This window comes from Salarias fasciatus, chromosome 15, assembly GCF_902148845.1.
Source record: "Salarias fasciatus chromosome 15, fSalaFa1.1, whole genome shotgun sequence".
Classification (NCBI taxonomy): Eukaryota; Metazoa; Chordata; class Actinopteri; order Blenniiformes; family Blenniidae; genus Salarias; species Salarias fasciatus.
Genome location: NC_043759.1, coordinates 15,430,279 through 15,484,630, shown reverse-complemented (window position 1 = coordinate 15,484,630; position 54,352 = coordinate 15,430,279). Strand labels below are relative to the sequence as shown.

The window sequence follows — 54,352 nt, the reverse complement described above, 5'->3', positions numbered from 1 at the left end:
AGGTAATTATGGTAGTTTGTTTGCCCACTTCTGAAGATTGTATGTGAATCTATATCTGACCGTCTCCAGACATTTTTCACTTTGACATCTCATATTGAGAAAATGTAAATTTGTTAAATGTACATTGCCTCGGTTTCCACCTCCCCTCGTCTCTCTTTCACACTACAGCCGGTCGGGCTCACCACTGATTTCATCTGTCATGCTTGTGCTTTTCCTCCAAACCCAAATGCCTATACCGTCTTCCCCCATGTGATGCACTTTAATTGGTGTATGAGTCGTTTTCGCACACACTCACACACGCACACACCAAAATCTGACTGCTGTATTTGAATGTTTTGTGAATCCTTGTTATCACTCCAATGAATTAATAAATGACTGACCAGCTACATCACACAGGAAAACTTCAGGGAAAATACCTCATCACAGCTGACATGAATGATTTGTTTTATTAATGGCGTGGATGGATGAACGCCATCGAAGGAGTTTATTCAAAGTAAATGACACATGAATAAGGACAGAAAGCTGCTGTAATGTAAGACAATATGTTTCTTGAATATATTTTTGTATTTCATTGTGAATAAAACATTAACTTTGAGACCGTTTTCTTGTCTGTAATGCTTTCTTTTTGTTTGACAATGCAGTAACGGCATTCCCGCCTTGTGTGCTTGAAATAAGTATGAAATAAGTTTTTTTTTTTTTTAATACTACAAAATTGGTTGAGAAAGTAGCTAAATACAGTTTTGTGTGTGCAGGGAGAATGAAGCACCTGGGAGTCATCTTGTCACTTCAAGGACATGTTATAACATCTCCCCGAGAGCTTCAGAGACAATTCACCACTGAGTATTGAACTAAATGAGAACTGGGTACCGAGGCCCTCTCTGGGTTTTAAATAGGGCAGGATGTGTATTCATATTGAGAGGAGAAATAGTGCAGTCTTAGTTGGAGAGGAGCTAATAGAAGTTGGATGGTGAACTTTGTGAAGTTTGCTCTTAGTCTCAGTGGACATTAATGCAGCTGTGTGGACCTACTGAAAAAGTGAAGTACTTAAAGTTCAAATCTATTCAAGTAATTTAATTTTATCACCACAAAAAAACGTGGTTACTTTAGGTTGCTGGGGTTTAAAAAGTGGAAAGGAGCTCTCACAATTATTCAACTCTTCCCATGTGGAATCCAAGAGACAGGCATTCACTTTAACTTTACTTTTTCATTTATTCAGGGCTGACTCAGGCAGACCCGAACCACGACTGAGTGATGAATGGATGAATGGGGCAAAGGTGGTGCATTCAATTGTTTGATGGTTGCATGTATGTGTTTCTTCTATCCTGATTTCCCGTCACAGTCCTAAAACATGTTTAAGACTTGTTGGTATCTCTAAATTGCCTGTACAAGTAGGTGTGAATGGCATCAGTTCCATGCAACCCTGAGTTGGATATTTTCATATATCTCTATCAATAGAACATAATTGGATCTGAATTCAATTAAATCAATTAAAACACAGGAACAAGAGGTGCTATAGGCATATAGGATGAACTCGAACTGGAAGGCAGAGGAGCCTAAAAGATGGAACCTTTCATGAGATGTTTTTTTTTTTCATAGTACTTTAATGGTCGCAGTGATAATAGCTCTAACGCAGTTTATCCTTACAAATGCAGATCCCCATTTGTGGCTAACTGAGTCAGTCCTATTTTCCCCTAAACTGAAAAAACTGCAAAGTTTTTAAATACCTGTGAAATCGACCAATCCATTCGCTCACACCTTTTGGCCGCCGCGGCTGTCGGTCACACGTGAAGTCCCGCCCCCTCCTTACGTCAGAGCGTTTGTTTTTATCCGCGGTGTGCGCAGGTCGTCTGCTAGAGGTGGGCGTTTCTCCGCGTTCCTCCGCACACTGTTGATGCTGAGATTTTTTTCTCCTCCACCAGCGGCTCTCTCCATGTTTCTCCCTACGCTCGTAGAGGACATGCATCATTTCAAGCCGAGCCAGGACAGACTGTACACCACCAGGTGTTGCGGCTGCTGCCATGTCCGGACGGGGACCATCATCCTGGGAACATGGTACATGGTATGTAAAATGGTTCTCTACAGGGGTCAGGGAGCTAGTAGCTGCTAGCACTGCCTCATCACTGCTCCCAGGCTCCCGGTATGATTGAGTTTTGTTATGAATATTATCGGAATGAATGTAATGAGCTGTGAGCTCGTGCTGTTTGCCTTTGACGGGAGCTAAATGACACTTTTCAGCTTTCAACGGCTAAGGCGATGCTAGGATTAGCATGCTAACCGTGTCGGCTAAATATAAACTGTCTTGTCTCATCAGTCCGTAGAGTCTACTCAACTTTGTTCAAACCGTTGATGAATGCTCAGTTTCGTGGGTCATGTTCTTGTGTTTGACGGTGTGAAGTATGAGTTATTTGAGCTAACGTTGTGTAGCGATTAAAGGGCTAAATCAATACAGGCTCGGCTCGTAGAGCATCACGCAGAGTCAGGAATAAAAATACAGCTTTATATCTCACATTGAGTCTTTTGAGTAATCATGTGGGTACTGAATGTTTTGTTACAGGTAAAATCTACTCGTAGGTGTCAGCCAGATGTTTGCACTGTCGTCCCATCACGGAGTTAATCCCCTTTCCGTTTCCCTACGTCACAGATGTCCCAGCTTTCAGTTTCTAAATCCTCCTCCGAGGTTCTCTCTCTCTCTCTCTCTCTCTCTCTCTCTCTCTCTCTCTCTCTCTCTCTCTCTCTCTCTCTCTCTCTCTCTCTCTCTCTCTCTCTCCACACATCAAAACACGGTAGCACACTTCCTCCCCTAAAATCTACGTTTTCTCTCAAATCCTTAAAACATCTGATGGATTCATCCATATATCTCTGGCTTTGCCTCGAGGATCGGACTGCAGTGAGCACGAGAACAGCAAATAGTTAACCCCAAAAAGTTTAAACTTCTGTTAGACAGCGAGAACAGTGGTGACATGTGAGGTTAATTCCTGACACTGAACTACTGCTAGGTGTGTGTTTGGTTTTCTGTCTCTCTGTGTTTGTCCTGTGATGGATTGTCCAGGGTGTATTTTGCCTTTAGCCATAGTTAGTTAGCTGGGATTGGCACCGGCACTCCATCCTGACCAGGAAAACGTGGTGTAAAACAATTGATGGATGGATATTACACAAGGTGATATCACCATATCAATTAAATTCTAAGTAGAAGATGTTTTATTCATTCCCCAGAGAGATGTCACCAGTTGTTTTAATGTCTCTTGGCCCGGGGGACAAAGGATGTCCTGGACCTCTCAGTCCTACAGCGCATTGAGATGAGCCTCTCACCGCAGCTGCGTGTTTGTGCAGAGGATGGTCAGCATTGTCCATGATGGCTTTTAATCTGACCCTTGTACGATCAGCCACAGAACCCAGACGCTTTCGCATCACTGAGCCTGCTTATTAAACAAGTTTCCCCAGATGCTTGTTCTTTTTATTGACCCCTCCTCCATCCCCGACCAACAGACTGCTGTGTAGAACAGAGCACTGTCCACCACAGTAAAGGATCTGAGCCTCCTGGAGAGAAGAGGCGGCTCCCTGCTTTCTTTAAGATGGTGTGTGTGTTTGCAGACCAGTCCAGCCTGTTATCTGGAACCACACCCAAGTATTTTTGAGTCTTGAAAGTTTCCACAGCTGCTCCGTGAATGAGAAGTGGTTGTAATTGCTATAGATTTTTACAAAAACTTAATCTTTTTATTTGATTTATTTATTTATTTCGTGGCGGTATCAAAGTCTTCCATGTTTCAACATGCTGAACAAAGGTGCTCTTTGAGGGCCTCTGAACCTTTTTCCAGGAAATTGTCAGCAGTGGCAATTATGTAACATAAAAAGAATTTATTGAAAGATTTAAACTTGCCTGTTGAGTTTTTTTTTCTTTCAGGAATAGAAATATCTTACAGCCAGTGTGTTGTCATCTCAAGGTTACACTCCAATGAAACTGAGCCATTTATTCTAATGCACAGATACATTTTACACACAATTACTATGTAGACGTTGCTGCAGGTCCATTTGTTCTGTGTTAATTCTCTGAATGATATAAGGCTGCTCAGCATATTTTATAAAACAATTGGAAACGCAGTGTAATTACAGCTGAGAAGATTTCCTAAAAGTGCAGCATGCTGGGTAAATTTTGAGACTGTGTCAGAATGAGAAATCATATGTTGCTTCAGTAGGACATTAATGCAAAAGCCTTAAAGGAAAGATGAAAAAAAAACCAAATGTTTATGACTTTTACGATGGTACATGATGCTCTTTCAGATAAGGCAGCCTCATTTCACTGCTGCTCCACTGGTTCATAGGTGTTTTATTACGTTATACTTTGGCCTTGACCTGCAAAAGTTCTTCATCTCGGTGTTCGTGTTCACTTGCCAGTCAGGATTGAAACACATTGATCTCACAAAGTGTGAAACACAGTAGAATTCTCCATGTCATTTTGTGCGTTAGTATTATCGATATGAGAAATCTCCACATATTTAATTCTCACTGTTTCTTTTAAAATTCAAACGGTGGAAAATCCTGTGCAAACAGCTGAATCAGGAGAGACTTTCTTCGTCTCCGTCTTTCCCAAAGCATGCTGTGCATTTTTGTGAGTGCGAGGCCTTTGAGTGTTTGAATGTTGGCATGTTCTCCTGTCTCTCATTGGTTCCTTGATGCATTATCAGTCCCACATTATTTTAAAGTCGCCTGGTGGATTAAAAAAAAAAAATCAATTGATTGATAAATTGAATTACTGTCTGTAATAGTTGACATGAAGTGAAACCAACACCTGTACGGAAAGTAGGACTTTCATCTCCAAACATATTGCATAGATTGGTTCTTAATTATTCAAAAGTGTCCAATATTTGTATGTTTTCCAACATTTTGTTTGCTTAATTTTCTAAATATCCTTGTTTATCTTCATTTTTAAGGTCATCCATCTCTTGATGGGGATCCTGCTGACTGTAGCTGTGACCCACCCCGAAAACGTTCCCACCATCGACTTGCAGTACGAGGTCATTGATCATTATTTTGCCTCTGACAGGATGTCCGGTGAGTAGGGGGGGGGGGGGAATCTGTGCGGGAATCTTTTCAAAATGACGCCTGAATTCTGAATTCACATTTAATGTCCTGGCCGCACAAAACAGGAGTAGATAAGTTGCACTCCTGCTGGTTGAGTTCAGGGATTCTCACGACCTGTTGTTATTCATGTGAATAATTTTCCTCGGGGAGTCGAGCTCCCCTCCGAATCACGTTTCCATGCTGGCATCACTCTGGGTTGTTTCCTCGGGGATCCATGTTTGTCCTGCACTGTGGTACATTTACGACAGACTCTGCTCTTTCAGACTCTGATCAGTCATTTACGGGATTTTTTTTTTTTTTTTTTTTTTTTTTTTTTTTTTTTTATGGCAGCTTGATCAACCTGCCCTCTCTTTATTCCACCAATTATGTAACCGAGTGAAAGAAATGCAACTTAATTTCTCATGGCTTTTGGTGTGGATTAAGCTGTTTAAAAACCCCACTTCACACACTCTTGTAGGTTCAGAAAATCTTGTGCTTCAGGTAAAAACTGTGAGCAAATACGAGAATATGAGAATTAGCGCTTGATTTTGAGGGGAAAAAAAGATAAAAGAATCAAGCGTGTTTATTTTACAGTTCATGAAGGTGTTACATTCACATTTTAATGCTCGTCATCGAGGTTTTTGCCATCATGGCTGAAAATATTGTGACAGAATATAAAGAGAAATGTGTCAAAATCTGTCAGAAGAGCTTTACTTTGAAAAACATCAGGACCACATGTGAAATTAATTGAGCTGAATCTGATTTGAAAAATGAATATATGTGTTGTTCAAACTTTCGGAGGCACTCTGATAGTTCAGGCGAAACTGAATTGTAAAGGTAATTCCTGACTTTCCTCTCTTTTCTGCTCTTCCAGAAAATGCCTTTGTTGGATTCGCCATCTCTCTGTTGATGCTCACCATCAGCGCCATGATGGTGTACGGCGCCATTACTGTAAGAGTCCACATCCGACATGGCGCCATCATTGTCCGTGTTTCTTCTGCAGATATGTTATTCTTGGAACGAGCCTGCTTTCAAAACAAAAAACGAAAACAAAACACCTTAATCCCAAATGTTTGGACAGCAGCACACACACACTGCTGTGTTTTCATGTGTGTTATCTTCACTTCAAGGCCTTCAGAGATGGCATCAGGACCGACAGGTTTGGTCGCCGTTTTACCTGGTTAAAGTAGGCTCAGAACGCCCACTTCTGCTTTAGCTGTGCCAGTAGTACATGTTCCCGTACTTCCCTTTATTCCAGTGCAGTGTGGCAGCCCTTCCCGTTTGTGTAACATCACGCACACGAGCCATGGTTCCGATGTGGATCATAGTGAAGCAGTGTGTCGGTTGACATGCAGAGTGCATTGTGCTTTTGATAGACGCAACATTCAACGTGAAAAGTGTCTTGTAACTGACTGGAGGGATCACCATGCATGATTAGAAAGTGCGAGCTAATACACAGGCATCACAGAAAAAAATGCAAATATCAGTGAAAAGTGAATTGGTGTGTCAAGTATTTTAAAGTGAAATTAAGTTGCAAGAATTTTTACATTTCATGATTATGGTCTTTCGTTTGAAACAAAACAATGTCTTTTGCATTTAAAAAAATAATGAATGATACAAAAAAGATTGCTTATACAGGTTTATGTCATCAGTTTAAATTAGATTCTATTGTAATAAATAATGGCAAAATTAAATTTACGGTAGCCGTGGTAATGGGATTTGCACTTTGTCCCTGGTTCTGTGGGCCTCCGATTTCAGCCTGTCCCAGGTTGACCAGATTTGATTTAAATCGAAATCTGAAGAAACCTCAAAACAGAATTTTGAACTTAAAAATGAACGTCTCACTTGCTCCTTCATGAGCAAACCAGCTGTTGCATTTATATATGTTAATAAACAAAGCATTAGGTTGAGGTGATGCATTGTGGTCCCTCCATAAATCACAGAAAATCCTCCCAAGTGAGTAATTTTTGTTCTTGTTGTTCTGCTTCCCTCCTCCTCCTCCTCCTCCTCCTCCTCAGTATCGTGACGGCTGGCTCATCCCGTTCTTCTGCTACCAGGTGTTTGACTTTGCTCTGAGCTGCCTGGTGGCCGTCAGCTCCCTCACCTACCTGCCCAGTATCAGGGACTACCTCGACCAGCTGGTGAGTCTCACCAGGACCCAAAGCGAGACGAAGACTTCACTGTTATGTTTGTAATGGAGCGGGAGTGGAGCTGCTGCTCCGCCCTGCTGGGTCCCAGCAGAAATCACTCTGGTTTTTATTTGCTCGATTGATTGTGGTTTTGCTGATGAGCCCCGGCGGAGTTTACAACCGTGTTTTCTCTTCCAGCCGGATTTCCCATATAAGGATAACCTGCTGTCTATGAACTCCAGCTGCCTGCTGCTCTTTGTGCTGGTCTTCTTCACCTTCCTCATCATCCTCAAAGTAAGTAATCCTTCATTCACTGTCAAGCAGGCGTTAGATTGTCTAATTGGAAAGATATCCTCCCAGTATTTCCACATGTTGAGACTTGGAGGAAACGTATTTTAGTTGGTTATATGACAGCAGAGAAAGCGGCTGTCGCATCTCCGTCGAACTGTTTGAGCTACAAACGCTCTCCTCTGTGCCGTCCAGGCTTACTTGACCAACTGCGTGTGGAACTGCTTCAAGTACATCAACAGCATGAACATGCCAGAGATCGCTGTCTACCCTGCCTTCGAGACCCCTCCCCAGGTACGTGCAGGCCGGCTCCACCTTCTGGAGCTCTGGTTGGAATCCCTCCTGCTTCATCAGCTCCTCTGTAATGACTCCATGGAGCTGATCGCAGAATTAAAGTGTGAATCGATGCTTCTTTTTTTCCCAGCAATTCAGTATTCAAGTTCATGGGCGGTGTTATTTTTTTTCTTTTATTTTAATGTGAAATAGATTAGAGGAAAAAAAACCCTTCTCCCTTTGGTCCTAGAGGTTTTGTAATGTCCAATGTAATCCAGCTGGTGGCGCAGCATCCTCACTGAAAGGATGAGTACTGTGAGCAAAAGGGAAGAACATCAGTTTCCGGATTATTCGTGTAGAAAAAGAAGGATGATATGAGCTGCTGGTTCCATTGGAAGCTTTTTTTTTTTTTGACAGTAGAATCATCTCGCAGATCAGCTGTTTGTGTGTAAATCGTTGACATTTGACCTTGATGATTTGATGATTTGTTGGCATAAAAATGTAACAAGTGTGGTTTTTTTTTTCCTCTTTCTTCTCCAGTACATCCTGCCCACTTACGAGATGGCCATGAAGATGCCAGAGAAGGAGCCACCTCCACCTTACATGCCAGCCTAAACACCAGCCCTGATGCCAAAACACGCACACACACACACACACACACAGCTGTCATATGCATTCCTACATTCCCTCACTGACCCCTTTGAACACCATTACGCCCTGAGCCTCTCCTCCCTCTCTGACCTACCGTGTAAAAAGGCCACTGAAGACGCTGTTCAACTTTCACGCCGTAGAGATGTGAGAGGAGCATTGTGGGAAACGGATATCTGTGTGACTCTCGATAAATGAGTGAATGAATGTTGGGAAAGCGAACAAAGCTCCCCCCTTCCCTGTACCTCCCTTTGGCCTTTTTATTTTTTTAATGTCTTAGTGAAAGGGATCTCTGTGGAAGTTTATTGCTTGAAGTGCTCTCATCGATCCATCACCACTCTATCAATAGACTGATAAATGAAATGTAAAAAAAAAAGTAAATAAATCCAAGACAATCCACTTATTATAGCTTTTATTGTTGAACTGTGTTTTGCTTTTACCTCTCTAATTATTAAGATGTAGACTATTCCACCTCAGTCTTGAATGGAGTCTGTAGCACTTTGTGTTTTTTTTTGTCTGTTATTTATTTAGCCTTGCTGTGATTCGGTTCACCGCCGCCCTCAAGACGCGTTCACTGACCGCTGACAGATCGTTGTCTCCGCTTCTTTCTCATCTGGCCTCTGCAGCAAGCCGTCTCGTGAGCATCAGTTGTTGCATGCTTATCCTGCGCCGCACTCTCTCCCATTATTTTACTGTAATATGAGTTTGTCCTAGTGGAAATACATTTGTCTTCAATAAACGTTTCAGAACAGTCATATCGTCTGTTGATCTTCTGTTCATGCCCAGTGTGCTCAGGAGAGTCAAACATATGGCCTGCGGACCATAACCGTGAAATCATATGAAAATATTCAAGTTGCATAATTTAACACCAGGTTTAGAAATTCAAATATTCCATGAAATCCCAAGAAAACAGAAAAAAAAATCTGCTCTCAGTACTTTTTTCAGTTTGGTTTTCTTCTCAAAAAGATAAATGACTTTCCAGAAATCCAAGGACAGGACGAGAAAATGACCACCCTCCTCTAAATGCCATACTTTGTACATACCTTACTTTACGGCACCCTTCAGGTCATGTCCCAGCCTGGGATTGGGCAGAGTGTTTGACGTGCCCCCCCCCCCCCCCCCCCCCCCCCCCCCCCCCCCCCCCTCAGTCCTCCTCATATGTGGAGGAGGCCGGACCCCCGCAGAGGCGAGAGGGGAGCAGGATCCTGATCCTCGGCCGGAGAGTCGGTGTGGGACCATAAGGAGTACTGCCTGCTGAGACGATGAGGTCTGCTCTCTGGAGCCTGCTGTACGGCGCCGCCCTGCTGCTGTGTGATGCCACGGCCACGTACCACCTCAGCCCCGGCGACCCCCGCCTGCTGGCTGCGCAAAGCTACGCTCAGAACAGAAACAACGGGCGGCCACCGCTCAGGACCCTGGATCCCAGAAGTAAGACTTCTAGAACTTTGTTGTCTTTGTTCAGATATGAGTAGATTTAGCAGGCAATTTATCATATTGGTGGGAAAAGCCTGAGTAACAATGACGCAACGTTAAGATGCCAGGGAAGTAACTTATTTTCAAAGTTACTTCAAGCAGAATTTCAGTATTTCTATTGTTACTTTCACTACACAGATATGAGCATATCATGCATGTATTATTCACATGTAGAATATTTTTGATGCATTTTTCCAGGATTGCATGCAAATTCTTCTTGTTGGTCAGTCTGCAAAGTTATTTTTTTGGATAGTTTAATATTGTAATAAAACAAAATAAACATACTTTCTTGTCATTACAGTTTAGAAATCAAAAATATGTATCATTGAGAGTTTGTACCGAGTTATTTGACACAGTATTTTATTAATTATTCATTTATTTAAGCAACATTTTTTAATGACTTCAAAAAGCAACATGCATGAAATCTCTGATCTGTAAACAAACTATTTGTTGTATCTTCCCAGCTGAAAATACACTCGTGCTTTAACTAATCACGTGTCTGTGCAACGACAGTAAATGTTTATTTACCTGCAACACAATGTCAACCTGCACTGCCTTCCTGTGTCAGTCTACTAATGATCTCTATCACTTTTCCTTTCTGGTGGCGCTGTAGTTCACCACACGTATACGGGAGGGTATCTCTACCGCTACCAGCCTCCACGGATCCCTCCGCCAATAGTGTACCGACCCATCCCACTGTCCCCACCAGTGACTTACCACAGGCCCCCGGTCCCCGCGCTGCCCTTTCACCACAGGTTCAATCAGCCCGTGGCGCCTCGAACGCATCACATATACGCAGGCCACTCTCAACCCGTCCCTCTGCATCCGCATCACAGGGTCAAAGGTCCCTTCCCTTACAAACTGAAAGGCCCGTGCCCGACACACTCCGACCCCACGGCGCCCACAGCGCCCGTGGTGCCCGTCCCCCTTGTCTTTCCCACTCCGCCAGTGACAACAATGCCACCAGCAACTACGGCGGCAACGGTGACGGCCGTGGCGACCGCCGCGCCGCCGGTGGAGACCACCGCTCCTGTGACGCTACCGGTCAGTACCCAAAGCGGCTCCGTCACCAGCATCAGTCCTGTGGAGACAGGTAGATTATTACCAGTCAGATTGGCTTTCCAACCCAAACCATGCACCTCAATGCTTTCCAGCTCCGAAATGTGTTTGTTCTGATGAGATTCATGGAAGACACTAGGCAAGGAAATGGTGAATGGTTCGCTTGAAAAACTTTATAAAATCAACGAATATTCTTGTTGATGGTGAATTAACAAATGTGTAACAGCCAGCACCAACAGGTTAAAAAAAAGAAGTTTTAACTGATCTCAAATTTCACCCCAAAAGGAAAGATCTGAAACGATCTGAACTCCAGAATTGTAGCTGACTCTATGTGTGTGTGTGTGATTGTTGAGGCTCTTCTAACCCTGTGTCCATGTGCAGGTGTGATGTTACTGTTCACGTTTTGGACATCCAGCATCCTTTTCATTCAGGACAATGAAATGAAAGGATAACGCTCGTCTCCGATGGACTGTTGAATCTCTGAAATGATGCACAGTATGTCGTTCAACATACGGTATATCATTTTAGTCGAACCGTCATATTTGATTTTGAGTTTTTTTTGTGCTTGTGGGGACTTGTACATCCCTAAGAGTTTTGTTTTTGATGATTGATTACAAGCTGTCATGTTTGTGTCTGACTGATGATGAAATCCTGCGATGGTTTGGTTGATTACCAGAGACAGATGCACAGTGCAGGAGCCGACCCCTGGACCTGGTCTTCATCATTGACAGCTCCCGCAGCGTGCGCCCCGGTGAGTTTGAGAAGGTCAAAATCTTCCTGGGGGACATGGTGGACACGCTGGACGTGGGGTCGGACGCCACCAGGGTGGCTGTGGTCAACTACGCCAGCACGGTCAAAATCGAGTTCCTGCTCAAAGACCACTTCAGCCAGCTGGACATGAAGAAGGCCATCTCGCGCATCGAGCCCTTGGCGGCCGGCACCATGACGGGCCTCGCCATCAAGACCGCCATGAACGAAGCCTTCACCGAGCAGTCCGGAGCCCGGCCTCGCTCCAGGAACATCTCCAAGGTGGCCATCATCGTGACGGACGGCAGGCCTCAGGACCAGGTGGAGGAGGTGTCCGCCGAGGCCCGGGCGTCCGGCGTGGAGATCTACGCCGTCGGCGTGGACCGCGCCGACATGCGCTCGCTGCAGCAGATGGCCAGCATCCCCCTGGAGGACCATGTCTTCTACGTTGAGACCTACGGCGTCATCGAGAAGCTCACCTCCAAGTTCAGGGAGACCCTGTGCGGTAGGACACAGAGGGGCCCGCAAGACCTCTTCCAGCATTAACCCCACTTCTAGCTCTGGCTCTGGTTCTGGTTCCTCGGTCTGGTGCACCTTCAGTCCACAGGTGGGGTTGTAGCAGAATGTGGATCATTGACGGTGTTTTTGCCGTGTGATGGGTAAAACATACGAGGGTGAATGCTCTCAACCCCCACATGGACTGCAGATGGAACCTGCTCGTTGTCATCAGTCTCAACTCATGTGAAGTTTTGGGCGGCGCGCCGCCCGAAACTTTGGAATGTCGTCCATAATTTGTCCAGCAATCAAAGTGTGTGTCAGTGCTTTGAATTGATCTTTTGTTGTTCTGTATTGGAAATTATTTGTTTAAATGTACACTGAAACCTCAATTTTTCAAACTTGTAAACATCAGAGAAACAAAATTCCATCCAGATTTGGGCACAAGGGACGGGGATCATTCTGAAAAATCCAGTCAGTGGTCTGAAATGACATGAAGTCAAAGGTTTGAAAAACTGAGGATCTGTTGAGTTTTTGATTTTCTGTTTGTCTTGTCTCTCGTGTTCTCTTATCCAATGTCCATGTGTTGTTGTCTGTCAGGGTTCTGTGATTTCACCTGCGTTGTCCAACACACAGCAGTTCGCGAATGACCTTGGCTGAGATGTGGTGAAAGTGTCTGAATGGACCAAGTAGAAAATCTGAACAAAGTTCTCACATTTTAAACTCTGAAAAACATTGGCCATTTTTTGGAAAAATCAACATGTCAGGTAGAAATGGATTATTTCACTGCTTTATATCAGCAGGTAATCCTCGTCTAGTGTTTGCAGCTACAAAGCCCAACCTTAAGCTACATACGCTCTGCATGCTCGCACATGAAACTGTCTTCATGCCGCCATCTTGAAAGCGCCATCCCTTAATCCCGGCTGATTCTAGGTGTGGACCCCTGTGCCATGGGACACGACTGCCAACACATTTGCGTCAACAGCAACGCCTCCTTTTACTGCAAGTGCCGGAATGGTTATATCTTGAATGCGGACAAGAAAACATGTTCCCTGAAACGTAAGAACATACTGTGTGGATTCCCGCAGCTTTCTTTTTGCGGTGATACTAACGCTGCTCAGGAGCTGAAAGAGTTTGTATAGAAAGAAAGGAGCAAATTGTGTTTATTTATTGATTTATTTTGGGCTTCTGAACAAGGCTTCACAACATCACAACCAACTCCTCACATTTGTTGGACAATTGAAAAGTTTCGCTTGAGCTTTGGTTTGTTCATAAACAGCAGGCTAGTTTGTGGGGGGGGGGGGGGGGGGGGGGGGGAAGAGTATGGGTGGTATTCTGTGTGCTTTTTCTTCTTCTTTTTTTCCCCCTCCTTGCATGATCTGTTATGCTGATGTGAAATTTTGCTTTCTCCCGTGTGAAGAGGTGAAGGTGGAGGTGGTGGAGGATCCCTGTAAATGTGAAGCGCGCCTGGCCTTCCAGAAGCAGACGCAGGCGGCCCTCCAGCAGCTCACGGCCAAGCATATCCTTTCTGTTGTTTCAGCTGGACGGTGCTTCGTTCTGCGCGGTTCCGACAGGTGGCTCCTTCTGCCTGCTGTTATTGTTCATGCAACGTAGTTTAAACAGCGCGTGCGACCGCCGATGGAGCTTTCCTTGACCGATCACACTGGCCGACGTGTCCGGGAGAATCGAGCGTCTGGAGAACATGGTGGGCCGAGCTTGAAGGCTTCACACCGGGGTGAGCGCGGACGGCTTCTTCCCGCCTTGGGTGATTGGTGGCCGAACCTTTCCGTTTGACCTGCTGTTTATTCGTTTTTCGACAGAGGCCGATGACTCGTTTCACTTCCAGTCAGGGAGCCACGGACTACTGCTCCATGGACATGTGCTTCCTGTCATCTGGCCTCCAAAGCGCTCCTGCACAGAGTTCAGCTGCGACTCAAACCCAACCCACGTCTCCAACTATTAAAGATCATGTGTGTTGGTTTAATAAATGCAATTATATGTGATGATTTTGAAACTGCTGTACGTGTTACATCGCTTAAAATAAATGAACTTTTGTAATGTATAAGCACCACATATTTGGTTATTGTTCCTCCTTTGTAGGATTATATATGTTTGACATACTTTTTGTACAAAGATTGATATTGTACATACTTTTCTTGGGGCAAATTGCCTTATTGACTTTCCTTTGTCCTAAAAATGGATTTTATGTTACAAAGCATCCACCTAGTGAATGTTTATGCATCCAGTATTTATACTCTTTTTTTAAGAATATTAACATTTCTGTTTAAATTTGTATACAAATTTTTAAAGATAGTACTCTAATTTTTTTTGCATCTTTTAATGTTATGAGACTGCATAATGTTTGCTATAATATGTATGAATGTAATGAACTGAAGAATCAGACAATAAAATAATGACATTGGAGTTTGTTGCCATTTTAATGTCTATTAAAAAAAAATTAAGTTTTCAGTATACTGACTGCCACACTGTCCTCGGCTTGAACAAAGGATGATGGGAAATGAATGCAACACGGGACTAGAAATATTATTTTCACCTAAAGAGCAGCAACAATCAAAGCAACGTTTAACTCAAACTAATTTTTTTTTTTTGTCTTTATAAGAGAATATCTTGTTTTGTGAATTTTCTCTTAAATTAATGACACCACATTCAGCAGAAATGTTTCTCTTTAAGAGAACATGCAGTGACGTTTTAGCTTCTCCTCACATCTGGGTGCAAAATTTTCTCTTTCAATTTGATCTGTTTTCCCGAGTCACAGAGCATTTTATTGATCACAGTTCATTTGCATCGAAAATGAAAAAGCACAGATGGAGGAACACACAAACTCCTGAAATCACATTTATTTGAAATACTGTATGAGGATCAGGAACATTATCATTACTTCTGCACTCATTATTTAAGATCTTTTTTTTTCTTTTCTTTTTTTACATATCCTTATCAAAGCTTGTCTGAAGAATAGCCATGATTGGTGAGCATTTCAGGAAAGAAGTTATTTGGAGGAGCACGTGAAGAATAAACTGACTTCTGTAGCATGATTTATGGCATCACTTATCCACACGCAGCTATTCACACACACTGACGGAGAAACTTGAGGCGAGACACCCGGATGGAGCGAGATGAGACTTTTGTGTCTCCACACACAAAGGAGGGCCTTATAACAGCTGTTCTTATGAAACCATAAATTTCAGTGGCGTGTACAGTATGTATTTCTGTGTAAATATAGAAAGGTAAACATGGAGGCTGAGCTCCGACATTTCTGTTAACAATGTGCCATGATTCCCTATGGCTTCACAAACCTGTCTGATACCTGAGGTCAAAGGGAGATCACTTCTTAACTCTTCTACTTGGAAGTGTCGAGCTTGGTGAAAGGATAATAACTCCTAATCTGAGACGATTTCCTTATCGTGGCCGAACGCCTCTCAGACGACGCCATCTGTCTTTAGTACCTTGTTGTCATCATCCATTTATTTACACCTTCCGCGAGGCCAGAAAAACAACAGACAGAGGTCACCGTGTTAACTGTGGAAGGAGCTGGCCTGTTTGCCCGAAACGGCTCTGACAACAGAGGCGCCTCTGTCTGCGGCGGCTGTGCGAGGCGGAGAGTCAACACCGCAACGTTTACCCCGAGTCTGGCCCGGATCCTCTCCCTCCTTCCTCCAACCAGACAGCTGTTTTATGTTTGTTTGCTATTTCAGTTCATGGTTACCACACACACAGGCAGCCAGACAAGGGAGCCCACCGCAAGTTTTTCAAGGAGGGGGGGGGGGTTAAAAAAAAATGGAAAAGATGAATGGGACTCACACAGCTCTGAGAAGTGGAAAAGACACATCGAGTGGGCTACAGGGTATGTCTGTTCTGAGCGTTTACGCAACACAAGCTGAGGACTTCACAATATTTCAGAAAACTGTCGAAGATTGTTTATTTTATTGATAGGGGCAAAATAGGAACAATAAAGCTGTTTTTTTGTGGTTTTGACTGAGATTTCTCAGGTATCTTTACTTCATCCACCTGAAGGTGTCTGACAACAATGTAGGACTTCAGCTATGAATCGGACAAAAGGCTGCTGGCCACCCAACCCGACAAGAGCAGTAATAATAGAAGTGGCCGTACCAACTGATTTTATTAATATGAAATATAAAGGTATGTACTTTTTTGTGTTCATGCAGAAATCTGGCTGCCATTTCCAGTTTCACTGAAAAACAACACGACAGTTTGAGTCATTTGACCAGTACAAAAGGTGAAGAGTGGTCGTCAGTACAGTGCGGTGTGTACGTCGGGGGAGAAGACCCCTCCTGAATCCGGGTGCATGATTGATGTCTGTTCTGTTTCTGCCAGACCGAAGAGGACTTGGATAGTTTCTGTTAATTCCGTCAGCAAACAGACACATTCAGAGAAGCACAGCAGCTCTGACGCTGCTGAACATCACCATCATTGCCTCAGGTTGACAAAATGCACCTGTGAAAACTTCATCTAAAACTAAATTGATGGGAGGAGGAATCAAACCGACTCAGCATTGACAGGGAATTTGGTTAATTTAATAATAATAAGAACAAACTGTGCACGTCTCTGATGTAAATGTGCACAGTTCACCCACTTTTCCTCACTGGGACACTGTGTGTTAATTCCATTTTCTCCTAAGTGTTAACAGCCACCGGTATTTTTCTCTTCGGGGTCAAACTGGTCTCTGTTTGATCTGTTTTAACTCGTCCGCACAGTCTGGGGATAAATGGGCCACAAAATGGGAAATGTATAGCTCCCGAATGACCCGTGGTTCGTCCAGGTGTTATTTTTCACCAGAAATGTTGACTTCTTCACCTGGGAGATTGTCCAAGAATCTCTCACCGGCTTGTTTATAGGTGGCCTCTTTATTGTATGTTTAATGCATGGAGTGTTACTGCTGAATGGAGTGAAAATGGTCAATTAAAAAAACAACCCTTTGTGATATCTTAAGCTATTTTTAGAAGATACCCTGTGTGCCACTTGTGAGGTTGATGTTTGCCAGTTGCCCATCAGTTCTCAGTCACTTCATGGAGAGAGGAAGAAGTGAAAAGTCTTGAGACAAAACTGACAACACAACATCATATGTTCAAATGCAAGCAAAAAGAAAATAGTGATTGATAGAGAGTCACTAACACCACCCAGTGCACAAAAGTGGCATTGCTTCAGTCTTGCGTACTGCACCTTTAACCTTTCATAAACCAGCTCAAAGTTTGTACAAGAGAAAGTAAGAAAAAAAAAAAGAATACACAAATGTGAAATTAAAATAAACAGAACAATAAACAGGCAAATTGATTCTGTTTGAATTTTAATAAATTACCTTTTGATCACTACTAATTGAGGTTGTTAGGTTTGTCAGTGCCAGGCTAAATACGTAGAATAAATTCTAATTATGTTAATTAACAGCATATTAACAACACAAGTTTTAAAAAATATATATTTGCATAATTAGATACAACATACATGCATTCCATATGAAACATTTAGAGCAGTACTTTGTAAGACTTGTTGTTTGTCAATAAAGATTTATTTGAAGAAAAGGCGTCATGTTCCAGGACCACGCCCTCTATAGTGACGTCACACGGACAGAGCGACGCTTCACAACAGAAATGGAGGAAGATAACTCACAAATACTGCAAAATGCTCATTATGAGTTCCAGAACAAAAATTTTCCGCAGGCAGAGGCGCTGTACACAAAGTTCATATCTTCCTGCTCACAGAACAGGTACTATTTGTACTGTTTTTGTTGACTTTAAACGAGACTTTAACCTTTCGCTCTGCGGCGGTGTTGCGACGCATTTCGTTCCCCGTTAAATTTCATGACATCGCTCACCAGCTCGGCGCTTGTTTGTTCATTTATGACACGATTTTAACGCCACATTTAGATGCGATTCGATACGTATAGTGACTGTGCCATTATTCTCTACAGGGACTGTGAAGCTGGAAGTCTATCCACTGCTTATAACAACCGTGGACAGATAAAGTACTTCCGGGTGGATTTCCATGAAGCAGTAGAGGACTACACTTCTGCTATAAAGGCTGACAGCCAGTGTGAAATACCCCTCTACAACAGAGGACTCATCCATTATAGATTAGGTAAGATTGGAGAATAATAATCACAGTTGCAAGTTTTACCACAATAAATTAAAGTGATCTTTCTGTGGTGGCTGCATGAATTTGTCTCTTGTACACAAAGTTGTATCTCTGCAAAGCAAGATGGATCACTGATTACATGAGCACTGAACAAATAAAAACCTTTCATGGTATTCGCATCCTCACCTCCTTTATCAATACACACTACAGATCAGGGCCTCAGTGTCCTGCATGTATTAGTCTGCTCCCAGTTGCAGCACACCTGATTGCAATTAAGGGCTCTGCAGGGCTTCTTTACAAGCATGATGAAGACATCAACTCCAGATTGAAGGATTTGAATGAAGACCTTCTCCATATTAGGCAGGGGTGCAAACCACTGCACCAACTTGTCAAATAAATATTTAGTTTAAAAATAACATTATAAAAGATTTGACTGAAGTATTTAAACAAAAGTGAATAAAAACTGACATGTCATAGATATGAATGCACATAACAAACCCTGTCAAGAACATCTTTTCTGTTCTTCAAGCAAACAGTCTCAACAGTTTTTTTCCCTGATAACTTTCTCCTATCCATTTAGGTATGAATCAGTCTTTCTATTCAGAAAATTAAAAGAAAAAAAAAAAGAAAAAATTCGAGAAATTCAAGAAAAATGTACTAAAACAGAGTTAGCTTTGACCTAATATCACTTTCAAGAGAGAACGCCTCCAAAACCTTGTAATATGTGGATATTTTATTGAAAATAAAACTATTAACTTTCTAAAATCAAATAATGTAGTCCTGTTGTGTTTGCCTTCTCATATAGATACAGGTAATGTAGCAGAAGTGATCTGAAGGTAGTAGATTTCATACACAAGTTATGTTGAAAAGATTTCTCAACACATGATATGAGCTTTGGTTGATGTTCAAAAATGGATTAAAGAAATTAGTCTGGGAAAACCAAATTTAGCTTAAAGAGTCATTGCATTGAAATAATGAATCTTATTCTGGTTTTCTGGCTCAGCCTTGTATTTGGAGTCACGTTGGTGTCTTTAACGAGACACTAGATGGCGCTATATGCTCGCATACAGAAACTGACAGGGTAATACAGAACATGGTCATTGTGTTTTAATAATTTTTATTTTCTGACAGGCTTTTTTGATGATGCCAAGAAGGATTTCCAGCAAGCTTTAAAGCTCAATCCAGATTTTGAAGATGCCAAAGTCAGCCTGCAGCAGACTCTTCTGGACCAGCAGGAGAAGATAAACAGAGGATACTGAGGATGTGCTGCTCTCTGGAGGACGCAAAATATAAATCCACGTATGAATCCTTCAGCCTGTAAACAGAAGGTGTATCAAAGTACACTATGCCAATCATTGTCAGCTTGGCTCGATTTGTTGCTCTAAAAGCTGTTGCAAAAATCAAAACACATCCTGAGGGAAAGAGGCCAAAGACTCTGGGAGAGTCGTGATCAAAAAACAAACTGTTTAATTTATTTTACTTTGTTTTTGTTTTTTAAAGGTTCAAAATAAATAAATGTATTCATTCATGAAGAACTGACAGTGAAAAATTAAGAACACATTCTTGCACAAAATAAATTTCAGTTGCAGCTCACAAGTATGCTGATATTTAGTATTAATGAAATAGTGATGTTGTTAGAGAATGTGAATATTTATATATATTACTGTTGAAACAGAAATGTATTCAATTGAAAACAATAAATTATTTTCACACACATTTTTGGTTGGTGTCTCCTCTCTGTTAAAACTCTGACGCTCATGCGTTAATGAGCGACGCAGGTGATTCCACTGATGCAGATCACCTGTGCAGCTCTGATTGACTGGTGGATAAAACAGCTGCCGGTGGCAGAGCTCAGCAGTCAGCTCCTTCACACTCAGAGCTGTTTTAGTGGAGGCTTGCCGGAGTCTCGATGCCACACACTTAACAGTGGTTGAATCCTCGTAACTGTTCTGGTACCTTGACACTGCAACATGTGGTGGTTTGAGAAAATGTAAGTAACCTGTTTTTTTCTTTGACTTCTTGAAGGAAATGTTCTGTCTTCTAAATGTCTTTCTTTTTAAAGATTACTATGGAACTTGATGGCTGCAGTAACTGTCCTGGGTCAGTCAAGGCCAAATATAAAGCTCAATTCCCATTCAAGTAAGAACAACTCCAACTACTGCTTGGTGAAACTGAATTTGTTTTAACATTGAGGGTTTCTTCTAACAGGCAGTGGCTTAAAGTCGGACTGTATCGGCAATCTGATGAGGCTGTCGCTGGATGAGGCCCTAGCAGTGGGGAACCAGCTCGAGGTGGAAGCCATCAGTGAGTGTAGAAGCTGCAGACTGTGAGCGGGTTGGGTCTCTGATCTAGAAAGCTGATCCTGGTGTTTCTGTTCAGACGGCACCCAGAACATCATGTTGACACCCAGCCTGGCTGCTCAGTGTGGATACAGCATGGAGTCTGACCCCTGGGGTAACACCAGAATCTACACCTCTTTACTGGGCTGCTATGTGGACAACAGAGTAAGTTATGCAGCCTTTGCCCTTCTGTGTAACTAAATTCCTTCTCAGATCCCTGGCCTTCTAAACTAGGCTCTCCAGAGAATGGAGTGAGCTGGTTAACGGAATCTCCATGTTTTGCAGGGTGACGCAACATTCAACGTTGGCTTGAAACTCCGCATGTACAGGCACGGTCCATCCGATGTGGTTAGTCGTGACGTGGCGCAGACGTGCCGCTACACCCAGTGGGCCTCCAAAGAAATTCTCTGTGACAGAAACTACATGGAAGTAGGTCCACCTCCAGATGGTTCACTCCAAACTGTATGGTGGGAGTTTAATGCCAGTGTTTGTTTTTAGGTGTCCAAGTATGTGGCAACAACCAACTCAAAAGCTGAACCCAAGGGGAAGACCCAGGAAGTTAAAGGAAATGGAGCCAAACTTGATGCCTTTCCTGGGGTATATTTAAATTAAACTCTGCAGGTGAATTTGTTTCTTTTACTATCAAATGGTGAGTGTCAACTGTCCTTAACTATAGGATGATGCAGAGCAAGGAATCTGGAAGATGACCTTTTACACTCCTGAGCCGGTGCCAATGTTGCTGAGGGAAGCTGAGCAAGCTGGATACAGTGCCAAGACTACCTCGACGCGTCTGGTTTTGAGAAGCCCATACGATACGGCCGAGACTTACTCGGAAGACGTAAGCGGCACTTCCAATTCACTCCCCCTCTGTTGCCTATTGTCCTTAGAACACTTCATTCTTTATTTTAGGTGGCAGGAATCCCAATGGAAGTGATCAAGGTTCACATCTACAACAGGGAGAAAGATGGCATGAATGTTGTAGACTTGGCAGCGGCTTGTCCCACAGGTGAGTCTCGGGACTCTTCCTCCAGTGACCACAGCGCTGTACAGCTTGAGTAAATGTTTCACTTTTGAAACAGGTGGTGTCCTCTTCACTGAGGATGTAATCTCCTGGCATGTTCCCCGCCGTGTGACTCCACTGATGGACAGCAGCGCCGCAATCACAGAAATGTATCTGGGAATCAATGGGCAGAGACTGGATAAATCTCAGATGGCTTCGAGGGGGTACACAATAACGGTCACTGACTTCCACATTGTGGCGGAGATCCCAGTGGGTTCACCTGACGGTTACTACAAAGTGAGAGGCTCTTCATTTAAAATTCAAGGCAAAGGTCCATTTGCATGTTTTATTAAAATGTTCTGAATAATTTCAGAGCCATGCCCCAGATTACCAGTACCACATCACTTACACTGTGGAGCCCATGCTTGAAGTGGTGTGGAGGGACGGCGACACCCAGGAAGAGACAAAATACAAGATTTTGTTCCCAATTACAACACCTCTCATGCCCAGGCCTCCGCATGCTGAAAAGGGTAAGTGACTTCAACAGGTTAAAAGAAATTTGGTTTTTGAACTGGACTAACCTTGTTTTTGATTTTCAGACACGGATGTAGAGTCTCGTTTGTTTAACATCCACCTTGGCCCCTTCCTCCCGGATGTGCAGCTGAACAACATTACGTTTTCTACTGGTGTTCTGACCATTGAGGAGATCAGAGCACAGGGCTTCCTTGTCCAGGAGCATCACTACCCCAATGGATCAAAAGCAATCTCTCTACAAGTCCCCTTCGGTGCTGACGTGGTCCTGAAGCATGTAGGTGACGCTCTTGGAAGGCAAACTGCTCTGTACGTTCTTGTAAAGACTGCCTCTTGTCACTCTGCAGAACCCTGACCCACTGAATACCATCTACTCCCTCACTGTGGTGTTTGGCTTCATCATCCTGCCTGAAGAAACTTCATTTGCTCACCAAGTGGATGTGCAGGCCTCTCTACGGGATGTTGGTAAGATGCTCTTTACACTGTAATCACTAAGGCCATCTGGAACAGGGCTGTAAATGTAATAACTTTAATTTTCCTTCCAGTTATGCCTACAATTACTGGCACCTGCGATCATGAGCACTTTTACTTGAGTGTGAAATATGGAAGCCAAGGCACCAACATCAGGACCCTGCTTGGATCCCATGAAGTGACTCCTGAGCTGGCCGAGGAGTTCAAGTTTGACGAGAACGGGACAAACTTCTTCCTGGACGTGCCGTACACGGCCCCTCAGTCAGACTTTGAGGTATGTTAAGACTTTAAACTTGTCTTGCTGATGGTCTGCAATAATGGGCATCTCTCTTGCAGACCTTTACCTCGACCTCGGTCAAAGCCAGGCTTGATATTCAGCTGTGGGACCCCAAGAACAACTGGCAGCTTGAAGAAGCCTTCCTGATCTGCTTCTTCCCCCTCAGGACAACGAGTAAGAAGCATCACCTTGTACTGCTTGTTTGTCTCTGTTCTTTTTAACCTTGTTCTGTCTCTAGCATGCTATCCCAACGGAACAATAAGTGCTCTGGCCATGAAGGTGGAGACGGCGCCCAGTCTTGACCTGAGATTGCTCACATTGAATGACAAGTCCTGCAAACCAGTCTCCAGTGACGATCGCTTCGCCCAGTTTTCTTTTGCAGCAGATTCCTGTGGAACCAAAAGAACTGTAAGTTGCTGAGTGACAGTTCAGTCACTCATGTTCAAAACTAAACCTAATCTGCCTGTCTCCCCCACCCCTCTGAAGTTCTTCGACAACTACATGCTGTATGAAAATGAAATCGCCCTGCGGCACGACCACCATAGAGCACCTCGCAGAACACCGGCCGAGCCGGAGTACAGGTATGATCAATGTGCTCTGATGCTTGCTTCTGGATTTTAAAGGTGATAACACAGCTTTCACTTCACAGGCAAAAGATTTCCTGCTACTATCTGGTCAACAAGACTGAAACTCTAGCATTCGGTTACAAACCGCAAACGCATGACCCCAAAGCAGAGATCGGCGTCGGCCAGCTGATGGTGCAGATGAGGCTAGCCCATGGTGAGATTACTACTAATGCTTTACTTTAAAATGAAACGTGTTCTAAAGGAGTCTCTCCTCCTAGATTCATCATTCAAGACCTTCTACCAAGCTGAAGACTATCCAGTGACGAAATACCTGAGGCAGCCTCTGTATTTTGAGGTGGCACTCATGCAGTCGGCCGACCCCCAGCTGGAGCTCTTCCTGCAGAACTGCTGGGCGACTCTTCAAGAAGACAGGACCTCTGTGCCCAGCTGGGACCTCATTGTGGACACGTAAAGCATCCCAACTTTCAATTTAAATGAATCCTGTACATAAGTTTGCTGCCTTAACGCATGTTCTCTCTCGCTAGCTGTGAGAACCGCGAGGACAGCTCCGTCACAATATTCCACTCTGTTCTGATTGACGCCAGAGTCGAAGTTCCTGCCCACATCAAGCGCTTTTCCATGAAGATGTTTGCATTCATTAAAGAAGACAAGGTTCTGAAGGATCAGGTAATGGCTCATAACTCTAAATGAGCCCAATTCTGACCACAGAATCGGCTTTTCATTCTAACCCTGTTTTCTCTGTCCACAGATCTACGTCCACTGTGATGCAGTGATCTGCGACAGAAACGGCCCAGCTGAAGGAGTCTGCAGAGGCCAGTGTGTGAATGAAACGGGAAGGAAGAACCCCAAGTACTTTGGCGAGAAAGGCAACAAGAGACGTGAGTGAGATGCCGGCATTAATTTTTATACATTCAGGTTAATAACTTCAACTTTTCCCTTTCTAGAGCCAAGAGACTCGAGCCAAGAACAGCACATCTCCTCAGGACCCATTCATCTGATTTCTCAATAAACAAGTTTCTTAACCTATTCATGTGTACTGGGTATTTCTCTACAAACTTTATTTTTGGGGTTGAAACTCTAGATGTGTAATACACTCAGGCTCATGTGCAGTTGATATTGAGCTCATTCTGGTTTAATCCTGAACTACAGGATGAAGTGAGATTTTCTAAACCTTCAAAATCTCATCGGCAGTTCAATGTTTCAATACTTTTGGTAACATGTTTGCTTAAATATTTTAATCCATGAATCGGCAGATGTCTACTTCAATTAGAAGTATAACAGTTCTCTCGGTTCAGTTTTTTTGAAACGATATAACTCAAACACCATTTGGCAAAACACTCTTGCAGACAACACCCTAGTTCCCTTGCAAAAGCTCACCAACTATTCACTCATGTTTTAAATCTAAATTCTTTCCCTACAGGTAGTTTCGTCAAACAAAGGTCCTTCTCTATTGCTTTGGCTCGGACCGTTCTCGATGCTCTTGGTACTCTAAAAACAACCTGGATGGTTTTACCTGCCAAAGCTCGTATCTCTTCCCAAACAGTTCACTCAGTCAAAACAAATTTTTTTTTTTCCTCAAAGTGCCGATGCATCATGTGAGCAATGCAAGTCAAAATGTTTTTGTCACGAAGGCAGAAAAATGTTGACATATCCTTCATCCACCTTTCAGGTTTTTTGTTTCAAGAAATATGGAGAAACAGTTTTGGTCGTGCTGTTTTGACAGCTGAACAAGGTGATGTTAAACAGTACTTTGCCACTGTGAGGCTTCAAACATGTTCTCGGACTGAAAGTGGTTACTGAGCAAAGATGGGTGTCAGACCAAAACGTCTCCTTGCAATATTACGACACCACCAGACACGGGTGTCCTCGTCTTTTGGTGGCCTCAATGTTCTCTAACTGCTGATTCATGCTGAGCAGAAATGATGGCTGCCAAGAAGAGCTTTGGGTGGTATAGCCAGGGCCGGCTCTAGGCATAGGCGAACTAGGCGGCTGCCTAGGGCGCCACGTCCCGAGGGGGGCGCCGCGGTCGTACAAGGGGCGCCACGACGCTCTGTGTTCCGTGTGCCCCGCTGTGCAGCGGTTCGACGCACTGCGCTCCTCGTCCTCGGCGCTGCCCGGCACTGATCGGTATTGTTCGGCATCGCTCCTCAGCCCCCCCCCCCCCCCCCCCCCGGGCCGGCACTGGGTATAGCATGTGGTCAGGTGTCTTTATAGTATGAAACTGGCCTACACTTTGTGAACGGCACCATGACAAGCCCACACTACCTGAATAACACTAATCCAGTCACTGCTCCTCTGCATCAACAATGATATGGGTTATTTTGACTTCAAGGCAGTGTGTCCTTCACACAGTGTCCCAGGGAACCCGAAGTCAAAATATTCCACATCAAACAACACGGCCGAGTTTTATCTTCACGGCCATTGCTCAGTGAAAGGCCTCATCGAGGTGGGATCAGTAATGAATGACTTCTGGAGACTGAGGATTCTCAAATGGAGGGACCAGCACTTTCTCCCCACCTGGAGCTCAAAGAAAAACTCTGGGATCTGCTGAGTTGCCATGTAGAGCCTCATTACTCCATCCTCCACAGTCCCGTCCTCAGTTGGGGAGAAATTATGGGCAGTAAAACAGTTCTTTTTTGACATGCAGCACTGTCTCTCAACCACTGAAACACTTTCTACCTCAATAAATCTTAAATCTGACTGTCTCAACTTCTGACGCCACACTTCACTGCACATTTTTATACTTATTTTACATTTACTTGGATATGTAATGTACATCTGTAGTGGTGAACAGGAAAGCAAATCAAATGCACATTTTTTACTTTTTTAATTTGTTCTTGAGATGATTACACAGTTCAAGTGTTATACAGTACTATAAAGGCCTCCTTCAGTGGGTACTCATCCAAGATGGCAGCCATGTTGCTGCATCAGCTCCAACAGGTAGCAGCAGTCAGTCAAGCATTTCCTTAAGCCATTGATTTCACTCCCCATGTGGAAAATGGATAGCCACAATAGCAAACTGGAATCTTTTATTTCACTGGGTCACTAAAACATGTTTTCCTGGATAGGCCAAAGTTCCTAGACTTTAACTCATTGGCTGCTAGACATTTTCAGACTAGAGAGCCCCATACTCCCAGTGTTTAAGGAATTACACATATTTTAAAACCCACAAAATATTGTGTTCTGTGTGTAAACACTGAGGCTGCCAAAATAAAGAGTAGACTTCTCTTTAATTGGGAAAAAGTTTGTTTCTACCCTTTTCTGTTCTTTAGTCATCAGCAGTACTACACAGGTTGGTTTCAGCAAAATAACATCTGACCAAAAACCAATGAGCTTTGGTGAAAAGCAACATGTGAAGTAGAACAGTGACTTTGATGCTTTTTTTTTTGTTTATTTTTTTGCCTCTAGAGGCACCTCAAACATCTGAATAGCGGTTTCCTATAAAAGACAAACCACACTGAGAAAGGGATTTTGACAGCAATATGACTATTTATTTACATACATAGACATCCATTATATTTTTCAACAGGCAGGGCTGGGGGACAGTCAGGCAGGTGAGGACCGAGATGGGCTGTGTGCCACACTGACGATCGCCACTCGACCCAGGTTGTTTTTCCTCAGAGCGCTTTTCTCCGTAGCGCCACCAGCTCATCCTGGCAAAGGTCTCCATTCATCTTGTGGGTAAAAGTATCTAAACTCACACTGTTCATTGGATTTCAACTGACATCCATAGGAGTGAAAGGCAGCTAATGGGTGAAACAGTGGCCTCTGGTGCAGCAGGGCTGGGTTCATGTCCGTCAGAGTCGAGAAGAGGCCACAAACATGTGTCGATACTGTATGTCCTGACCATGCAAGCACTCTGCCACCATTTTGAACAAATGTGCACACCGACTTGTCAATGATTATGTTGAGTTGTTTGTGCTTGAAGTTATGACCCCAGTTCTAGTTGGACTGAAGACTCACCCTCCGTTGCATTACCAAAGGCAGTTGTGTTTCAACTGGTGCTCTACATGGAGTTGAAATTTAACAAGTCTTCTGTTGGTAGCGTGCCCAACTGACAAATTTCCAGATAAATGGAACAAACAATGCAAAAATGAATTTTTAAAAGTCTTTTATTGAGTTTAATATCCAACTATTGGCCCCACAGACACATGTTTGAAGCTGTGTCCTTCAGAAATGGCCCGTCTTTGACCTTTGAAAAGAACCAACAAGTTAAACCACTTCCAAAAGAGAACAGTCAAATGTTTAACAGCATCAAAAGAACAACCACAAGCGGACAGATGCACAGTCAAGTGGAATCCACAAAGGATTAATCAAAAGACATGCAACTCTTTACCTCTGGTTCCATTTTGTGGGTTTGGACATTGTCCATTGCAAACTCCACCCATTGGATTCCTGGCATCACAGATCACAACATCACAGTGGACAAACAGCTGAAAGAAAACATTCATGAGTTACTGGTGCTTCCAAGAACCATGTTGATCATTGAATACTGAAGTTAGTTTGATTCTTGAAGACAATACCTGGCCACTCAAGTTGTCTTGGTCTTCAGCAAAGGCAAACATCTTCACCTCAAAGCGCTTGTAAAGAGAGGGATGCTGAACTCTGGCGTCTGGCCAAACTGGGTGGAAGATCACTTGGTATGGGTCTACTGGGTTGGGACAACTGGAAAAATTCATAACTGGGTCAGAATAGTGCATTTGACATTTAGCAAAATTGCTATGTCAGACTACATTTGCTGAAAACCAACCCATTAATGATGAGATTCCATCTGGGCTGTGACGTCCTGTCCTCATTCAGGGTCCCCCAGCAGTTCTCCAGCTCCAGTGACACTTTGGGATTCGCCGCTTTTATCAGCGCCACCTCAAAATACAGCGGCTGCAGGAGGGGTTTGGATATCGGATAGTCCTCCACCTTGTGGAATGTGGTGAAGGAGTCATCTGCCAGTGAGAGAAAATTCAAATTGAGAGCTTGATAAGTCTGCAGTTTTACCGTCTCCATTAATACTACAAACCCAGGCTTAATTATATGCACTATTTAGACATTTTCAACTCTTGGTCTTCGCTCACCCAAAGCGAGTCTCAGTTCAACTTGGTGCTGGCCCTTTGCATTTTCAGCAAACGGTTCACTCCTGCGAGGTCTGGTGTGGAAGGACACGGCGTGGGTTGTGTTGATGTCGTAATAACACGACACCTTTAATCTGGAAGAGAAGACGAGAGACGATGCAGTCATCCGTTTTATATGAAGTCTAATTTCATTTACATGAGTTTAAACACAGTTTCTCCTCTACTTAATCTTCAAAAGAAGATAGTGAACTTTCTAACCTGTGATGATTAGCCGAGTTATAAAGGCTGTGAAAAGGCTCATTACTTAACAAGCCCGAGGACAATAGCCTATTTTTTTCCCCCCAGCTTGAGCATTAAAGGAGACACTCACTCATACTCTGGATCGTCTGACTTCAGGTTTCTTTTTCCTTGAAGCTCGTCTGGCAGTGAGATTTCGTTCTCATACAGCATCACATTGGGCAGAAACTGCAATGAACAACAATATGATTTATAGCCGTTCACGTTCTGTTGGACGGCGGGACGGTACCTTTCTGGTGGTCCCGCAAGAGTTCGCAGTGAAGACGAAGTAAGCATAGCGGTCGTTGCTGTGGACGGGGCCGCAGCTGGGATCTCTGAGGGTGAGGAGCGCGGGGTTCAAAGTGGGAACAGACTCCAGCTTTAGCGCTATGGCAGTCATGGTCCCATTGGAGAAACACTCTGGGGGGGGGGGGGGATATTACAGATTTTATGGTGCGTTGAAATGTACAAAAAAACAAAACCACTTGACTGACCGGTGAGCACCGAGAAGAAATTGCAGGCCAAAGCAAATTCTTGGATGTGTACGTTAGTCTCCGGATTCTTCAAGACCACGTCGAGTCTGCTCCTGAGGGATGTGGATTGTATCGCCTGGGAGACAGTGGACAGAGCTCTCAGCACAAGGCTTCATGTGGGAGACACGCTGCAGTATCGAATAGTCCAAAAGTTAAACCTCAATCACAACAGCTGGTGCCGAGAACGGCACGACAAGGCTGAAGTGAGTTTCGTTCTCCCAGAAACCGTAGTCCTTCGCCAACTCTTGGGTCAGCACTTGTTTTCCCACGATGGTCTGAAAGTTTGGGCCTTGGGTTCCGTATTTCACCAGGATATAAAAGTTGAGATTGTCGCAGCTGCCGACAACAGATGGCGGAGCTGCAGATGGAAAGAATAATTACAAAGGAGACAACTGCAGGGAAATGATACTTCATGGTTATTGCGTGGAGTCTGGCTGACAGTTAAAATTTGTGTTCTGCAATTTTATCAGTTTCTCTTGAGTTGTGAAACAGGATGTTGGCTGCAAAAACAAACCTATGTCGACTAAAGAAGCTTCCAGAACAGCGGTGTGAGAAAACGGGACGAAATCAGTCAGCACCAGTAATCCAAACGTCAGGTGAAGAGTGTAGATAATCAGCCCTTTTTCTTTCTGTTGGAGAAATATCAGCATTTGTACCCCAAACAAGACATCTTATCGTCTTAAGATTCAGCGATTTCTCACCATCTGTAGAACGACGGGGTCTGTGAAGGGCACTTCCAGGGTGAAGGCCTTGAAGGTGCCATTAGGAGACAAGTGTTCCAGCACTTTAAAGCCTCTGACGATGCACTCTTCCAGGGACAAAACCCCAGTAGGGAAGGTGATGTTCACTAGAGCCACATCAGGAGCAAAATGCCCCAACACCAGTTTGAACACCTGCTGCTCTGGGACGGTATCTGGAGGAGGGAAACAAAGACATGGAGGAGGCTGGTAGAATGAAATCACAAACATTCAGGATGTTGAGACTCACTGTCAATAACTTTCGGTGGTTGGGGTATCAGTGGCGTTGTGATGGGGAATAAGACTTTGTATCTTGTGTGTTCGTGACCCGCATCTTCAGTCCAGAGCAACTCCACCATCGGCTCGATTGTGTAAGCGGTGAAGTAGTGGCCTTCCTGAATATAACTCTGCAGAAATCACAGCCACAGCTTCACCTTATAATCTTGCATTATTGCAACAGCTTTTATCTAAGTCTGCAAACTATGGAAATCAAAACAGAAAAAAAAATATTCATGTACGTCGGTTCGTCACTGACCTTAAAGAAGCCTCCAGCAGCCCCCAGTGGAATGTCAATGACGATGTGGACGTCACTGACAGATATGGAGTACCGCCTGGCTTGCACCTCGGAGGGAGTCAGCCTCTGGCCGTCTACGCCCATGTGCACCTCCAGCAGTTGGAATTGCCCCGAAGAGATCAGTGGGTCAATGTGCCGGGGTAAATACCAAGTGATCAGGTTTGAGGTGAAAGACACACTACCTGTAACAAAGAGGCAACAAATTTAGTTTGAAGATCAGAGAAGGATAAGAAATTTATCTCAAGGTTGAGATTTCAGAATCTGCAGGTGGCTCCTACTGAGATTTAGCAGTTTTAACAAAAGAAAAACCCTTTATTTTAGTTAAAAGTGAAGAAAAATTACCCTCTGGTAATGGACAGGCAGCTGCGGCATCAATTTGCGTCGCCTGCCAGGTTTTCTCAAAGATGGTTGAAGTTTTGAACATCAGCATCGGCACCCCGGCTACCTGTGGCGGGAGGGATGTTACAGATTAAATTGTACTCGATATATTTTGTGACCCCAAGGAAACAAATTTGAACTGGTGGAATATTAATGAAGTGAATTTGGAACAATGTGCTTTCTGACTGCAAGCACAGGTTACATAATACTGTCCTTCTCAGTCCTGGGAATTCACCTTGCTGCATGTTTTAGTCATTTGTCACTGTCGGCACACTTCAGGCTAAAGAACGGGGTGCTCCATCAGTCCCCACTTGTTTTGAGTTGGGTGTGTTGAAGCAGAAGGCATCGGAGCACACAGCCAACCCAAAGGAAACAGGTTCACTGATCTAATGAGCTGCAGATAATTCAACTTGAGAGATTCCATGGCGAGTTGCTTCGTCAGGTTATTTTTCCTGCCCTCCCCCCCTCATATTCCTCCTGACTCACATTCACAGTGTAGATGTCAGGTGAGGTCTTGGACGTTCTCAGGACCAGCCTGGAAGGAGTGTTTGTCACTGCGTATCCACTCCTCTGGGCCTCGGTCACCGTCATCATCTTCTCCTCCGGCGTGTAAATCACCACCGTTTTGATGGCGAATCCGGCATCGATTGGCAGTTTCTGGGAGAAGCATTAAATTAATTAACATGCACAGAAAATGTTTCTGGAATAGTCAGGCGAGGGGGAAAACAAAGAGGAAAGTCTCAAATCACCTTTGCAGCCCGTCGAGGATAGCCAAATTTATCATTAGACTGTGGGAGGGGATGTTCGGGCAGGGCGTAATCACTCGGAGCTGCTTTCCTCACGGATACCTAGAAATAACACCACTGCGTAAGCAGCAGTTTATCTCTCCCACAGGATCAAGTGGGGCAGAATTAATGCCCCTACAGGCCACCATGCAGATTGGGAACATGATCCCAGACCCCTGCTGCAGTCACTTGCCTCCATATAGTTGTGGTCGCAGACTATTTCCCTGGAGGTCCATTCGGAGTACAGGCAGGTCTCGGTCACCTGGTACAGCTCGTCTTTAGGCAGCCGCTTCCCGTACAGCCGGAGCCGGAGCGCCGTCGTGAAGGATTCGTCGTCCTGAAAGTCACCCAGACATAGAGCTGAGACGCACATCAAGGCACATGTACTGCTTTTTGGCAAGTGAAATCTAGGGTTACCAGATTTAGAGCGAAACAGTTCTGAAGGGAGACGTAGATCACTGCGTTTCCCAGCCGGTCAATTTTCATGCTGAAGCCACATTGAGACGCCAAACTTTTAGTGAGAATGACAGCAGAGCGATCTGAAGAGAGACAGTGGATTAGTAGGGAAAAAAATAGTATTTTTTCACAGAGAAGTATGTGAGATTAATGCCACTTACTGTAGACAACAGCCACTTCCAGCAGGTTTCCTCCCAGCGGACCAACTTCCACACGCATGATGTTGCCCAGACATCTTGAACTGATATCTGGGGAGAAAACACTCATCCAAGTCAACACTTCATTAGCTAATCCCAGGGAAAAATATATGCTAAAACAGATTAAAACTTACTTAAAGAAGGACTTTTAAGAGCTCCAACGTGTGAAGCCACCACCAACAGAGTGAACCACCTGAAATACATGTTGAGTTTAGAGAAAACCAAACGCTGAAGAAGAGAAACGAACGGCGACAAATGACAAACCCAAACAATCCAGGGAGATGTCTCATGGCCAAAGCGGGGAGAAAACGCGATAATCTCTGAGCTCCTATTGTTGAAACTTTTAAACCAAGTAAATGGTGGTAGGAGACTCCTCCGTCCTCCCCTTTGGGCCGATCGAGGGCGGATCCTGCTTAACTAATGCAGCCGTGCGCAGGTGACTCCCGTTAACGGCCTGATGGAGATATTAGAGTGGCTGCCCTGAAGTGAGTCTCAGGAGTTGGATGAATTTGCATTTGTCCCAAACTTTTAAAGACTCAAGAGCAGTAACAGCCTCTACATCTATAAGATTTCAGATCACTAAATGGTAAAAGCTTCATTTTATTAATTCACTGAAATTGTGTTCAGTAGCAATCTTCCTGCAGTGATCAGAGGGGTCGCTCCAAGTCACATCACTTAAAATAGATTTTCATGCGTTTTATAGTGTTTCACAGTGTTTTACACCGACTCTAATGTCAGAGTTTACACAGAAAAGATCCCAAACACAACCACCGAGGAACTATATGCTAACATTGAAAAATCTTAATTCTCCACTTTCCTTACAAAGAAATCACAAGGAAATAAATAAGCTACACAAACTATGCAATGAAAAGTTTCTGTTCAACCGACTGTTGCGAACGCTGATGTTGGAACATAATGTTTACTGTAAACGTCTGAGCATCTGCATAATAAATATAGAATGCTTCAGGGGCCGAGTGTATCATGTGGTGTGAGGCCACGAGTGCACTGACTGCTGTTTCCAAATGGGAATAATCAGAAATACATGCTAGGAACACATACCCAAAAATGGCATTATTTGCTTTTGTGGTGGTTTGGATAGCTGAGATGCTCTCGTCCCTCTGGGGAGAGTATCCTGCATTTATGAGGTGTAGCCAGGAATGTCACCTCTGTTTGAACAAACTGTAATTTAGAGAGGCCGGCTTTATGGGCTGCAGCCGGCAGATGGTGTGATGGAGCTACTGTATCTGCGCCACACTACTGTAATGTGTGCACGGATAAGCAAATCATCCACATACTGGAGCAGCGCCGTGTCTGGGGAGAGACGGAAAGAGACAGAGAGGCTCGGAGATTTCCCGCAGGGCTGTGCCGTATATAGAGGGACTTTCAGTGGACCCATGACACAAACTCAAGACTGTGTAAGGTCAGAGTGTGCTAAAATCAAAGCACTCACAAACCAAGTAGACCAGAAAGAATGATCTTCAAAGAGAACTTGACCACCAGGTCGCAGTTCTGAAACGACATTAAACAAAAAGGGAGGTCATACTGAATACTTTAAAACGTTTCGGCACTTATGTTCATCTCATATAATCTGCTGGAGTGTTTTCTGCTTCAGCTGCTGGTGTGTGTCTGATGTTTGGATCCTGATTTTCATTGAGCATTTCAAATAGTGACATTCAGTCCTTCATATGCATAGTGTGCCCCTAAAGGTGAACACTGAACCCTTGCATTTTGCCAGTTTAATGAAGTCCATTTCTATTTTTTCAAATGCATATCTAGGTCTGGAAAAGGAACCATGTTTTTAAATAGCCTCATGGGTTATTTACACAGTAAGCAAAATTTTCAAAAATAATTTGTGGGTCAGTCTGTCAGTCAGATCATTTGTCATTTGTTTTGTGCGATGGTGTAAGTGAATTTAAAGTTGGGGTTTTGTTATATTCATATTAGTACCAGTCACAAATGCCCATTGTTGACTATTATGCACCTTCTTTTGGAATCTCGTCCGATTTTGTGTTTTCTATCATAATCTCATCAATGCATTTCAGATGCCCAACACATTTACACACAGCAAGTTTAACTTTTTGCCAAATGATTTCCTCCTGAAGATGCAATAGTGGGTTATTTTTTCTTTTTTCAGAGTTTTAGAGATGATCCTGTAGACGTGCTTTCTTGCTGTGTCAGACAAATTAATGTTGAAAAGGCAGATCGACTCTCATTATTTGTTAGTGCATGCATGTTGTCCAAGTTTCTGCACATCTGTCCAGAGTATCAATTCAGCAGATTATGTTTGTCGGGATTTACCTTCAGGTTTTGTTCCAGAGACCATAACATTTTATTCTTCCCATCAGAGTTCTTGTTTACAGAACCTATAAATATGGCAAAAACTTAACTTTGTGATGCTGCTGCAGCTTGACTGCCTATCAACCTGCCTGACTAGCAGTGGGTCTGTCTTATTGTGAAACGTGCGGTCTTCTCCTTCCTGCTGCTCTCCTACAAACAGTCCCATCACAGCTGGCGGCGGCTCACTTGACTGTTTCTCAGCCTGCCAGCTGCTTTGACCGCAGTCCGTCCGTGAGGCTGCAGCGCCTCTCTCTCTCTCTCTCTCTCTCTCTCTCTCTCTCTCTCTCTCTCTCTCTCTCTCTCTCTCTCTCTCTCTCTCTCTCTCCCTCTCTCCCTCTCTCCCTCTCTCCCTCTCTCTCTCCACAGACCGGCTGCGCGCTGCGCTTCGGGGCAGCATGGAAACGAAAACAGCGGGATAAAAAGTTATTTTCATTCTTCCTATGGAAAGAAAAGCTCCAAGTACAGGTACGCGTGCTCTCTGTTTACTGTCACCCACTTTCACATTTAGATGACAAGTTAAATTGAAAGTAACAGACTGATGTTGTTGTGATTGTTGGAAAAGCCTCCGTTGCGCATAAAAGCGCTCGGAATGCGCGTAAAAGGCGCAAATATGTAGAAGTTATTAGAGGACACTCACTGAAGGATGTTGGAAATGTAAACATGCGGCGAATGTTGTTTGAATAGGAGCGTCTGTTTGGTTTCAACCCGTTCCTTTCATTCCCTTCGAGTTTCAGTCAGTGATGTGATTGTTTTGGCGATGATCTGATACTTCAGCCCTCCTAGAAGTGACAGCACCTCACGTCTCTCTGCTCACTCGTCCAAGCCATTTCCTGTGTGTGCTCTATTGATTTTTTTTCTCTTCTCCTTCAGAGGACTAATGTGATCTGCAAACAATGCAGTCAAATCTGTCTTCCATATAAATGTAGCACTTAAAGTCCTGCCTGCTTGAGGAGCGTTTATTTGTCATTGAGGAAAGAAAAAAATCAATAAAAACTGACTTTTTCAATTTCATGTTTCTGTGTTTTTATATTTCAGGACCATGGGGTATGGGCAAATCCTCCACCGGCATGGGAATGAGGAGGACCGGGTCCACCTCAATGTGGGAGGGGTACGGCACCAAGTGGACCCGGACATGCTGCTCCGCTTCCCCCACACCCGCCTGGGCCGTCTGCTGCTCTGCCAGAGCGAGGCGGCCATCCTGGAGCTGTGTGACGACTACAGCCCCGCCGAGAGGGAGTACTACTTCGACAGGAATCCCCGGGTTTTCCTCTGCGTGCTCAACTTCTACCACACGGGTTGCGTCCACATGATGGAGGAGCTGTGCGTCTTCTCCTTCAGCCAGGAGATCGAGTACTGGGGCATCCAGGAGCTGCACCTCGGCCCCTGCTGCGGCAACTGGTACCACGAGAGGAAGGACTACATCGAGGACGGAGACTGGGACATCAGGAGCGACGACCAGCAGCACCCGAGCCTGGACTCCTCCTTCGAGGAGCTCTCTGCCCTCGACAAAGACCTCGCCAAGTTCAAAGGTGCCTGGTGTGGAGACTTGAGGAGCTACATTTGGCTTCGCCTGGAGGATCCGGGTCACTCCACGGCGTCGAAGATCATCGCCGTGGCGTCGCTCAGCGTGGTGTTGACGTCCATCGTCGCCATGTGCGTCCACAGCATGCCCGAGTTTCAGCGCGTGGACGACAACGAGAAGCCCATCGAGGACCCGGTCCTCACCGTCCTGGAGGAGATTTGCATCGCCTGCTTCTCTGTGGAGTTCATTATCCGCCTGATCGTTGCCCCCTCCCGGAGGAAGTTCCTGGGGAACCCTTTGAACATCATCGACGTCGCCTCCATTTTGCCGTTTTACGCCACTTTAGCTCTGGAGACGGCCGACGAGGAGGCTGCCGAGGAGAACGAGGACATCGAGAACGTGGGGAAGGTGGTGCAGGTTCTGCGCCTCATGAGGGTCCTCAGGATCCTCAAGCTGGCTCGCCACTCCATCGGGCTGCGCGCGCTGGGCGCCACCGTCCGCCACAGCTACCACGAGGTGGGTCTGCTTCTCCTCTTCCTCTCAGTGGGAATCTCCATCTTTTCCGCCCTCATTTACTCTGCGGAGAGAGAGGTGGAGCACACGGACCTCGGGACGATTCCCTCGGGCTGGTGGTGGGCCACCATCACCATGACCACCGTCGGGTTCGGGGACACGTGTCCAGTGACGCCCGCCGGGAAGATCGTGGCCACCTTGTGCATCATCTGCGGCCTGCTGGTGGTGGCTCTGCCCATCACCATCATCTTCAATAAGTTCTCAAAGTACTATCAGAGAAACAAAGCCATGGAGGGACAGTGCATCGCAAAGCCCGAAAGACAAGACCCAGAGCTCCACTATAACATCAGAGACTTGTTCACGGGCAGCGTTTACCCCTTTATAGGCGGCGTCGCCTTCAGGAACAGTGTGAGCAGCGCGGGGGACGACACGGATGCCTCCAGTCTCCAGGACATCGACTTGTATGATAATGGAACTTGTGAAAATGGAGCGACGAAATGAGATTCCTGCCATTTGACCGGGTACCACTCCCTTTATGACTGAAACTCACTCCGTGCCTCTCAGGGCAGAGCGCTCCATCACTGACCCTGCCTCCCTGCACTGTTTTCCTCCAGCAATTTGACAGAAAAATATTGTTGCCATAAAGATTTTTTTTTTTTTTTTTTAACTTTCTTTTTTCTAGAAGGGAACAGCTTGTGAAATATACAAGAGGGCTAAATCTATGAAATGCAAAGGGAATTATCTGAACCTTGCTCAGAGGTTTGAAAGCCCATTTTCTGCTTGAGAAAATTGCAATGATGCATGTAGGAGGCCATAATGTTAATGTTTTTTCAAAGTAATGTCCTGTATTGATTTGCCTGCCCGCTGGAAGTTCACGCCGAGGGTTCGTCAAATCCTGAAGTCTAGACCGACGACGGCGCTGCTTGATGTTTGGAAACGGTGTTGTAGACCTGATGATACACCGCCTGCATGACCAAAAATAAATGCATCTTGACTGAGAGTAATAAAAATAGTTGTGTAGAATCATGTAGTTTCTTTGATGCTCGTGAAAAGAGGTCTCATGTCTTACTGAGAGAGAAGCACAGGTTTCCCTGTGTTTTCTTTGCGTTGTGTTGAATGAGGAAGAGCACGCTGATTTTGTGACCGAAAAACTGTGCGATAAAGTTTTAGATTCATCCTCTTCACCTTCTACACTCATAGAAACACTTTCTGACCGAAATGGCTTTCAGATCTAAACAGAAATCAATAATTTCCGCAGGAAAAAAAATGCACTGAAAATGCAAAGAAAATGTTCTTCACCCACTCAGGGGGGTTTTTAGTTGCTGAGAGCATTGATTTCATGTCCTCTGTTATAATTTCCACTCGGACGAACCGCTATCAGACGGATTCACAAGACGTGAAGGATGTTTTCTTTTCAAGGAGCTCATGCAGTTGACCTGAATCGTCTCCTCTATACCAGCAGTGTTCAACAAGGAACCTTTTGTTTATGGTGAATTTAATGATAATGAATGAAAATGATTGTAAATGTGTGTCAGGGACTAACAACTGCAGTTTGGCAGATAAACCAGGTTACTGTGATTATCATGATTTAGCTGCAGTCTTTCTCTGTCAGGTATGTATCAGTCAGAAAATTAGCATATTGCTTCATGCACACTGTTTTTCCTTTTTCTTTTTTTTATTCTAATGCAATTAATGGCAATGACAGACAGGGAATTGGTTCTGACACTGACCTTTGAGTAAAGAATATGCAATATCTTAACACTACTCAGCAGGTTTGCATTGGCAGAGGGTTACAAGCCACAACATTCGGTATAACCTGCTGCTTGGTACTCTTATGTCTGTGGAGCTGATTTTTTTTAAATGAAGTAGAATTAAAAAGGCAGTGAGAAAGATTTACAGCCAAATTAACACAGGTGTTTCTGCAGATTTGATAGCTGCGCGTCCACCGTCGAAATGTCCCCATCTGCCACGACCCTCAGGTACCCTGCAATGTTCAAATAAACATCTGTTGACTGAAGAGAACTGCAAACTCATTGTCATGTTCACACTTGACAGAATTCCAGTCATTTTGACGTTGTGCGTTATCCTGCAGTAAATAAGCCAGAAAAAGGGACCCAGTGTTCAGAGAGGGAAGGACATGGTCAGCAGGCACCCTCAGGTAGGCTGTGACATTTACACTCACACACACACACACACATACACACACACACACACACACACCACAGGCAGAAAAAACCTGAACTTTTGATACCAAGCAGCCCGTATAAATGATTTTATAATGTTCATGCCAAAATCTGACCCTCCCTTCCAAATGGAAATTGAGACTCATTACACCAGTCTGCATTTTTCAAGCCTGGAATTTTATGAGGCCCGTGTGAACTGTACGGCGTGTTTCCTGTTTCTGTATTACAGGAGCGACGCTGAGTGTGGCTTACGGCTACTGTAGCACCTCGGCCGTGAATTAGGCACGAGGCCACGGTTTTTCATCGGCGTAGCTTTGCTGCAATAAGTCGTAATTCGTCTCACATTTCTGTCGGTTCACTGCGGTTTCCTCTGACCTTTGGCACTGATTAGATATTCATACCCAAGGAACTTGATTTGAATATGGTTGAAGGTTGAGAAGTTATGGTCGAGGCCAGCGACCGTCCAAAGTCACTTAACCACTTTTTGTTTTCGCTCATGTCTACTTGCTGAAATGCAGCAGGCTGCTGAAGTGTCACTGGCAGAGTTCTTGTGTGTACACTTGAAATAATTGAATCTTTTTCTAAAAAAAAAAAAATGTTGTGGATCGAAACTGCGTTTGCATTTGTGACTCGGAGTAAAAAAAAAGAGTGATTTCAGTTTCTTATCAGTTCGATGAGTGGTCACACACGGACATTATTCAGTTCAAGGCCTCACAAACTAAACGACTACAGTAACAAGATAAAAGGGACTTAATGATGTTATATATGTGAGGCATTGCAGGGTTATTGGTCGAAATGATAATGGATGCTTATAATGAGCATTACTGCGCCATAATGGCATGCTGACTAATGCTGTTACAATAAATATTGCTCAACGCCCTATGAGAATAAATACTCATTTAACAGCATGGAAAGCTTTGACCAAAGGTAAGGAGACACCGGGTTTAGTTTATGAGGCACACAAGAATTTTTACTACTCACCAAAATGGAAAGATTTCAGGAAGTGTGTGTGATTTTATTCAGTATTTGAACGTGAATCGGGATAGCATGCTTTACTTTCAGAAATCTGCTGCAGTTTACAACTCGATCAGCACCGTCCTAACAGATAATATTGCGTTCCTCACCATTAGACACAGCCCTGTGGCTTTGGGCATGGGCAGTGATGAAGGAAGTGGATTTCAATATCCTGTTGTTTGGCCGCCAGCAGCAAAGGATTCACTTACTGTAACTTTGTCAGCGCTGTCCATTATTTCCCACAGCAGCTGCTATTTCTCCTTGGATTTCCACCAAGTTTGGTGTTGATGATGACTTTGGTCAGTACGCTTATATATTCCATCCATGACTGTTTGATGCAGTGCAGAGCAAAGCTGTAGAGGCAGGTTACACCTCTGACTTTCTGAGAGAGACTGATTTGCTTTAAATTCATGTCTTTGTAGGATGCAGCCATGCAGGCCCTATGTATGTTTCACCCCAAGGAGTATTTTCAATGATGAGCTGCTTTCAGTTATAGACAAGCTGTCCTTTGATCACAGGGTCAGCTGTCCGATCTCGTCCTCTGCATGTCTGCATGTTGAAGTGTCCTCAGCGAACTCTGAGCCCCACCAGTTTACGTAGCAGCTCTGAAATTGAAAAGTGCTTTGAGACTCTCTGAGGTTAAGAAATAAATAAATAAATAAATAAATAAATGTTGCGTATGACTTGTGCAGCGTCCTCTGCTTCCTCCCCGGCCGCAGCGAGAAGCTGCTCCTCTGAAACCTGAAAGGCAGTGAGGTTGATGAAACCCCAGAGACTCCTGCCTCCAAACCATTCACTGAGCCCTGCAGCCTTGACAGGAATTCATTGATTCTTTTTTCCCCCCACTTTTATAAATGAAATTGAAATTTGCCCAAAAAAATAATAATTATAATGGAAAGATGCACTTATGAGTCACTTTTTTGTAAAAAATGTTCATAATCAATGTAAATAAGACTCCAGCGGGTCACATTCAGTTCACTGTTGCAGGAACGACAAAGAGATTTGTGTTTCAAAGCCTTCAGGCGTTTTTTTTTTTTTCCTCTTTAAATGAAACAGCCACCTTTGAAGCTTCAAGTTCTGAGTGATGCTGGTTTCCACCATATTACTGCTGGGTCGAATCAAGTCTTAATCTAAGCCGGTTGGACTTAGTGGAGCTTTAAACCAGCAGAAGAAAAGTGTCACCGAGTGATCGGATTCCTGTCAGAGACGGTGATCACTTTCATGAGAGCGAAGTAACAACAAATCAATTTAATTTAGAATTTTTTTTCCCCCTCCTCTCTCCAGGCTTTCTTTTAGAGTTATATTTGTAATCACCAGGCAGCGGCTTGATGTTAATTTGAAGCGAGTTGCTGGTGTGCAGGCCGGAGACAGTGACGTTTCTCAGCTTGCAGTGCCTGTCAGGAGGGGATTCTCCTGCAGAGTCTGCTGAGCGTCAATGTGAAACAAAAGTCACTGCAGAAAATGATGGAAAGAGCTCAAGCATGGCGGGCTCTCATGCGTATACCCCTGTGCGTTGCGGCGTTCCGGGCTTTCCAAGAGAAAACATAAATCTCTGGGAGAAATCTGACATTGGTTTTCAGGTGCGAGTGTGAACTTAGTTATTACGTAAAGCCTCAGGGCCTGTCGAGACGCTCGTCCCTGAACCGCACAGAAAAAGGAAAAGGTCAGCGGATGCAGTGCAGCCAGGTTTATGTTGTGTGAAATTCTGCTGAAGCTGGGAGGAGCGTTAGATATGCTTCATACTTAGCTAAATTAATTGCTTGATAGGTAGGAAATTTACATATCCCTCATTATCATCGTGTTTCAGTCCAGAGGCTCGTCGTCACCAGATATTTCTGCAGTGAAAGTTGTGGATCCAACCTTGAGGCTGAATGACGAAACTTAGATTGTAAACATTCAGCCCTCTCTATTAAAGAGCCATTAAATAACCTGAATCCAATAGAAACGCCACTTGACACAGTGCACCGGTGTGCTCAGCGAGACTAACGCAGAAATCATACAATGACAGTGATAGAGATGCATTCTCAGTGGATTAGAATGAATGATTAGTTCTGACTCACAGCATGCTGGATGTTATAATAGTGGGCATAAACCGTTTGCATTGTGGCCAATTAAATCTCAATTTGTCTAACCAAGTGTCGAAGAGTGTTTTTATTATTGATTTAAAAACAGTATTTTATTATTTTCCTGTAGGTTGGTGCTCCCTACGCTCTTTTCAGTGCATGTTTGATTAATGTTCCGTACTTTATCACTTCCTCTGACGATCTCACTGTGTGTCCTGTTTTGTGTGAGACTTCTTCTTGGGTCATTCCCTTCATAATTTTGCTCCTGGCTCCTGCTTCTGTCTTCGCCGTGTCGTCTCGGGACCGCTTTTTATTAACTGGGGCCGAGTTTACGACTGTACATTAAATTTTCTGCAAATCATCCTTAATATATAATCAATGCTTTCTGTCTGTTTATTCAACCTTGAATTTAGTCTTTAAAATGCAAAAACCAAAGCAGAAGCGTGCTCGATTAAAAACCGGCTCACAGATTCTAGAATCACATGAGGCCAAGCTCACCTTCACCTCACTTTGGACACTGCAGTGTGACTTATCCCATTTAGGATCACCGCGGAGCGCTCGGCGTCACGGTGGCTCTGGCTGCTCTTGCCGATTGTTCGCGCTTATGCTCGAGCTCAGGAAAACCCTCTGCAATTATGATGGCAGAGATAAGCAGGTAATCCAGCGTCTCATGTGCAGAGCGATGTTTCTGTAGGAGGGGCGCGACCTCTAGCCAGTCCTCAGCCCCGGTTCATGACTCTCAGCAGCATCACATGGAAAGTAACAAGGAATCTGACATTGAAGGCACTTTTTCTTTGATTGTTTTCACACATAAACCATGTTTGCAATCATATACAAGTACTTTTATATTTTAATCGACTTTAATCTTAAATTTTAGTGATTATCAAAACATTATTTTAGGAGGAGTTAGACTTTTCAGTGGGGTGATCCACATTTTATAAACCGTAAGACAGAAAGTCTTTTTCAACCGGTGATTTGCACAATACTTTCCAACAGCTTAACTCTGTGAATCAGAAGTGCAACCAGAGAGAACAGATTGACCGAACTGCTTCTCAAACCATCTGTTTCCACTGGTTCCTTAAACCGGTGCATTAACAGCGTCAAGCCTCATTTCACCACAAGTTTCCCTGGTCAGCAGACTGTAGGCTAATTCTTTAATGCATTATAGTGTATTTGGACAGATATCAAGTCAACTAAAACCCTGTCCAGTTTTTACCCAAAAATCAGGCAATAAATAAGTTGGGTTTTTTTTTGTTTCTGTTTTAATAGGTGTTCAACATCTCTGATATTGCCTGATATTTTTTCTGTTTTGCTTTTAAATCTCCCCTTTTAAATACTTGTCAACACCTTGTAATTCCTCCATATAGGTCAGATCAACTCTGCCATGATGCATATTTCTACTATAATTAATGTTTTTGACAAACAATATGTGTTCACAGTTATTTAAGTTTAACTTTAAGCAGATTTAGGAGTTCGGAGGCATACTGCAGCTCCTCTACTGTTGATCACGGGCTCAGAAGCATTACAGATATAAAAATCGAGTTTACATTTCATCAATGTGTTTCAGGATGACAGGGAGCCGAGCGGGGCAGGGTGAGGCCCGAGCGAGCGGGGCGGATGAAAAATGTCAACAGCGCGGCTGCAGCTCTTAGTTGGTATGATGAACTGATGCTCTCGCCCTCCGCAGGGAGCCGTGATAAAGAGAGCAAGGATTTAATGGAGGCAGTAAAAGAGGGCAGGAGGGTCCTGAGTTCTGCTAATGAATCAGAGGAGAGGAGGGGAGAGGAGCCAGCCAGCAGACGAGGGATGGAGCAGCCAAACATATGAGGATGGAAACACCTCAGACACCCTGGAGGAGCGCTCCGACATGCAGACATGATCCTCAGATCTGTCTACCAGTGTGGAAACGCTCAGGGAGCTTTAAAGAAATGATTAAGACCTTTGACATCTTCACTGGACGCGATCATGATGCTGTGAAGACGATACTGGGCGACAAATCCAGTGTTCACACTGTAGTACAAACGCTATCAGTGATGATTATTGGCTATCGACTGATCTTGAAAATGTCAGCTAAAAGGCCTAAAAGCGTCCGAACCAGTTTGATGTACTCATAGAAAACTTTAGTGTAACATTATAGAGTATAACAGCACAAGAAGTATTTATAAGAAGAAATACAGGAAAACAAATCTATATTATTATCAAACTCAGGACTCCAATTGAAAAACAGTGTCTTCCTCAGTGAAGTCTATTTATTCATGACGTGTTGTGATAAAAGCACAGAGGGAAGATTTCAAGAGAGAACTCATTCAGAGGAAATCAGGTAAGTAATAGAAGCACCTGGTATTTGTTTTATTGAAGCATAAAGACTTAGATAATGTAATTTTAAACTGCCAAAAAACTTATGATGTTTCTCATTTGAAAATAATATATTTACTGGAAGTCCAGCATTAAACTAAAACACAACACGGTGAAAGAGAGTACTTATGTGAGTTCAGACTAATTTTACCTTTAATTTGTGTGTTTTGTTGGGTCTGCTGGAGAAAAAGCATTTGGAGTGACAGATGTTTGGATCCCACCTGGTGGTAGGAATAATTCTGCAGAAGGGGCTATAAGTGAACCAGAGGGGGGTTTATAACCTTCCATTCCCTCGGGCAAATTGGACCACGGTCCTATTAATGTTGGCCCAGCTGTGTTACTGTAATGTTGCTGTGACACAGCAGCAGAGCAGTCAGCGCCGTGCGGGTCGGTTTCCTTTTTAGGCACTGCTAAAGTTTCTTCGGTTAGTGGGAGGAAAATGCTCTAAAATATAGATGTTATCAGCTCCGATTAAAGAAAAAGAATAAGTTGGGGTGTTGGAAATCTAAAAACCGACATTTTTCAGGTGATCAGTCGCTGTTTTTACAGCGTTTTGTGGATCCTTTTATTCATCAATTTAAATGTAAAAGTTATATCTACAACCCGAAACACTGCTCACTCTAATTTCATGTAAAACAAGATTCATACAGTTTAATCACTGAGTTCTTAGAGTCTCTGCAGTCCACATTTCAGAGAAAACGAGTGGAATCTCTTTATGTCTAGTTGCAGGCATGTCGTTGCATGATTTTATTGCTTTCAGCTCATAGTCATAAAACGCATTCATGTGCTCATAAAACCCATCATGACTGAGTCTGCACATTAATGCAGCACGGGGCTCTTTTTTTTCCATGACTGGGGTTGACATCGACTGCCCGGCCCATGTGATGCATGTGCTGCATGATTATGCCCACTCAGCCCTTTCAGGGCATCAATAAATGTTTGCAAATTAAAAATCCATGCAGGATCTATACTTGAGTTTAACTCAATTTTAGCCGCAGCTGAAGTATAGTCTTATGCAACGTGAATGAATCCGTCTCTAATCAGATGTTTGAATTCGCTGACTTCTGCTGCGTTTGTCTCGACTGATATCTGGAGACATTTTGGCAGGGGCTGACGGGGGGAAGTGCATTTTAATGGGCGGATGAATTGCAGCATCTGTCCAGTAATGTTAATGTAAAATGAGTCTTCCTGCCCTCAATCCTTGTAGAAGCGTTGTAAAATTCCAAAAAATGAGGGCAAGGTCTCTGAATCTGTGAAATGAGGTGAATTGAAAAAAAAAAAAAACCCACTGCTTCTGTCACTGGGTGAAAAATGCCGCACTCATAAAACAACCTACAAATCTCACAGCAACAATGTGTGTGTGAATGAAGCTTATAGCTCTAACGATGACAAACGGTCGGCTGAATCTGCTGCACCTCCTCACTTATAACAATAACACTGAAGAGAGGAAACGCTCCAGAAGTTTTGAAGTAAAGTTTAGGAGCTGATTGATTTCTTCTCCATCATCACCATCATCACCATCATCATGTCTCTCTCTCTCTCTGTTATTCCTGCTGTCCTGTTCCTGACCGTCGACCCAGCAGGCTCTGCTCTGCTCCGGGTTTCGTCGTGTCGGTATCGCCTGCTCCGTGTTGTCGATCTGACATTAAAATGGAAATGGACTGTGGCTGTGCCCCAAGATCAAAAGCACTTAACAAAGCTCTAAAGACGCTGTTCAGTGAGTAGTCGGCAGTTGCATTGCTAAGCAGGACTGAGCCCCCGGTGATTGCTTTGATTAGCCCATGATGACCTTGTGAAAAATTGATTTGTGAGTTTTACGTCTCGCATGGTGATTAATGTCACGTCAAACCTCATTTCCAGGGGTCGAAATAGAGATGATTGAGTGAATTCTTCTTTTTTTCTTAATGCTCTCCTGAGATTTAATGTTTGAACTAAAACCAGGAGTGCAATTCAGGTGAATTCCTAAAGACCTGCTCTGGTTTGATGACCCATAAGATTATTTTGGGTGATTAATAAGCTGGATCCTTCATTCATCTTATAAACGGCTTCACTTTCAAAGCAGCTCCCATTTTCTTGATTTATTTCATCAGTTTATCATAATATCTGATGAAATATTATCCTTAGATTTCAGAGAACAAACATAGAAGCTGGAGGAAAAGGAAAAACATTCATTGTTAGTGTTTTTTTTTTTGTAATTAGTAGTATAAATCTTGCATCTATTCTAAAACAGAGCACATTTAGAATAATAAAACTGTGCTGAAGAGTCACCACTCCATCCTCTTGACAGCAACAGTGTGTTAAGTAGCTTCTTTCCTCAAATCTACACACAAATCTGCCACCGCTGTGAAAAATGAGCACAATGGTTTACGTTGGAGATGCAGATATAGACGTTATTGGAATCGTCAATCCAGTTTAGATTACAAGCACAACAGTGCCAAACAGGAATTTCTCTGTGTAATGGGCGACAGCGTGTTTACCTGAATATGTAAACAGAGAAAGAGCTTTGGACAGAGCAAATTGTACGGTCTTATAGCACAAGGCGCATTACGCAGCCATCCACCAGGCACAAACTCAAATAACAGCGATCTGTGTGGTCATTAAGAGACTATAAGTCTGATTTAGATCGCTCCCAGGCGCCACAGAAGATGCTCCTATTGATCGTACGTACAATAGGGGGCAACTAAAAGAAGATTAATGAGATGTCATCTTCATTTCTGCATCCAAATGTGTCAAAATAAAGAAATGAGCCAGAATGTTGACGCATCGGTAAATCACTGATGCCTCAACTCTGTTTGTTGTTCGGGGCGTTAAATTGATTTCCAGTCAAACAGAACCGGTCCTGGTCTCACGGTGTCAGGACCTATAGGGCTCGGACCAGAGGTGATGCTGGAAAAGCTGCAAACTCAGTGAATGCTAAATAAGGTTTTGTCCTTGAAGGGCTGGAATCACGAGCTACACACTGATGTTTGCTTTCCAGGAGAAAGGCAGGAAAACTCCTGTCCGCCGGCCTGTGCCAGGTTTGTGCTGCCGAGGGGGTGGGGAGGGTGTTTTATGAGCCGAGGCACGACAACAGAGATATCATCTGACACGCGGAAAGTTCACAGTGTTTGGAAGAAGCTGTGCTGAAAATTTATGGAAAGTCCGGCATCAAACCAAACAAGAGAAGCGGGAGAGAATGTTTCGCACAAGGCGAGAGGTGCAGCGGGTGATCTAAAGGTTAATATAAAGTCAGTGATTTTGCAGGCTTTGTCCCCGCTATCCATCCTATAGGCAAGGCAGCCAAATCTCAGAAAGAAAGAGAGGTGAAAATGATTTACATCCACTCAACTCCATCCATCTTCCAAGGGGTCGGGGGTGCCAGAGCCAGAGACAGTGGAGGGTCTGAACAGGTAAAACAAAGACGAACAACCTCTCCTCCCTCCTGCTGTCTAATCCCAGTCCTCTCTCACTTTGCAATGTCTAATGCATTTTTTCTTTCATTCATTACAGAGGTAGTTTTCCACCACCCTTTGCTTCATACTGGTGCTCAGATGTTGCATCACGAGCAGCAAATACTGGACGGGGAGACAGATGAATGGATTAATCAATAAACAGTATCATTAAGCTCATTTGTAAAAGTCGATAAATACAACGATCATGATCAGTGATGATCATGAAGCAGTTATATAGGCTCCTGCTGTCGACACAGATGCAGATCCTGAATATGAAACAGAGCACAGTGTTTCTCAGCTGAAAGCAAATACAAACAAATAGTCCAAGTCAAGTTTAGCTTGTTTATTTAGTATCATCCCAGATCAGGAGTTTGTCTAAAGTAATTTCACTGATGGATTATTTCACCTCCCAAATGTTACTGAGTGCAGAGCTGTGAGTTACAGAGAAACCTGGGTGACAGTGTTTACAGAGTGCAACTCCAGAAGAGCTAAGATGCTGACAAAGAGCCTAACCATAGAAATAAAACACTAAAAATGTGCTTTTATATCATACCTACAACATGAAATACACACCAGCCCTGTTTACGTTAACATTTACAACTGTATTGCTTCAGTCAGTCATTCCAAATCTGTTATTTTCAAAATGTCTGGAGCCGTAGAGGGTCGGGAGGTCTGAGGAATGTCGTTTCACAGCATTATTTTTCTGTTTATCATGATTTCTTATCAAATGAATCATGGTAAACAAAAAACAAGTAGATGCTAAAACAATCATAATTCTATTAATAAATACATTTGAAGACTGAATCCACTGTCAGTGTACTTCAGGCAGATTTGTAAAGCTCATTTCATTTCAGCTTTAATGCCCATTTAATGCATTTATGACATTTACAGACAATAAATGAATACTTAGATAAAATTATCAGAGCAGCAGGAAAAGAAAATGACTGCACATGTTTTCCAACAGCTGATATGAATAGTTCTTCTCTTCCCACATTTAAAAAATCTCTGCTTTATAGAAATATATTTGATAGGATTAAACACAAACACTGTTTTCAGTATTTTATCTGCATTTTGTTTTGAAATCACATTGAAAAAAATCCATTAAGCAAAACTGTATAGATTATTCCATGTGACTATTTTTTTTTTTTAAATCTCTTTAATAAAACAGCAAAGGCTCCATGTATAATTTAATGAATGCATGACTTCATGCTATAACCTTTTGCTTTCATATGAATACTGGTGACGGTGTGCAGGAAAGCCCCTCTGAGGACCACAAGCGGTCCCTCATGGAGGCTCCATCGCTGGGCAGTATGTTGTTCACTAATGGAGCGCTGGCTGCGTGCCAGGATCGATCACGCTTCCTTAACGCCGAGGAGGTCCAGATTTCAACAAGTCGGGACCCATCCTTCGGTTTACGCCGGGGCTGATGCACGGTGACGCTCCGTCAGGCCTGGATGCAGCAGGGCTGAGGCGGAGGCAGAGGTGGAGGAGGCAGGCGCATGTGACTGACAGGCCGGGAGAACACGGAGAACGGAGAACACGGTGAATCACAGAGATGAATGCGAGCATCCTGTCTACTACATCACCTCCTCTCTGCGCGCAGGAGGCCGCATGCTGATGACTTTATGATGGATGACTGATTCGGCGTCCGTCGGATCAGGTGATGGATCACAGCCGGGTTGAGCAGGAGAGCGGCCGAGCTCCACCTGTCAGCTCAGGGGATCGAGGGAAACATCCTCATGCAGAGGAGAAACATGCTGATCTGGTTTATATGTATTAACTGGGAGTTCGATGGAGCGTTTCTGAGAGTTTTATTCATGAAACCTTTGCCTTCCTGACACAGGAACACCTGAAAAACCTACCGTCAGATCTGCTGACTTCTTTATTCTTCTACATTTGGTTGAAGGAAAAATTGCATAGATAAACTAAATGATATCTTTTAATAAAAATATTAACACCTGCTTGAGCATATACTGGGTACATTTTTCTTGGGAATGTTTCTGTTATTAAAGCTGAAGTGTGATTATACTAAATCAGAGCTGCTTGACAGCGAGTCAGATAGCTTCAGAAACTCCCACTGCATGTTTCCAGTGGTCTCTGAAAGGAGCTGTGTCTCTTCATGTCTTGAACTTTCCGAAGCCTGAAACTGAACGTCGAGTCGAGCTTCGTGCTGCACTGTAGTGGGGAAAGGAGCCACAGTGAAATCTTCTCTGTTTTGCATTTTGCATTTCACTTGTAAATCTGCTGTTTTCTTTTTTTTTCTTTTCCACTTTTTCAATTGCAGCAGTGAAATCATCTCAGGAAAGACTGTAAGAGCATGAAAGCATGGCTTCACTGCTCACATCGTAACACTTTTATCTTCAGTTTTAGTCTGACTGCGCGTTAAATATGAACATAAACAAGTTGAGCCTCTCATTAGGATACATGCTACCACTGAAACAGTTGTGAAAAAAAATCATAACACGATTAATTCCGTCAGAGCAACAGCCTCATTGGTCCCACTGATCTTTCCTGCTGACTGACCTGTTTCTGTGGAAATCCACAACATTTTCCTTGGTTTTCTTGATGTTTAGAACCAAGTTATTGCGATCACACCGTGACTGCCAGTGTTGCACCTCAGCCCTGTTTGGTGTTTCATTGTTGATGAAGCTGAGTGCCGAGGTTTTGTCTGTGAATTTGACAATGGGATTCAAAAGGGAGGCGGAGCAGTCGCGTGAACAGCGTGTGAAGCAGTGCGCTAAGAACATATCCTTGGGGGACTCCGCTGTTAAGTGAAGAGAAGGTGTGATTGGGGTTTTTGAAGCAAACAAATTTGGTGTCAATATGGCTTTTAGTGTGATTTGGTCTTACATGACGATGAAGATTGATATGAACATGAAAAAATAATGAAACATACATTAAAATACTGTACCATGCTTCAAGAAAGACGTGCAGGAAGACATCAGTTCAGGCCTTCCCAGCCCATGGGGGTAGAAAAACTTCAATTAACCAGATTTGCTTTGCTGTGGAGAGAACTAGTGCTGCAGAGGTCATTTGGAATTAGTTGCAGAGTTGAGCGACAGTGCAGCTAAATGGTCCTTCGTCCCCTTTACCAAGGGAGCAGTGAGGTGAATACGAGAGGAGGATGTAGAGGTGGGGAGAACAAGTTAAGGGAGAACCAGTCCCATCAGCACAGGAAGTGTAGGTAAGTAGGTAGGTAGTGGATGGTATGAAGTCCTGCAAGTTGGTGGGACAAAATCAGAGTGAGTAGAAAAGTGCATACATGGAAACATTGTAGGAAATGTTATTATTCAAGGATTATTAATTAATATACCAGAAAACACTTGTTACATCATATGGTTTGGAATTCTGTATTCAAGGCCCGGTCGATCTCAAAACATGAATAAATAAAGAATAAAACACAAAGTAATATAAAATAGGCAAAATGAAAACACTTGACACAGTGTTTATAATAGTAATAGTTTTATGGTTGTCATCAGCTGCTTGGTCATTGCTTCCACTGTGAATGAATGAAACTCATGAAAGCCAAAACACATGTTGAGCACCGGGGAGAATAAAGTTTCCTAAACAAAGACAAGGAGTCCTGCCTTTTTAAGAGTTCAACACATGCACAGGGAGAACATGCAGAAATTCACACAGAACAGCTTCAGATATGAACCTTTTAAAATATCACTGTGTGCCAGCCAAACAGCATCAGAAGGCCACTCCTCAGTGCAAACATGCTCCTTTTATCCATTTTTACTGAGGCAAGCTTGTTTTATTGCCGCATAAGCAGTAAATAATGTCCTTGTATATATATACTGTCTTTGTTAAAGCATCGACTCGGTGAAGACGAGCCAAAAGCGGTTGTTCCCTCGTGGGAAGATGGGCATCAGCCAGGAAATGAGAACTGAATTGAGAGCACTTACACTGAGTGCTTTTTGGCAAGTCTACCGCCACCGATCCTTTCACTCACAGGTAATTTTGAATTTCAGCACGGTGGCCTCCCCGGCTGCCTAATTCTGCCGAGTCAGAGCAAAGGAGGAGTCTCTGATGAGAAACAACAACCAGGTCTGTGGAAGATTCTGCTTGTGGTCACGGCTGACCTCAGATTGCTTTTGGCAGAGATTTACGATCACAAGTGTTGAAATGCGTCCGACGATTCAAGTAAGATTAAATTCCCATTGCCTCATAATTCATATGGAGTGACTGCTGGCAGCAACTTTTCTCTCTGAAAAACACAAAGAAAAAAGTGCTGAATTGTTTGTTTTTTTCACACTCTCTGCAAACAGTGGAAAAACAATCAGGCCACAGATGTGCAAATATCGGTGACATCTGGATCAGATCTCAAGGTCCTGTGCAAACAGAGTGAAATGCAAGATATAAAATATGATTAAAGGCTAAAACTCTGCTCAGGACCCTGCTACAGAGGTTCGTTGTGACTCCTTATCATCTTGTGCAATAACAAAATCTATCAAGCATTTTATGCATCTAATTAAATGAGCGTCACTTCAAACTTAAATTCAAAGTTCATAGAATGAGAATTCATAAAATCGAGTTACATTTCTGGATTTTAAAACTCATTTGCATTAGTACTGTTTGTTATAAAGTTCGAGACGTCTTCTGTGTTGTAGTCAGCAAAAAATGTTCCTATTATATTCACTTTTGGTGTTACGAACCTCCTCTGAGCCCCAGACAGCAAGTGAACGTGTATTTTTCCTAAAATATTGAGCGTCGGGCTGCTGTTACCGTATAGCGTCCCTCAGGGAGGATTTAATGGACTTGGTACCCGGAATAAGATTTTTTAAAAGAATGTTCTTTTGTTGCTGCAGACAGCGGGAAGACGAGCCTCTCTGTTAAAACACAACACACGCAATATTTCACAATAAAACTGAAGGGCCGGATGTACGTGCTCCATTACAAAGAGCAGAGACACGCTGCAGATCTCAGGTAACATGCGAGCGGCGGTCACAGGCGCCTCATGTTTCCAAGGCATCACAAGCACGCCACTCAGGAGATGGATGGACTGTGGCCCCGGCTCATTTGCATCGGCGTGGAAGAGTAACACTGCTGACTGCAGCTGAAACACAGACAGATGGGTTTAATTCCATTAAGCGAACTGCTGTGTAAGGATGGCGGTACGACGCCAGGCTCCTTTGTGCACGCTGCATCGGCTCCGACTGGTTACGGCTTGATCGCCGTGGATGAGGCGGACACGGGTGTGACCAATCCGGGTGGGGGTTGGGGATGTGGTCCATAGGTCAGGAGGTTGGCCGGGAAGATTACATCCCTCAAGGCCACGGGCTGCACATCGAATCCGAGCTGAGTGCTATACGGCACTTATACGACCGCCGTACTCATTACACGGAGCGATTTTGTTTCATCGTCAAGGACAGCGGCGTGCAAAGCACTGCTGAGGAGATGAACGTCGCCAAATGCAAAATGGCTTCAGAGGAAGCTGAACGGAAGAGACGTTCTTCCATAATGAGGGAATTTGTTTTGTGAAGTTATGAAAATCCTCTTGATTGACACAGTTTCCACCCACCGTCGGAAAAAAAGAAACCCGATTGATTTGTAAATAAGCATTTATTTATGAACGATTGGAATCACTTATAGCATATTGATCACAGAGTGGAATAGATAAGCCTCCACCAAAGAGGATGATTAATGCTTTATAAATCATGAAGCATATCAATTAATAAAGCAATTAGCATCGAATTAATCTCTTTCTTGACGTGCTTATAAAGTGGCTCCTAGATCCAAGAAATTCTGTTTATACAGCTGCATTACTGCTAATGTGTTTTGCTGTGATGGGAAATATAGCGGCTGCCTGAACGAAGTTGGCAGTGTTTTATCCACTCGAGGAAGTGCCACATTTTCTTTTATTGCTTTTAAAGGCCGTGGGATGGAGGACTGAGGACTGCCGTAGGAATTAGATTTGGGCTTCAAAAGCTAGAGTTTACTTACAGGTAAATAAACTGCAACTAAGTAAACTGCATGGACATGTCATTTCTTTCTACAGACTGGAAAATGTCAGTAATAAATACATTTTTTTTTTAAAGAAAAATAAGGCATGACATGAAACGTCAGTCCCCGGTTGGACAGGAAGCAGAGACAGTGCGCTTCACGGTGGGCATCGGGACCCCTCCAGGCAAGAACTATACATATTTAAAACCTGCCTGGCATGTTACATGGAAGTGGGCTGGAGCAGCGGTCTGAGTGGGGGGTTTTCATGGGACCGACCTCAGCAGTGCAACAAGAAAAGCCTCTCATGTGTGACTCTTTTTTTTTTTTTTTTTTTTTTTGATGGACAGAACATGAAATGTTACTGCTGTAAAGGAGCAAGTGGGTGAGTCTCCTCCAGCCCAAACACACTAAAAATGGACACAAACAGCTCCTGTCAATGTTTTTAGCCCCCAAACATCCATAGAAAATAAAAACCTTCCTCTTGGTTTGAATCTGAATTTTGA

At 43.7% G+C, this 54,352-nt stretch overlaps 6 protein-coding genes across 6 annotated transcripts; 5 read left to right on the top strand and 1 right to left on the bottom strand.

Moving 5' to 3' along the window:
* Nucleotides 1-1,826: 1,826 nt before the first annotated feature.
* laptm4a (lysosomal protein transmembrane 4 alpha) lies at nucleotides 1,827-8,503 on the top strand. Its single transcript, XM_030111066.1, has 7 exons — nucleotides 1,827-2,059; nucleotides 4,929-5,049; nucleotides 5,933-6,009; nucleotides 7,077-7,199; nucleotides 7,386-7,481; nucleotides 7,671-7,769; nucleotides 8,289-8,503. The coding sequence occupies exons 1-7, from the start codon at nucleotides 1,892-1,894 to the stop codon at nucleotides 8,361-8,363; spliced, it is 759 nt and encodes a 252-aa protein (XP_029966926.1). The 5' UTR covers nucleotides 1,827-1,891; the 3' UTR covers nucleotides 8,364-8,503.
* A 1,155-nt stretch (nucleotides 8,504-9,658) lies between these two features.
* On the top strand, nucleotides 9,659-13,890 carry matn3a (matrilin 3a). The gene is made up of 4 exons (XM_030110394.1): nucleotides 9,659-9,824; nucleotides 11,605-12,180; nucleotides 13,591-13,689; nucleotides 13,835-13,890. The coding sequence occupies exons 1-4, from the start codon at nucleotides 9,659-9,661 to the stop codon at nucleotides 13,888-13,890; spliced, it is 897 nt and encodes a 298-aa protein (XP_029966254.1).
* Nucleotides 13,891-17,770: 3,880 nt separating this feature from the next.
* On the top strand, nucleotides 17,771-19,983 carry ttc32 (tetratricopeptide repeat domain 32). Its single transcript, XM_030110317.1, has 3 exons — nucleotides 17,771-17,910; nucleotides 18,115-18,281; nucleotides 19,410-19,983. The coding sequence occupies exons 1-3, from the start codon at nucleotides 17,795-17,797 to the stop codon at nucleotides 19,535-19,537; spliced, it is 411 nt and encodes a 136-aa protein (XP_029966177.1). The 5' UTR covers nucleotides 17,771-17,794; the 3' UTR covers nucleotides 19,538-19,983.
* Nucleotides 19,984-20,138: 155 nt separating this feature from the next.
* LOC115402311 (uncharacterized) lies at nucleotides 20,139-24,369 on the top strand. Its single transcript, XM_030110822.1, has 20 exons — nucleotides 20,139-20,268; nucleotides 20,341-20,417; nucleotides 20,487-20,582; nucleotides 20,658-20,782; nucleotides 20,903-21,046; nucleotides 21,116-21,214; nucleotides 21,294-21,455; nucleotides 21,527-21,623; nucleotides 21,697-21,914; nucleotides 21,991-22,147; nucleotides 22,217-22,425; nucleotides 22,496-22,613; nucleotides 22,694-22,893; nucleotides 22,956-23,070; nucleotides 23,135-23,304; nucleotides 23,383-23,477; nucleotides 23,546-23,676; nucleotides 23,741-23,930; nucleotides 24,008-24,149; nucleotides 24,232-24,369. The coding sequence occupies exons 1-20, from the start codon at nucleotides 20,249-20,251 to the stop codon at nucleotides 24,367-24,369; spliced, it is 2,703 nt and encodes a 900-aa protein (XP_029966682.1). The 5' UTR covers nucleotides 20,139-20,248.
* Nucleotides 24,370-27,578: 3,209 nt separating this feature from the next.
* Nucleotides 27,579-32,873, bottom strand: LOC115401880 (uncharacterized). Its single transcript, XM_030110250.1, has 21 exons — nucleotides 32,750-32,873; nucleotides 32,620-32,678; nucleotides 32,450-32,536; nucleotides 32,250-32,371; nucleotides 32,026-32,169; nucleotides 31,797-31,895; nucleotides 31,534-31,704; nucleotides 31,012-31,114; nucleotides 30,631-30,851; nucleotides 30,346-30,502; nucleotides 30,060-30,271; nucleotides 29,873-29,987; nucleotides 29,517-29,716; nucleotides 29,320-29,434; nucleotides 29,076-29,245; nucleotides 28,920-29,014; nucleotides 28,553-28,683; nucleotides 28,234-28,423; nucleotides 28,007-28,148; nucleotides 27,820-27,916; nucleotides 27,579-27,675 (listed from the first exon to the last, which is right to left on the bottom strand). Exons 1-21 carry the CDS (start codon nucleotides 32,773-32,775, stop codon nucleotides 27,605-27,607), a joined length of 2,727 nt encoding a protein of 908 aa, XP_029966110.1. The 5' UTR covers nucleotides 32,776-32,873; the 3' UTR covers nucleotides 27,579-27,604.
* Nucleotides 32,874-35,204: 2,331 nt separating this feature from the next.
* LOC115401852 (potassium voltage-gated channel subfamily S member 3-like) lies at nucleotides 35,205-37,917 on the top strand. Its single transcript, XM_030110207.1, has 2 exons — nucleotides 35,205-35,287; nucleotides 35,858-37,917. The coding sequence occupies exon 2, from the start codon at nucleotides 35,862-35,864 to the stop codon at nucleotides 37,356-37,358; it is 1,497 nt and encodes a 498-aa protein (XP_029966067.1). The 5' UTR covers nucleotides 35,205-35,287; nucleotides 35,858-35,861; the 3' UTR covers nucleotides 37,359-37,917.
* Nucleotides 37,918-54,352: the final 16,435 nt, after the last annotated feature.

Coding starts and splice junctions, on each gene's coding strand:
- laptm4a (XM_030111066.1), top strand. CDS start 1,892: ATGCTGAGATTTTTTTCTCCTCCACCAGCGGCTCTCTCCATGTTTCTC. Junction 2,060..4,928: donor TCCTGGGAACATGGTACATG/GTATGTAAAATG, acceptor TTCATTTTTAAG/GTCATCCATCTCTTGATGGG. Junction 7,770..8,288: donor CCTTCGAGACCCCTCCCCAG/GTACGTGCAGGC, acceptor TTTCTTCTCCAG/TACATCCTGCCCACTTACGA.
- matn3a (XM_030110394.1), top strand. CDS start 9,659: ATGAGGTCTGCTCTCTGGAGCCTGCTGTACGGCGCCGCCCTGCTGCTG. Junction 12,181..13,590: donor GTTCAGGGAGACCCTGTGCG/GTAGGACACAGA, acceptor TCCCGTGTGAAG/AGGTGAAGGTGGAGGTGGTG. Junction 13,690..13,834: donor CCAGCAGCTCACGGCCAAGC/ATATCCTTTCTG, acceptor GACCGATCACAC/TGGCCGACGTGTCCGGGAGA.
- ttc32 (XM_030110317.1), top strand. CDS start 17,795: ATGGAGGAAGATAACTCACAAATACTGCAAAATGCTCATTATGAGTTC. Junction 17,911..18,114: donor TCTTCCTGCTCACAGAACAG/GTACTATTTGTA, acceptor TATTCTCTACAG/GGACTGTGAAGCTGGAAGTC. Junction 18,282..19,409: donor ACTCATCCATTATAGATTAG/GTAAGATTGGAG, acceptor ATTTTCTGACAG/GCTTTTTTGATGATGCCAAG.
- LOC115402311 (XM_030110822.1), top strand. CDS start 20,249: ATGTGGTGGTTTGAGAAAAT. Junction 21,215..21,293: donor AACTTGATGCCTTTCCTGGG/GTATATTTAAAT, acceptor CCTTAACTATAG/GATGATGCAGAGCAAGGAAT. Junction 24,150..24,231: donor ACAAGGTTCTGAAGGATCAG/GTAATGGCTCAT, acceptor CTCTGTCCACAG/ATCTACGTCCACTGTGATGC.
- LOC115401880 (XM_030110250.1), bottom strand. CDS start 32,775: ATGAGACATCTCCCTGGATTGTTTGG. Junction 31,115..31,533: donor CTGACATCTACACTGTGAAT/GTGAGTCAGGAG, acceptor CTCCCGCCACAG/GTAGCCGGGGTGCCGATGCT. Junction 29,717..29,872: donor AGCTTCTTTAGTCGACATAG/GTTTGTTTTTGC, acceptor TTCCATCTGCAG/CTCCGCCATCTGTTGTCGGC.
- LOC115401852 (XM_030110207.1), top strand. CDS start 35,862: ATGGGGTATGGGCAAATCCTCCACCGGCATGGGAATGAGGAGGACCGG.